Genomic DNA, 60,948 nt, shown 5'->3' on the forward strand with positions numbered 1-60,948 from the left:
CTCTAAATGTCCAGTCACTGGTTACTGTAACCTAATACTTAATTAACTTTCAATGGCATAGCAAAGATGTACCCTGGTATGTTTGGTGGTTCTGTCATGCTGCCCGCTGTCATCCACTGAAGACTAAAAGACTAATTTCACCTGCAGCAAAGAACAAATTCAGTAGCATTCGGAGTGGAAAAGCTTGTGCTATCTAAACCCCGGGAAATGTGAAGTTCTTAAGTTATTAGACAGAAGGGACTTGAACTTTGAGTCATGCAGAGAGCTGCTTTTGGAAGAGTACCATCTCATGGATTATAGACTAAAATGCTGGCATGGCAGGGCTGAGTTATAGGTTAATAATAACAGCACATACAGTTATTTCATGCTGGTTTAAGAATGACATGTTAAGGATTAGCAAGTGAGAGGCTCATCTTAGCTGAGCTGAGATGTTCCCGTCACTTGCCTTACACCACAGGCACAGCACACAACAGTCACTAAATGACTTAATTATTTTAAATCGCTACATTTTTGGTTGTCATCGATGTTCCAAAAACAAAAACCTCCAGACCTCCAGGACTGTTCACACCACTTAAGAGCTTTGCTTGCAGTGTCACAACCATTGAGGAAGAAATGAGCCGGGCCTGGTAATTGTGGATGCTGCCACTTAGCCCCTGTCAATTGGCTTAATGAAAAAGTCTTTCAATTCCGCACTGGTCGAACTTCACTTTGTTCCCTGATTTCTCAAGGGATTTCTGCCTGCTCTCTCGTGTTGCAGTAACTATCCGTCAATAAGAAGAAAAAAAAACATATTCACAGTGCGCTCACGAACACTGTGCATTCGGTGACGTTGTCACTGCATCAAATCCTTTAAAGATTAAAAAGACCATGCCCAGTTTATTTTAACCCTTGAAGACCGACTTATTTTTGTCCTTCTTGTTCATACTGCATTGACTTACCTAGCCCAGTGGTCATTAAAAACAGGCTCCTTGTTGTGCAAGACTAACGCTGAAATAACAACACATAGGAATAGCCATGCTCCATTCTCCAGTGGTTATGTTTTACAGGTTACACTGAAGTGAAGATGGCTCTTTCTGGCTGATGTTCAACTTTATTAATAACACATCTGTCTCACCCTTCATATTCTGTGAATCAACCTTCATATTCCCCTGGGAATGTTGAAGTACTGGAGCGCCACTAACTTGCTCAAATTTCAAATGTTAGGAGGTAAAAGGGTAATATACTCAGCGATAGTGAATTATTGCTTTCAGTCCATCAATCAGTCGTCTTTGTTCTTGTTAAAACTCTGGCAGCAGCATTTTGCACAAGCTTCAATTGCGATAAAACGCAACTTGAAATATCAGAGAAAAGAGCATTGCAATAATCAATCCTAGATGCATGCATCTGTCTTTCTAGCATCCTGCAGCGAAAGAGAATGTCTTAGTTTAGCAAGATTTCCTAAATTAAAAAAGACACGTTAGCTGCATTCCTGATGTGTGGCTCGAATGAAAGATCTGTATCAAAAATGACACCCAAATTTCTCATTTCACCTTTCAGCTCAGAGGAGAAACTACCAAATGTGAAATCAGATGGATTCATATTATTTAGTTGATTCTGTGTTTTATCAGAGTTTTTTGGCATTCATTGCTTAATGTCAGCAAGACAGGTAGTCGGAATATTTTCAGCTGAGATAAATATAATCCGCATAACAATGAAATGCTGTATCACATTATTTATTTTTTTTATAGCTTTTGTCCAACTTTGGCTGGGTTATCTGATTGGTTATGTCAAGACGTCACTCAAAATGAGCTAATTTCCCCCGACAAGGCAGCTAAGGGGTGTCAGGAGCTGGGCTGTGTTCATGACTTGAATCGATTGCCAACAAGAAGCGGCAATCCTCTGACAGTACTGTCTGATTGCATACAAGCTGAGAAGCTAACACCTTTCACATTGTACAGAACTAGGGCAGTTGTAATGGCCTATTAAACATATCAGCCTTTCTGTTCATTGAAATATACAGCACAGCTGACATGTAAGTGTTCAGCTTTTCTGGGAGACAACTATATAGTTGTCTGTTCTGGACGACGTTGCAGTGGATTACAGCAGAACCTCAGTCACAAACACCATGGGAATGAGGGCTATTCCTAACTCTGAAATGGCCATTTATCACGGTTTTAATAAATGTGTACACCTGTTATCAACACCTTTCATCTGGTGAATAATACAAGGACACAACTCAGTAATGCAATATTTATATTATTATAGTTTGAAAGGCTTTCAAATTGTACAGTACTACATGTGAGAAAAGGCTCAAATTTTACTTGACATTGAAACTGTAACTATCAAAAATGAATCGTCAACGAAAAACGAAAAATGGGTTAAGGTAGTGTTTATCTTAATTTTATTTTAAACAAAATGAATACTTTTCTCACTCGTTCCACCTCCTTTGTCTTGGGGGGAACAAAACCTTAGCTTTGTTTAAAACTACAGTAAAATGTTCCAAGTAAAATTGACCCAACTTGCTTTGAAATCTGCCTCACCTTTGTCTGGATGCATTTGTTTGTACAGTAATGATTCCTTCTTCATAGGAGTGCCTGTCTGGTTGCATTGTGCAAACGGTGGAGCGATTGCAAACATTTGGCTAAGGTGGGGTGTTGGGTTGACTGGTCAGTTTGTTAGTTTGGTGTTTGTATAACTAAGATTCTACAGTACTTTAATTATATTCTGTGGTGCTACTCAATCAGACTTTCAGACATAATGTTAGGAAAGTGACGCATATCCTTTTTAACCTTATTAGGATAATTACTGTGTTTAAAATACAGGTTGTTCATCATTAAAAAGATGTGATGTATGTTCTATATTGTACACATTCGTGCTTTTGTTTTATATACTATACAGTAGTATACAAGCCACCTGTGTGAACAAACATGCCAAAAGGAAGCATGCTGTTAAATGGTACCAAAATGTCAAGAAGCGGGTCTTTTATGAACAAATCCACACAGACTGAAAGGTAAAGTTACAAAGGCTTATTAATGAACACAGGCATAAAGATAATACCATGGGAGTACAGCTGTAGAGTCTGTGTACAGTACTCTGGTATCTGCGCGTTCCAGTGGGACTGTTATTAATGTGATAATGTGAAACCTGTCAGCACACCTCAGTGTTAGCTGGGTAGGGATGTGCACCTACGCTTACAAAGTGTTTTCACACTTACAAATCTGCGACCCATCAAACCCATTGCTGAGGTTAGTGTATCTACATGAACCAGTGTACTTAACATTCCTCATCTGTCAGCTCTTGTCAATCAAAAACTGGTTAATTTCATCTCCATGGCAACTGATACAGAACGGCTCAATTTGTCTAAGGAAACGAAGCATATCATACTGTAAGGCTAGTGCTTTGAGATCAAATCAAATTGATATTTTTTTTATTTTTTAATATTTTTTCTTATTAAAATGCTCACCGGTAACACATATTTCTACCAGTCAGGGCTAATGCTGAGGGAACACGAACCCACTTTTTGGTTTAGAACTTGGTTTCATTATATCTCAGGAGTTATACATAAATCGGTTCCCTTCTGCAGCAGTCTCAAGCCTACACATGTATAGGCTGGACATACTATCTCTACACCAATACCATAAGGAGTAACAGCAAAACCAACATCCTCCATTTACACCACATTCTCTCTCTCCCCCTCTCATTAGAATCTCACGTGACCTTCAGTCAAAACACAAAACACAATAACATCATCGTCTCAATTGGAAAGTTGGTGCCGGTGGGATTCAAACCATGCTCAAACTGCAGGGATTTTACTGGGGGACAAAATCAAATCAACCTGTTCTGAAGACATAAAATCATTTAATGTATCCTTCTGGCTTTCAGCCAAGGAGGACTAATTCAATTAGGCAAGCACCCACACTTCTCTGGTTTTAGACTCAAGCCATTACCTCACAAGCGCTTTGAGGATCGCAGTCTCACTTAACAACTACTGAGCTGGATGACTTGAAGGGATTGTCTGCCGAGTTCATTATATACCGTCAGGCATGCTCCCTACCCAGTCCTGGTGCACACACTGTCCTAGATCCTGACACCCCTGCAGGAGGCTGCTATTCATTCTTTCCTAAAAGCATTACATTTCCATGGCCACTTAGCAGTGCCCTTAACTGTCCAGAGTGTTTCATTTTGATCCATGTGACAGGGTTGTGGTGTTCCCAGTCTTTGTTTATACTGTCATCTCGTCGTTATCTCATGTTTCCTTTGTAGACAGAAAAAATGATTATTGGTTGACTGCTCAATTAAAACCTTTTTTTTTATTTTCTCTGTTCTACATTGCTGTAATTGCAGTAAAGATAGGAGGATTGTTAGTTGCACAAAAAGGTAAGATCTTTTTCAGAGGTACCTGCACAGGAGCCATAGCCATTCGCTGTTAACTATCTGAAAAGGCCATCATACATCAATCTTTTTTTGTTGTCTCTCCTTTTGTTGAGCTTTCAAAGGAACTAATGACTGACAGATTACAGAGCTGATAGAAATGGAGCTTGAGAGAACAAAGCACATGTTATCATTATGGAACGGTGGCATCACTAAGGCATTTTAGTGGGTACAGTCAGCTACGACTTTACCATAGTGCACAGCATATACAGCTATGGACAAAAGTTTTACATCACCCTATAGAATTAACAGATTTTGCTTCAGGAAGCAAATAATAACATATTGAATTACATACCACTTTGTAGTTTTACATATACTTAACAAAAAATTGACCCAAATTGAAAAATGTGACATTTCAAAATCTAAATACTGTACTACTATTATGGCTTCTGGTAGACTTTTCCAATATCATTTTGTAATTTCTTTGATTACATGCTGTTCAATAAAAGATCTAAATTATGTTATATAGTTTTTTTTTTTTGTTTTTTTTTTGTTTGTTTTTTAAATCTCAATCCTAATAAAATTCTAGGTGATGCAAAACTTTTGGCCATAGCTGTACATTGTACAGAGTCTTGGAAAAGATAACAATGAGATGCACAGTAAAAATGTAATGTCCGTATTGTTGTTTATGCAGTAGAGAGCAGAGCTGTCCAGACTTTTCTGCTAAAAGAGCCATAGTAGTTATCAGACAGTCCTTAAAGAGACACCCAAAGAGGGTGTTCTACAGGCTGACTGTATAGCAGCAGCTACACTAAGACATCACATCTTCAGTAATGTTCTGCTGAAGCTGTGGTGTTAGTGCACATCAACATGCTGCCTTTGTTATTGTACCTGCTTCTGCCTAAGACTGCAGGCTGTCTCTCCAGTCTTTCTGAACCCATTAACACCCTTAAAGCGGATAATTCAAAAGATCTGTATTGTGGTGCTTCATATAGGACTCAAGAGCCTGTATATCAGTGGAAGTTAGGGTAAGTGTCTGAGGATTCTAACTAAACCCTATAACCCCTGATCAGAAGATCAGACAAAGGCAAGACAGATTAATGCATTGCCCTTTCATCTCTGGGAGCTTGGAGTTCCTATCACAAATACTGTACAGTGTACAGCACATGAGTGTGTGGTCGGTTTAACTCTTTCACTTGCACTCAGTCCTCAGAGGGCAGCAGTTGTTCTACATCAGTGGAGTTGCATTAAAAATGTGTAATGACTGGGGCAGTTCATCAAATGACTAAAAAAAAAAAAAAAAGTATTTCTTTAAGTCAGGAACTACTGTAGGTATACATTTTCTGCTGGCTAATTACATGGGCTAAACTAAGTGTAGAACTAAGAAAGAAAGAAAGAAAGAAAGAAAGAAAGAAAGAAAGAAAGAAAGAAAGAAAGAAAGAAAAAGTTGTTTTCTTTTACCTGCTTTCCTGAGTTTCTTGTTCCTGAAGACCGAGACTATGACCAACAGGTTGCCTAATATGTCTACCACGATGGTTGTGATAAGAACCGTAGCCAGCAAAGTTATCACCCAGGGAATCCGGAGTCCATCCTCGTCCTGATATCCAGATGAAATGTTTTTCAGCAGGGCTGTACTGCTTCCTTCAGCCATGTCAGTTCATCTTGCACGAGCCGGCGGTTAGGAGCAGCGCCTCAAACCAGCAAAATTCAAAAAATGAGCATTCCACCTTTCGATTAGTGCACGAGCTTTATTTTCGTAGTCATAAAATGCGCTGCATGAACTTCGCATTCAAAATGTGCGGACCAAGTAAAAAGCAAAAGAAAGACACCCTGGTTTTTGGACTAATACTACTAGCGTTTCTATGTATGCTTCTGCCTGTTTGTTTTAATATTCAATATATCGTTTCTGTTGTTGTTTCAGATCTCAGCAACATGATCAAATACGAAATATAATAATAATAATAATAATAATAATAATAATAATAATAATAATAATAATAATAATAATAATAATAATAATAATAATAAACGAATTTAAATAAGTCGATAGACAAGTCAGGACCTGAAACAACAGCTAGAAAACATTGTATTGCATTTCTAGTCTAGAGACAGGCTTTCCTGGTCGAGTTCTGAAAACGCGGTGTGTAAGCTAGTATCTGGTTAACTCCATTCACAAATCTTGCTCTGGTCCATGTTTTATTTATTTATTTATTTATTTGTTCCATTCACCTCTTCCTCTTGAATCCGTGCATTCATTGATTTGAACCATTGTGCGCAATCGTCTCCAGTCAGAGCGCTGCCCAAACAAGTAGATAAGTTTTCTTTAAAAGGTCATTAAAACTATGTTTCCCCTCACAACATAACTAATTTTCTTTCTCATTACTCATTTGCTACGATGTAAAATGCTCCAACTTTTGTCGTGTTTTTTTTTTCCTCCTTACATGAGGCAATTAGTGCAGCACTTGCGTTCTTGTTAATTTTCATTCAATCACGCTTCTTTTTCTGTGCTTCACGGGGGGTAGAGCACTTTTTCACCTCGTTCTGCGCTGGTTTCGCTTGGGTCTGATTCTCTCCATTCTGCAAACCCTCTTCATCCAACAGAATACTTCTGCCTCCCACCGCACTGTCAGTCCAACCCCTCAATGCTCACTCTGAACTCATCACCTGAAACCCAACAGAATGAGTCCCGTGCGTTTTGACTACGGCGTCCATTTGGCCAGCTTAGATATATAAGCACATTTGAATTCACTCGTGCTGCCTTTGTTCACGAAATCACAAATTAACACATTCATGCCATACGGCAAAAATACATACCGTATATCTTTATTCCTTTGCTGGTTTGCACTGGGGTTATAAACAGTCCGGGATCCGTTGAGCTACACCACCCGTCTCCTCTTTTCTTTTTAATCAAACAAATGTACTTCATTGCCAGAAATTGTTATATTCTAACAGAATTACAGTTCAATATTTGTAACCAGTATTATTAAATAATATACCCAATAATTATAAATAATATATTAAAATACATCTAACCAACTTAAACCACTTGTTTCAGTAAATGTAATATTTCATAATTTATTATTATTTATTTCTTAGCTGACGCCCTTATCCAGGGCGACTTACAGTTGTTACAAGATATCACATTATTTTTACATTCAGTTGGGTTTTTACTGGAGCAATCTAGGTAAAGTACCTTGCTCAAGGGTACAGTAGCAGTGTCCCCACCGGGATTTGAACCCACGACCCTCCGGTCAAGAGTCCAGAGCCCTAACCACTACTCCACACTGCTGCCCAAACAACTATTTTAAGTACTTGGATTGATGTGAATAGTCTGATAGTTTAAGAAAAAGTTGTTTTTTGGGGGGTTTTTTTAACATGTCTAAGTCCAGTATTACTAATGATAATAATGATAACATTAACACGGGTTAGTTTTCCCTTTTAGAATGGACTGGATGCAGTCTACATATTACCGTTCTCAAAGCAGTCATGATATGGATGTTTGTTGTGTTTTATTTCCCCTATCAGTCAGTAAGGAACCTATTCTGACACGGAAAGGCTCATCAAGTTTAATATCGCTTTACCGCCGTGGTTTGGATCCATGCCCACATGTATTATTATTATTATTATTATTTGTTTATTTAGCAGACGCCTTTATCCAAGGCGACTTACAGAGACTAGGGTGTGTGAACTATGCATCAGCTGCAGAGTCACTTACAATTACGTCTCAACCGAAAGACAGAGCACAAGGAGGTTAAGTGACTTGCTCAGGGTCACGCAATGTGGGGACCTCCTGGTTACAAGACCTTTTCTTTAACCACTGGACCACACAGCCTCCTATATGTATGTGACCAGATACCGTTTGAATCGGATTTGACTTTTTAATTAATTCCCTATTTGTAAACACAAGACAGCAAATGTGTATTTATGTATTTATTTTGATTCAGGCGTCAACAGTTATCTGTTGAAAGATCGCTTAGTGTATTTGTGATATGTACAGATCCAGTATTTGTCCGGGACAGAAGGACAGCATCATTAAGATGCAGCATCTCTAATTAGGGATGGTCTCATTCACAGCAGCTGTGGCCAAAAGTTTGGCATCATCTAGAATTTTAGGATTGAAAAAAAAAAGATATGAATATAACATAATTTAAATATTTTATTTAACATCATGTAATCAAATAAACTACAAAATGATATCGCAAATGTCTATCGGAGACCATAATAGTGGTACAGTATTTCATGTTAGATTTTGAAATGCCACTTTTTTTCATTTTATGGGGAAAAAAAGCGCCAGCGATATGTAATTTAGTATGTTAAGGTAACATTATTCAGCAGGTTTCATTCGACTTTAGCAAAATGAGTTAATTATACAGGGTGAAGAAAAACTTTTGGCATCAGGTGCACATTATCCAGAAAGGATTCTGCAACCTCCAGAAATATCTGTGTTACATTTGAGAATAACTGCAAATAAACGTGGAGGTTTAAACGGGACAACTGCAATGTTTGAATCTGTTTGATTTCTGATTATAGCGCTTCAAACCTATTGCTATGGATCCACTGGCACTTACCAATAACTGTTCCTGACATTGTTTAAATTTACAAATGCTTTTCTTTGCTGGAGTATCTCATTGAAAATCAAATTGCAACTATGCAATTCTAGCTGATGCAAAACCTTTGGCTATAGCTGTGCAATGATTCTCCCTGTGGTTGGAGATGTTTCAAGGGCATGGAGATTACACCTAACACGGTTCCAAGCAACTGCCCTTATTGGCTGTGGTGGCTGCCAAGGAAAGTCATTTCCAGCCACCTGTCTTGCTTTGAGCCAATGCATTATTAATCAAAGCATCTAAGAGGGTGGTCTCCCTGTTCTCTCTGCCTGCTGCTCCGCTGCTCCACTGCTCCAGGTGTTCTGCCGAACTCTACAGTTCTAGAATGGATACACTGGATCAAAAAGGAATACTGATTGTTCTGCAGTAGCTTATGGAGCCCCATCTGAACTCCCCTCTGGCCTTCACATGCAATCCTGTAAACACAACAGGCCCTAGGCACACCTCAATTGAGTACTGACATCGCGGCTTGTTAGGAACGCTCTCACTGAACAATTCATGTCCACCCCACTAATCTTTAATAAGGGGTTAGGGTTTAGGACAAAAAAAGAAAAGCCCATGTCAGATATAAGTACTGTCTATCACAGGACTGGTTTAGTGGCTTCACCAATGCACTCCCTGTCACATACTGTGTGATGTGGAAAAACTCCAGTTTCCTGGTCATTACTGTTAGAATTTTAGTAGTAATGGTGGTTTTGTTCAGTGTTCTGTCATCATACAGTCTTAAAGACCAGAGAGTATATACAGTATCTGTATATATTCTGTCTTCTAGAGACTTGCACATAAGCCTGTCTTTACCATATTAAATACAAAAAAAATACTTGTACAGCATGTGTCAAAACGCCTGCTCTGTGATTGACTTGAAAATAGCATGATATGGACCTTTCGACACACTTGGGATACAAGCAAGGCAATAGTAGGTAAACTGAAACTGAATAAAAGCAATTGCATATGTGGGAAAACCAATTAACAGGCGAAACATTAGCAATCATTTGAGCTTCTTTTTTTAAGCAGGTAAAACAAACATCCGAATGCATTCCCTTCATCTTGAAAACATTGTGATGCAAACTGAATTTTCATTGCAGGTGTATATTTGCTAAGAATTCATTTCAATGCAAATGACTAAATGATTATAAGATTTGTACAGTTTGCACAAATTGCTTGTAATGCAAATGCATTGAAAAAATACACTCGATTATCTGAGGAGAATAGTTTAGTGCGGTGTATTGTACTGAAGCATGGCCCCAAGCATGGAGCAGGCACGATACAGTGTAGAGGTTCTGTATAAGGGTCTTTCACAAATGCATTATTTCCAAGATTTTTTGGGAGCACTGTTTATATTAACTAGCCAGGAACACAACAAGCTGGCTCTTAAATTTAAAAAGAATTGCAGAATAAAGCGTGAATGAAAACATCTTAGTCCAGCAGACCGCGTCCAGGGCACCGAGTCCAGGAGACCGCGTCGAGCGTCCAGGAGACCGCGTCGAGCGTGCAGGAAACCGCGTCGAGAGTCCAGGAGACCGCGTTGCCTCTTTGTGCTTTCATCGGTGTGTTGGAATACTCCGTTTCTTTCACAGAAGCTGTCCTGTTAATACAGTGAGCAGCCAAAGTTCAAATCCAGAACTCTTAGAAAGCAATGGATTCAAAACAACAAGGAAATCGTCTTCAGCGGGGTGTGTGCGCTCAAGCCTTTGGGTGTAATACAATATACTGGCATGTTTACAATAGATTAATCATACACACAGTACAGTATGTGGGAGGGAGGGGACTGGGTGCCAATGGTGCCACAGGCATGAAACCCATTGAATTAAATGTTACTGATATACTCTCATGTGGGTGGCTATGGCAGTGACTAAAGCAATCCTATTGGTTTACTTGATTCATTCCTTGGGCTAGTGCATTGGAGAGTAACACTTCACACGCAGTTGTGTCAAGACACGCTCTGTCACATGTTGAATATTGTTCCTCGTGAACAGTTCATCATCAGCTATAAAACATTAAACATGTTGTGTCAGGAAGGATGTTCCCAATGCATGTGTTTTATGTAATGATGGATATGTTGTTAATCCAATGCGATCAAGTAAAAGTGTGTATAAAGAGCGGGGGCTGTCCTCTGCTGCTACAACAGGACGTGGTTGTATGTCTTTCTGTTACAATGTGTTTACAGGGTTCTGCAATGCTCTTTGACCCAGAGCCAAGTTACTTATTAATATACAGGTGTTCACCAGCTCCAGGAGCGAGAGATCCACCAGTCATGAGCTGAGCTTGCAGAACTAGGGATTCCCATTATAAAAACAAAAACCGGGACTTTGCAGCCATGGGGAGCGGGGCGGCACGTCATGCATGCTTGGGATTGGTGGGTGATGTGCTGAGAAGTTTGGATTGGGCGATGGCACAAAGGAGTGAGCCCGGATAGACGCGAGGTAGATCGGGGATTAGCGAGCTAGTGGATACAGTTTGACTACAGTTTATTCTGGCGCATTCACGGCTGACAGTGTGCTTTACTTGTGTTTCACAGTTTGTTTAACACTACGTTACACAGCTGGTGCTTTGTTTTAAAGTCTAACACTACGTTACTGTTGCTGTTACTACTCCCTAGCACGTCATTCTGTGTGATGCGCCTGTCTGCGTTAACCGAGATCGCTACTATATATATAGTAGTCATTGTTAAGTGGAAATGTGCATGAAAATTGGAACTGAAACGGTCAGCAAAGTAATTTGTGAGATGTAAAAAACTTTCTTCATGCTTACTATTCCTTTAATGCAAAAGTGCATGCCCGTGCACATACCCTTATGGATCAGGTCTGACGTGAACTTCTCAGTGGATGGAGTTTGTGTGTGCAAGCAATTCATTTACTTTCCCTAAAGAAGTCTCCTGCTGGATGTAGCTCTGAGCTCAGTGAATTGGGACGTGAAACAGCCCCGAACGTCTAATACATTGCGGGTGCAGATTCCCTGGGGAAGACGACGAGGACGCGCACGTTGACTGCGGCCCTGTGATGGCAGGAGTGCGTGAGAGAATGAACGGACATTTCGCATCTAACGCTGAGCAAGCTAATCTCTTGAAAGGTTATTCACAGAACTACAGAACTGAGAAAAGAACAAGAAAAATAGCAATTCCAGCCTGCAATAAATCAATCCTGTTACTGTAGCCTGGAGACACGTGTCGTGCTTGCATATTTAATACTTTGATTCTGGCAGCAATATTGTTTCAATCTTCACCATCTGTAAGTCTGAATGCAGTTCATTTCATAAATATTCACATTGTAATAAATCAACCAAGGTGCGCGCCAAGCAAAATTGATTCAACGCGTGTAAGTACTGAAATCAGATCCTCCACTGAAAATGTTTTGACGGTTTTCTGAATTTAAAGTTGCTTTGTCGCCCTCTGGTGGAACTCGTCTGCATCGACAGGGTCCCCGCCAGGAAAACATAACAATGCAGTGGCTTGTTAATAAAACAAAACTAGACTTTATTATATATATATTTTTTAATCATACAATTCTCTTACAGAGAAACAAAAATATAAACATGGCAAACCCATATTAAGATACAAACACAATAAAACATTTGCATTCAGAAAAACTCAGCGGACAATCTTTATTTATTTTTTTCATTAACAGTTGCTCCATCTCATACTACCAAGTAAAAAAAAAATCTGGCTTGCCACAAAAGCGTCCAATTGAAATCTGCAATGATTTTCTCTGTATACTGTAGCCGTGGTACTTATTGGCAAGTAGCCATGCATGAGACTAAATACCATGGTTAGAAATACAAGAGATACAAGGTAGAAGGAAACATGCAAAGGCTTATTTTACCCCACTGAGATACATTCAGTGCTTTAATTGATTCACATTGACATCATGACATCACGTCTTCCAAGCATCAAGCAGCAGGCATTGCAAGTTATATTTAGCTATAGTGAACCATTGGATAAAAATACAGAAAATATGTCATGTTGGGAGCTCAAAAGTCATATTCTTAAATCTTAACGTGGGTTAAGTTTTTCAATGGGCTCCATTTTTTTAAAATCTATTTTGCTGTTTGAGCATAAATCTTTTTGGGAGTCCACTGGTGCTAAAAACCGTCAGGCTTTTAGAAACGCACACTAACTTCTAAGAATATGCGCCCAGGAGCCTTACAAATAACATAACTGTCATGTCAGTTCTGGGGCTGAGGTTTGATGTTAATAAATCATTCATTCAAAATTACTTTAAATAGCTTTTGTATTCAAACTGGATAATATCAAATATTTCAAATGGATTGCATGAAAGAAAAGCAGAAAATTGACCTATGTTTTATGAAAAACAAAAATTTGACGAGAATAGAATTTGTTTAGTATGACATAACCAAAATAAAATGTTATGGAATCATGAAATAACGAGGGAGCACCCCCAGCACCCCTAGTTCCAGCGTCCCTGACTGCACACGTTATTTGTCAGCTTTCTTTTGCAACATAGTGCTTGAAAAAGCCACTGCTATCTTAAAATGAGTTTCTGATCAAGTATATCTTGATGTTCCGAACAAATATTCACATGTTTTGGGTAAATGTTTACGCACTAAAAGAGCTGTGTTTATAAAAGTTGACATGTGTTTTAGTTTGTTAACTTTTACATCAAATTATTTCTTAACTACAAAAACAAGCACATAAGATCAGTGGATACACAGACCCTTAATCCAGACCAAAAGGACAAAAAAACAACAGCACATAAAGACAATGCAAAGTGGTACACATTACAAACATGTCATTTTACTATGCCATGGCCTGCCATGTTCAAAACCTGGTACCATCTAGGAAACACAATGCAGCCAGTCGTTTCTTTAAGCATACCACAAATCTATCATTCACAGGTGAATGACAAAGTTTCAGCTCCAACCCGTACACCACTTGGACTCAGATAGATTGATAGGAGGCAATGGATGATAGTGTGCAGAGCTTTGGAACACTGATAGAGTGCAGATAAAGGATGGGACAGAACGTCTCAGGGCTGCTGATACTAATCAGAGACTGTTACCTAGGCTATCGTACTCATTTAGAACATTGATAAAACAACGAGACTGAAATACAAGACAGGCAGCATACATATAGCCAACACACACACACATATATATATGTGTGTCATCATGATCAGGAGTCCTTGTAAACAGGACAATGAGTCTGTAGGATAAATCTCTGTCAGGGGGGCTCCTTGCTTGCTTGTGAATGAAAAGTGTGTCCCTTAGAACCACAAAGAGCTACCAGCTGTGTGGCTGAGCCTTCAGAAGATGAGGAAGAACTTGTCTTGTGGACTTCAGTGCCATGTGCCTTCAGTGCTTCTGTTTATTTAATACAATCTTTAACCAGGAGTCAAGATTCTGGTTTACCCAAGGAAGGTGCGGGTTAAAACATGACCTCCTCACAGCTGCCGTAGTCGCTCTCCACCATATCTGAGCCCTCGTAGCTGCGGGGTGTGCGCATAGGGGCCACGTTCTGCGGGGAGGTGCCACAGTCTGCATAGGAGGGCTGCGCCACGCTGAGTCGCATGCTGAGTCTACGGTAACCTGTCTCGGCTAGGTTGTCAAGCCCCTCCGAGCGCTCGGTGGGGTAGTAGCTGATGGCAGTGTACTCGTTGGGGCAGTGGGGGGCCGCCAGGGAGAGCCCATTGGGCCCCAGGAAGTCGTCCAGGTTCTGGTTGCTGTAGCGGGGTGGCAGAGGCGCCCGTCTATCGTAGTGCTCCAGGGGGAAGGGGAAGCCAGCAAACTGAACGACCTGGTGAGGATCGACAAGGGGCGGCGGAGGGTAGGGCTCCTCCACAATCTCATACTCCCTGATGACAGGAGGGCAATAGTAGTCTGGGTCCCCAGGATATACTGCAGGGGAAAGAGAGACACAGTCAAGATCTGACAGACACACAAGGAAAATGATCTTGGATAGGATAGGCTATTATATTTATAACATTAAAGGAATGCACAGTAATTGGAGCTGCACAGTACATTTAACAATTCCTAATGAAGAGAAGGCACCGAGCTCACCATCGTACTCCAGCTCCCAGTTGTTTTTCAGGATGGATTCGTTATCAGAGCTGGAGGGCGGCCGGGGAGGGAGGTTCGGAGCCACGCTGCACACCACTGTGCCTCGTTGTTTCTGGGTCTGTCCCCCTCCTAGGGTGAAGTCAGGCTGCCCACGGCCTTTCAGAGTCAAGGCGGTTTCTTGGTCAAGGTCATTCCGGGGCTCAGGCATCGCATTCATTTCAATGGGGGGCAGATCCTGATCATTCCAGTCCATGCTCTTGGCTACATTGGGCTGGAATAAGCTGTCAGGGTCGTGCATGTCGATAGGCTTGTGCTTTTTCTGCCGGAGGTAACGTTTGCGTGAGAAAACAAACACACCAACGAGGATGAGTACTCCCAGGACGACCGCGAAGATCTCGATAATCTCCCTCGCACCAAACTGACTGTCGCTCGATATTTCTATCTTCAGTGTTTCAGTGCAGTGGTAGGTGGTGTTAGACGTCTTGCAATCAAAACCGCTGGGACAGGGGCTTGAGTGACACACGTCAACATAATCCTCACACCTGTCAAAAACAATTTATATATATAATATTATTTTATAGCTCATGCATTTTAAACTAAAGCCAAGAGTAATTTACACTACGTCACACTTCAAATCCAATACATTTTCCCTAGAAATACAGTATAAATATTTTCCAAAAACAATAATTTCCAATGGTGCAATGGGTTAACAATGGGTGCAAACAGTAGCTGGAACTGTACCTGTTTCTAGTGTCTGGCTGTGGACAGTTGCAGAGGTATCCTTTGCTGCTTGGCACACACTGCCTTCCATGCAAGCAGGGATTAGACAGGCACGGGTTGTCGGCTATCTCACAGCGAGAGCCAAAGTATTGTGGAGCGCAGCTACACAGGAACTCTGAAAACAAACCCGCACACCTCATTGTTCCTGTCCTTTCTGGCAATTAGTCAACAAATCAGCATTCAGTGCGATGGACAGCTTTGATTTTGAAAAAGAGACTTCACTGTTTTGTAAAGATGCCTGTGGTAGAAGAACAGCTGGTTTGCAACCTCGAATAAAAACTATGCTTGAACAAGCTGAACATGGAGTAAAACAGCTAATTACCACCTCCAGGTCGATGTATACAGTAGGCAGTAAAACCTGTCTTTACAGGTGCCTGTGATAACCAGCCAGTAAACACTGGAACACTTTCTGTTTTTCACACCTTTCACAATATGCAATACAAATACAACCCAAATACATTTCTATATAGCACCCTTCATGGCATGGCAACCCAGAAAGCTGAGAAAACAAGAGAGCTCATAGGTGCAACACACTCCAGCCACAACCAATTATATAAAAGCACATTAAAAAAGCTAAAGTTTTCAATTCAGACTAAAAAGAATCCAATGCTTCAATCTGCCTAATGTCAACCGGAATAGATTCCCCCTTCCCTTTAAATTGCTCTACATGAGCCCGCTATAGGCAGATCTTCCTATGATCTTACCTCCAGTAGAAGTATCCTGGCATGTCCCTCCATTCCGGCACGGGTCACTGGTACAGCTTTCTGACTGGGAGCAACACTGATAAATCCCAGAGACCTTTCTCTCTCCAGGCATTTGCACCCCTGCTTTCGCTGTGCTGTTTATGGCTTCTCCATTGAGCTCGAGTGCATCGAGGCAGCCCCTGAACCCCCGCTGGACCTGAACCTGCCAGCTCCTGTCAGCAGGGGGCGCCTGAATGAGCCCCCCAAACACCAGCGAGCCCTGGGACTGGAGCAGTCGACAGGGTGCTGCCAGCGTGATCGAGGTGGAATGGATCTTGTTAAGGCTCAGTCTCAGGACAGTCCCGTTCACCTCCAGGAGAACCCGATGCCAGCGCCCGTCGGACACACTCACATTCCGCACCCCCAGGGTTTTAGGGGGGGTTCTCCCACAGCTGTATTCAAACTTGAGCTCACCGTTGATAACCTGCAAACAATGGTGAAAAGGCTTTTAAAACACTCTCAAAGTGATCACACTTTTAAGATATCATCTCTATCAAAGCATGCAAAATGACCTTCACAGTGACATTAAGAAACCCGACATCATTAGCAGCGACAGCAAACAGAGCTGCTAGATTGTCAATAATAGCAGTTTTTAGTTTGTGACTCCCTGCCCATTGACTAGGTAGAATTACAGCCTGGCGGTTTTCACATTAGTGCCAAACTGTAACAGTCTATCAATGTGGAATAATTGGTGTAGTTGCACTAAGCTATTTCAACGACTAACGCACAATGATTACGAGTCTGGACAGGAGAGGAGAAACTCTATCAGCAGCAGATCACAAACATTTCCAAAGAAGCAGCAACTTGTTCAGTGCAGCACCTGCGTGTTTGTGCATGCGTGGAAGGCAGAGAGTTGCTATCGTGTGGATTTAGGCAATCTCAGGGTTCAACAGAGAAGAAGACTGTATGTGTGCAGGAGAACTTGCAGACTGCATATTTCTGTTAACCTGGCCCTGCTGCTTTCATTACATGGAGATTGGTTTGCATCATGTCACAAGAAATAAGTGCATATTAACGTGTGCTATTGATCGAGTCGATCACCCTCAGCACTCATTTTCCGTTCTGCCTATTCTTTTTGTAAATGTACTTGTGTGTGGTCCAGGGTCTAGAATAGAAAGTGTGTTCATATTTTTGGGGTGGATGCATTTAGAAAGGCAATAGGACAGGGCTGGTTCAGTTTCCTGAGAATCCAAGGAATTACTGGAATGTGGACAGCTGTAAAAGGAAAATCTAATTCAATGTGATATTTCAACATGCGCTTGTGCTGCAGGGGAAAGAAAAAAAAACAAATCCAGTTGAACGAAATACAAGATTTCTAAAGAAATGTTTTGTTTAGAACTTCAGTGAAAGGTATGACACAAAGACAAGAGCATGAGCAGGACTGCTGTCTCGTAACACAATGAACACTAGTTTCTTTGTTCCTTTAGTGCAGGAAAGTCTTTTAGATATTTTATAGATCTGGCATTTTCTGTAGGTATTATTTATTTATTTATTTATTTATTTATTTATTTATTCATTGATACCCCCGTGGTTTTCAGTAACAGACCATCAGAAATGTATCATCAATCACGTTGAGGTATATTTATGTTTTACTAAAGCTCCCAAAACATCATCTGCAAGAACGGCGGTCAGATGATGTCACTACCCAAATTCCCGTCTCAAATCAAAGAAACGTGTCACAACAAATCAGAGAAATGTGCAAAAAAAACAAAATACTTTTTAGGAGCATACTGTATTTGAAAACAGCCGAAAAAGCAAAGCAAACAGGATATCTTTTACAACACAAAAAATAAACGCTAAAACTTTACACTAAGTTTCTCTAATTACTGTGTATTTACTGTGTTTTTATTATGCATAGCTACAAGATACTTAATGTGCATATCGTTTTGCATGATCTATGTAAGTACACAAGTATATCAGAAAAGGGTTCGAGTTAGGGTTATGTCACGCAAAAAGATTAACGTATTAAGTGTGTTGTAACTATGCATAATAACATTGTAATTACGTGTAAGTACATGTGTATTTACTAAGTAACTACTATGTGAATACACAGTAATTAGAGGAACTTAATGTAAAATGTTACCAAAGAAACAAACAAACCTAAGCTAATAACTGTAGTTACAATGATCTCTTTATTGACTTCACCACTGAATATAACGCCATCACCCTGGTACGCAGATAATGTCAGTGCCTTGAAATTTAAGATGATTGTGATCTCAAATAATAAACACAAAAAAAAAGTTTCTGAGAAAAAAAAAAAAAAGTGTTGTTTTTGGCAACCGGTGTGGAGCATGAGGATTGTTGCAGACATGTAACGGTAAAGAAGCCAGATGAGTATCAGGAATCCAAGCCTTTCAGACTGATCTATGCTGCTTTGTTTTGTAATTCAAGATTTTTCTTCAGGGCATCCTCATATTATGTGTTGAACATTTCATCCAGCACGCATTGAGATCTTATTTGGCAGGGACATTAAATGCCTCCATAATAAAATACTCTTCCCCCTGTTGCCAGTGCACTCAGAAAGTCATGTTCTTGGACCGTATTATCCCTGTCTCCAAAAGCATGTGATAATAGTTCATTAAAAGCACAACCAGCCTATCTCCTAACCAGATTACTCAATCCACATCAACCCATTAGCAATACAGATGCCCCTTGCTGTCAATCTTGGATATGGGTTTCTCGTATTTATTGTCCAGATACAGTTCAAATTGTCCCCAAATTTATATGATCTATCAGCAGACAGCGATGTTTCGGACACATGGAACGATTCTGCAGCTCTGGTGATTGGTAAGTTGGAGTTTGATTCATCTTTCTATCACCCTGCACAGCACCACAGTGGGGCTTGGTGAAATTAAAGCATTATGAACAAGTGTCTTGAAAAGACCAGGTATGTGTAACAGGGCAGTGTTGTGTGATACACTGCCGTTATGGATTCTGTCCTGTCCCCTGCCGGTGAGATGAGATGAGGTTAAAAGCTCTTAAACCACAAATGCAGACGAGAGCGGCTCTTTTTCATTGTGATCAAGATGCTCGTTTGCAGTGCGAGGGGTCTCCAGTTCGTGCCCAGCCTCTGCCCTGTTACATACACATCTAAACTAAGAAAATCTAAATCAGTAGAACACGCGATCTGTTCATATGGCAATCTTGATGTTTTCTGATATAAATAACTCTGGGATTCACTCTTTATCAGGCTGTGCTTGGATCAGCATTTCCACGCTTTCCTGGCTGTTCAAATGCCGTGCAATGCTGGCGGGCACTGTTGCAAAGTTGGCAACATCAGCTGCTGTTCTAGCCTTGCTAAATCCTGATCATGTTGCTGTATCGTGATGTGCGGCTTCTTTCAAGTCTGCAAGACTACACTACTTTAGCAAACAAACAGAAAAGCAAGTTAGGACAGGGACCATCACTGTTTACATATTTATTCACAGTTCTCAACAAAAATAAACTCAAAAAGATATACTTTGATGCTAAAAGTGATCGCAAAAAGGTACTTTTGCTCTTGAACTCCTGATTAACTTTCTATTTGCAGCCCATGTTCATGCATGCTGTGTGTCACGTGGGAGTCTTTGAGAGATAATTAATCACACAGACAGATATATTGAATGCAGAACTTTTGGCTCTTGAACAAAAGACTCTAGATGTGGTACAGCACATCAATCAATAATGTCATGCATTTTAAATTTCAAATTATAATTAGATTAGTGGATATTAAACTCTGGTTGAATGGGGCTCAATATACAGTAAGATACCCATTGCTTCCTTCATCATTATTATGTTTTTTCAATATATATTGTTTTCTGTTTCAACATGCCCTTGCCAATTAAGCTCCTGAACTTGCTTGGAGGCTACGTGTCTGGTTGGCTGGGATTCAGGCCTGGGTGTTTGCATACAGCATGCTGGCTGTAGAGAAAGCAGGCAACTACTCTAACTTCTGCAATCAAAGTCAGCATTTTGTTATCTCTCTGGTGGCTACAAGGGATGCCGTCATGCAAACAAGTTAAATAGGTGAGTAATGTAGCATATAATGATATAATAGGAGACTGCAAAGATTTAGGCCATAGACGACAAAGGCTTTATAATAAGGGTGCGCACATGGTGAAAAAACGGCTTTGCATAAAAGCCGCCATGGTCATTAAGGGAGGCCATAAATAAAAAAGGTAAAATCAGATCCACAAGGACCCCTAGGTGTGTCGAGAAAAATGGAATCGTGGTATAGAGAGAGGAAGGTAAGATCAGACCAAAGACAGGTTTAGTGCTGGTAGCTGGCTATAAATATGCTGGGAAGAGGACCACGGTAGACCCGTTTACATGTGTGCTCTTCTATTCCAATAACCCAGCAGATCCTCACCTCCAGCGCCCCCGTATCAGTCCCGTTGGTGGCCATGACCATGCCTTGCAGTTGGTGTGTTTTTAGACGCAGGGACAGCCTGAGGTGGTTGTTTTTCAATGTGTTCAGGTACTGGTACTGGAGATAACTGTTACCGGAGAATCTGATAGCTGACTCTGAAATGAAAAAAAAGACATTTACAAACCTTCAATCAGAGGTTGTGCCAGACCGCTTGTAGGCATTGTTTGTTTGTTTGTTTGTTTGTTTGAAAAACTGGATTTAAGAAGTCATTTCTTTTCCACAATTCACCTTATACAGTATCTAAGAGTCCTATGTTAGACACGTAATGAATAGTATCATATAACCTGTATTTAATGCATTTGTATTATTAATCGTTCCTGTTTTATGAACAAGTATAAAAAAAAACGTAAGCACGTACCATTACAAGAACAGACCACTTCCCAGACATGCTGAGGGGTGATGAAGCTTATCCTCGCCGTGGCGTAGGTAGAGACGCTCTCTGCATCCATCCGAACCGTGGACTTACAGCCTGCCGGTGGGCAGCTTGGCCCCTTGCAAAAACCATGCTTCATATTTGTGATCTGCATGCCGAGCAATTCCTCGATCTCCTGGACTGAGCTTGGGAGCATCGAGGTCAGAAGGTGGGCTTTGGCTGCAGGACTGTCCAGCTGCTTCAGCACCAGAAGCACATCCAGGACCTTTGAGTTTGGCTCCTGCTGCAGGCTGGCGATGTGCACGCCTTGCCTCTGGACCCCCAGGGTGTTTCCCAGGTACCTCTGCAGGTTCCGCCAGTGATCCGCGATAAACTCCTCCGGCGTCATCCCAGCAAGCTTCAGCGTGACTCCCTGTTCCAGCGCGTGCTGCGTGGCTCCCCACACGGAGATGTGAACCGCGGCTGGGGTTGTGAACTTCCCGTCCGTCACGCTCACGTTAAGGGTGTACTGGCCTGGTTCCAGGAGGTCCCTGGCGATGATCTTGCCGTCCGCAGCGCTGACCGTGAAACTGTGGTTGGGCGGCGATTCCGAAAGCAGTTTGTACGAGAGCACGTCATGGAGGTCTTGGTCGGTAGCGTGGATTTTCCCAAGGACTCTGCCTGAAAAGACTTCGTTGGCAGTGGTGATGAAGATTTCCAGAGGCACCGCAGAAGGCGGGTACTGGCTCTGCTCAATGATGCTAATCTTTATGAAAGTGGAGGAGGAGAGAGGGGGGTAGCCACTGTCTGTCACCTGAAGGGAATACAGGGAGAAGAAGATCAGGAAACTGCATTCATAGAAGCTTTTGTTTGGAACTGTTTTGGAATTTTAAAAGTTATTCTGGAATAAAGAAAAATGTGAATTCTTGACAACATTCCAGCATTGGTAAAGTTTGCATCATCTAAATAATGAATTGCCATTTGCAGCTCTGTTTGTTTTCTTTTGAAAAATCATCTGAATAATAATTTGAACTTTATTCCAAAGAGGAATCACAATATCCTCAAAGCCAGCAGTAGAGCTACTGATGACTGCTGATATTGATTGCACTGGAGCAGTTTCCAAGCAGTAATGTGGGTGTTGACTGAGGATTACTGATGTTCTACAGTTACATAACAGGGAGGACAGGGAGGCAGTGTGACTGTGACTGTGGCTTTCCCCAGGAACTGCTTACAATGAAGCAGCTGAGAGGTGCTGTATGTCCCCCTGAATTCCATTGGATAGGTGTTTGTGGGAATCACTTGTCTTGACCATTTGGCATCCCACTGCATGCTATTTTGGAAGCAGTGTGTTGCCAGTAACGCTCACCTGCACCTGCAGCAGGTACTCCTCCTTCGTTCTCCTCCTCAGGATCGCCACGCTCGTCAGGAGCCCCTCGCTGTCAATCTGGAACTCCTTCCCACTGTCCCCAGCAGTGATGCGAAAGGAGAAGGGGGGGCCGTTTTGGGGAGTGTCTCTATCGGTCACCATGAGCCTCAGCACACTGCTGCCCACGGGGGATCCCTCCTGTACCGGAACAGCAAGGCACAGGTTAGCTGCTAGTGTCCTCTTACCAATCCCCTGCGAGATGCTTTATGCTTGATCGCTTCACACGCATTACCCTAGAGTTGCAGCTGGTGCTATGTATTAAATACATCTCTGCTGCATTCCAGACGTAACCCCAACATCACCAATGTGTGAGCTTAGATTACAAGGACAAGTTGTGTCTCAGAAAATAACGTCTACTACACTTCTACAATGTGAATGCAATGAAACAGTATAAATCATGTCAGAGAAAGGTCAATGCATTGTATGGGGAAATATTGTAACTTAGAGTAATTCTAATAACTGGCACTAAAGGTATCAAGTAGCGGATTCTAGCAAAAAAAAAAACCTGTTATAAATGCAATGTGCTGCTATAGCTCCATTCAGCTTAAATGTTTTATATAGATACACAGCCTAATTAAATGCAGCATGAGGTTGGCATAATCATCAGTACATTTACCTGCCAGCAGCGGTCTGAAATGTCTACAAGAATCCTAATCATGTTTATCTGTTTAAATAGCCGATGTGTAATGTTTTTTTTTTTTTTTTATCTCCAGTCAAACAACTTAAATGTAGACACATTTCAATAGCAAATCTTGATCAACAGTAATTCCTAGTTCATTGAGATGAATGTACAAGGATAGACACAGGCTTCAAGAAGAGGCAAGGTATGGAAGCAGCTGAACTGGTGTCTTTATAAGGATGTTATCTTTTTTTTTTTTCTTTTGCTCTTTTCGTACATGTTTTTGATCAGGAATAATATCAAATAAAGTCCCTGAGTTGAATGTAAAGATGTCATACCTGCCATCACCACCAAGTTACATTATTTAGGTGCAATACTCGCTCAAACTTAGCCTGCCAATTTCTAGATCTCAGTCCCCTTGGATCAAATTGCAAGGATCAAGGGTCAAGAGAGTCCATGCTGTGCTGCTGTCCTTTTCCAGTTGACCCATGTTCTTCGTGACTAGAGCACTGCTGAATTTATTCCTTACCTGGATGAGCAGGCTGTAGTTGAGCTGGAAAAAGACTGGTGGATTGTCATTAACATCCGAAACCTTCACAGTCACCGTGGCGATGCTGAACTGAGGGGGGGCTCCGTTATCTTCAGCTCGCACCTTCAGAGTGAAGCTGGAGAGCTGCAGAGAGAAGACATGTTCGCTGCCACTCACCACAAGGTAATGCAGTTTGGACAGAAATGGTACAGTGGCACTTTATAGTGTAGGTGACATTACCACGTACAGTAATTACACACTTATTCCACATGTAGTTACCATGTAAGAGTAGGAAAGTTACCCAGATGGCAGTTACCCAGTTATTACAATGTTATTACATTGGTACACCATGTTATCTAAAGTGCTACCAATGGCATTTCCTTGCAGTGGCTATTCAGATTGCTCTATTTGTAACATGCATGGCACCACCAAGTTACAATGACGCAGCTATTTTTAGTATCCTGTACACCACCACATGTATTCCAGTGTAATATGAAATACAGTCACTCTGTGACCCTTTACCATTTACTCTTGCTGTGAAACAATACCATTTAGTAAGAAAAGGCTCAAGTCTCTTGCTGACTGCAGTAGTTTTCCATTCGTGTTCTCACCTCCTCCCTGTCGAGGTGTCGCGAGAGCCGGATCTCTCCACTCTCTGGGTCGATGCTGAAGTGCTGCTGTGGGTCCCCACTCTCAATGGAATAGCGGATCTGATTGTTGAGCGGCCCATCGAGGTCGTCAGCTGAAACCTGAAATAATCAGGGCACGCAGGTCACAGCTACATTCAGAAGGGAATGCAATGGACTTCTTTTTGGAAGTGCCCCAAATAGGAGAGCAATGTGCAGGGAATGATTACTACCCTTGAACTCAATCTGAATTATGATGTAATTATAGCGGCTTTTAGAAAGTACTAAATACTGTGTGCAATTATTTACTGTCCAACTCATCCATTATTTATTTATTTATTTATTTATTTATTTTACATATAAACAAACAAATCGACAAAAGCCGAGAAAGACACTTACAAAACATATACCCCCCCCTCCCAATCCCACCCTTCATCCCAACCCCCCCAACCGCAGATTCTAACAAGTCAACAATCTATAAGAAAGATGATTGTAACAGTCAGAAATATCATCCCTGACTCATCAATTACATTTCAGATAGAGCTCTGAGTAACGAACCCCCATAACCTACCACGATGACAGCGCTTCCCAGAGAAATGTCCTCGGCCACCTCAGTGCTGTAGACTGCGTGGCTGAATCGAGGCAGGTTGTCATTGATGTCAGTGATGTTAATGATCACCATTGTGATGTCACTGAGAGAGGACGACCCCCCTCTCACACCCTCCACTGACAGGTAGTACTCGTTACACTGTTCAAAGTCCAGAGTCCCGTTCACAGACAAGAGACCTGCGAGGAAACAGTCAAAGATCATCATGGCCTTATATACAAAACACATGGCAATACAGTATTATTATTATTATTATTATTATTATTATTATTATTATTATTATTATTATTATTATTATTATTATTATTATTATTTTATATTTCTATACTTCTGCAGACTGATACAACATTTACCAGCTCTTATATAGTGTCTAAAACATAATATTGCAATTGTGATTGCCTTGCTACTCGCGGACTTGAGCCAGTGTGATTCCGGTTCTTTAAATTGCTAGCTTATTTGAAATCTTTTAAAAATAGGAACTCTGCCAGCTAGTCATAAATCAACCAAACACCATATAATCTTTAGTTAAGCAGAGAGGATGAAGTGTGTTCAAAATAGGTAGGTCCCAGAGCCAAAATGCATATGCATCGCCTGCTGTGTGTACAAAGGAAACATTGTCAAGGATTGTGGAAGACAGGGATGACGAAGAATAATCCAGCACGGTGTGCTACAATGGCAGCATTGTTTCTGTTGTATGTGCCGCTCTAACAGCTGCAGGTGCTTTACACTGGGAAGCTTCCATTTCGTTCACATTGCAGTCCAGCGAAGATGCAGCAACTCACTCCCGTCCAGGGTGTCAGGAGGGTTCTGGGTGCTAAGAGTGCTCAGTAGTACTGGAGGTTATGGTACTGGATCTGGCAGATTTGGATATCTGAACCTATTGATAGTTTAGTCAAAACATTGCTGTAACTTATTGCTCTGATTTAAAAGACACAGGTAAAGTGATGAATTGCAGCAGAGCCTGTTAGACCTCAAGCACCAAATCTTCTGCCTTCCACAGTCATGTTCTTTAGAAACCATAGCTCTACTCCGTGAGCTATCACCACGCACTCTAAATGCTTGAGAACAAACTAAAAACAAAACCCAAAACAGAGGTGTTAAAAATGCATTTAAGGTAAGCAAGTCTTTTTATCTGTGTTCTTTGGGCTGCCAGCCAGTCTGTCTTGTACATGTCGCTATAAATAAAACAAGGCTAAACTTAAAAACAGCAACCTTCTTCAGTACAACCCCTCAGACCACAACTGGTACCGATAACACTCTGCAGTACAGCAGTGCTGTACAGCTCAGGAGGAATATAAGAATATCCAAGTCACGGGTAAACAGGTCAACAGGTCAAACTTAATAGGCCAATCAATCATATAAATTGACAGAAATGAATACAATACCTAAGCTAAAGTAAAGTACATTACTAACGTATTTAAGTTAAACAAGACAAAAACTTTCACTTTCCTGTTCCAATCACTTTCTGCCCAATCCTGGCTAAATCTAACACAAGTATAATGATTTGCAATGCTGTTATATCATAAAATGACATGCAAAACTGTAATATCGAGGAATAATAAGGTTGTTAAGGCTTTACCTTGCCCCACTGAGTTAACTATAAAACAGTAAAGTTATAATTTTTTTTCTGGAAATCAGTTTTAGATAAGTTTGAAGAGAGGAGTACTAAGTACCATCATTAAAATAAGTCCCGGTACTGAGTACCAGTGAGTACCACCAGAATTTCACCCTTGATCCAAGTATATTTTCAAATCTTCCTTTTCCACTGCCTACATAATCCACACCAATCTCCCTTTAAATGTTAGCTGACTGAATACTCCTTCCATTCTCCCTAACAGCGCAAGCAACAGCATGTCTAGTGTTCAAATAGCTGAGCTGAGAAAAAACAAAAGTAATTGTTCTTTTCTTTTCTCTTATTTTTTTTACTGTATAACTGTCAAGTCACATGGGAAGATTACTGGAGAGACTCAGATCAAAGTCATTAACGTTTCCCTTTTCTGTTCACGAAGCACTTAAAAAAAATCAAAGAGCAAATGTCTTCAAATGCATTTTTTGTGTTTCTCTTTGAACCTCCCCTTTTGCTTTTGGAGAATTTTTGTAAGCGTTCCTTTTTTTCTAGGGCTTGTTTTTATATATATGTGTGTGTGTTTTTATAGGATTTATTTTTATTACAAAGAACATGGCTCAAAATCTGCTAGACTGACACCAGCACACCAGTAAGCTTGTCATTTCATTGAGGGTTATTCCTGCTTTTCAACTTGTGTCACTAAAAGCAATACAAGATCTTTAAAATGTGATTTGCTGTCACCCTGAAAGCAGGTTTGTTTGTGATTTTCTGTTTGTGATTTCAAAGGGATAATGCTTAAACTGCACTAGAAACCGTAGAACCGCCATCCACCAATCAAAAAGCTCTATTGCAGGGCACTATCACATGGTACACACAGCTGACAGCAGAACATTCAGAGAGACCATGTAATCAGCCCGTTGTTGCATTTCAGTTGTAGTCAGTATTATAGGAAGAAGGAAAACGAAGAGAAACACAACTATACCCTCTGGATTCGCCATTCTCAACTCAAATACAGCTCCTCTTAATACAGCATCATCTACACGTGTGCATGCTGCAGGGCTCGGGCTCTGCAGAGGAAACACAACCAGGCTGCTGTGCTGTGCTGGCTCAGTTGGACAGTGCAAAAGAGGTAGTATACACTTACCTGTTTTGGAATCGATGGAGAATTTGCCGTGCTCATTCCCAGAGATGATGTCATAAAGGATCACCGCGTTCTGCGCTCCGTCCCGGGTCAGCGCAGAGACGCTCAGCACCTCCGCACCCAGGGCAGACCCTTCTGGGATGGCTGTGGTGTATTCACTGTGCAGGAACACCGGGAGGTAGTCACTCAAGTCCACTACATTTACAGTCACCGTGGCAACGGAGGTCAGGTAACGAGGCAGGCCCAGGTCATTGGCTTTCACCTTCAGCTCAAAGGTGGACTGGGGTTCATCAGACAGGGTCTTCTCCAGCCGAAGGATCCCTGAGAATTCATCGACCGAGAAGTAGTCTCCAGCAGAGTCTATGAGGGAATACATCACCTCTGAGTTTATACCTGGAAGAACAAGAATTAGAAACTCTACTTTACTGCTGTTGCTTACATGATACAATTAGATGTGTACAACATGAACAACGCACAGTGTAATCAGAGAATGGAACAAGACAGGTACATCAATCACAGCAGATGATCTTTTTTAATGTTTCATAGCATGCCAAAGTGTAATAAAGTACAGTAAAGAGGAGCAATTCAAGTTGAAATACCGCTAATCATCAAAACTTGGGTGTGCTTGGTTAACACTGGGGTTTATGCTTCCACTATGTTCTATCAGGTGCTTGTAACTTCACATTCATGAAGCAGATGACTTTGGTGTCCTCTCATGTATACAGCAGGGTTCTCCCCAGGAATTCTGTACACTTCCTTTTTAGCTTAATTATTGAGCTTATTGCGTCATTGAATTTGTTTTATTTATGTTAAGTCTATTTTTGTTTTTCTACATTTTTTGAATGCAACTGTTCAGTTTAACCTTTTTTTTTTTTTTTTTACGCAACAGTACTCGCACACATTTGGTCACCATCAGAACTGTTCCATGAAACTGGAGTGTAATAATCCAGCACCTCTGCACTTAAACATTTGTATATCAACTGACAAGTTCAGCTGATATCCCAGCATGCCTTTCTTCTTAAAGGTGTGTCAGCCTTACAGGAACCCCCAATATCTGTCACAAGCACCTGGGTACATGTTTTTATGATGTCACGATAGGAATATATATATATATATATATATATATATATATATATATATATATATATATATATATATATATATATATATCGGCAGCTTATTTTGAAAACCCTGCATTCATTGTTATTGCTTTGAAAATAATCGGTTATTTTTTTAGCAGTCATTTTTAACGTTTTAGTCTCTCAAAGTGCTTAACACAGAAAACCCGCCCCTTCAACTCTCTGATTGGTTAAATGGTGTGTCAAGACGTAACACAGTGGTTCCAATTTTTTTTTTTTCACCCAGCAACACGCAAGTGATCTAGTCTGCTAGAAGCGCAATGAATCCTTATTGTTAAAGGCACAGTAGCATCTGCAAGACGGGTGGATCAGGTTTTTTCAGCCGGGCGGTGACAGCCTCTTCTCCGGGGGCCCCACCCGGCTGAAAAGCCCTGGGGAGAACCCTGGTACAGATCGCACTTGTAGTAATACCACGCCCCCATGCATGCTACATGGAGCTGCAGGCAGCTGGGATGATGTCCTAGTTATCCTTAGGGAAATATTTAAACCTGCAAAAGTTTAAAAAGAATCATAATAAAATGAACGCTTGTCAGCCACGGGCAGTCAGATTTGATGGATTGCTTTGCATTTTTACACCAGTGTTTCCTTCCGATTGCCAATTAAGATTTACTAATAACATTGCCCAGAGTGAGTTTTGTAGGACTCTCCTTAGCAAATTCACACACACACACACATACACACACACACACACACAAACCATCCATCCAGGTTGGGGCGTTTTCCTGGGATTCTTAAAAAAATATTGTGTTCCTGTTAGCCACATAGACACTCGCAAACACACATCCACAAGCAAACCACATTATCTCAGGCACGACTGCAAAGTGTTCTGAGGTCTTTAAGAGCACCAATTAGTGAAATGATATCAATCAATGTAGCCAGTGAAGTGAATGTTGTCTTAAGTAGTGAAAGAGGCCCCTTGCAGTCTGAGCATGACCTGGCTTAGGGAATGTTTAGTTTTGCTATGTCTTTTGGATTCACATATTTCAGCCGCTCCTTCTGAATATATACGTCAGTGCTCAGGACTTGCATAGACTTGCTGGAAGGTACCACTTACAAGAAACAAAAACAACAAAAAAAAAAACAGAAGCGTCTGTAAACCTACATGGCCTGTGAATGACTGGTCCGTTTCTAAGTGATTTCATTCTGACAGACTACAATCGTAATGAGAATATAATAGCTGTGAAATAGTTTTTACAGTTTACGTTGCAAGTAAATATTACACAACATTGACAAATTGCATGATTTTGTTGTAACAAGTTTAGCAAAAAAAAAAATGAGTGTAGAGAGCTTTGATGTGTTGATTTTGCTCAATAAAACAGATGACTAACTGTTAAATAAATTATTTAAAAATGTATTTATTTTTATTTTTTTATGACTAACTGATACCAACTACACCATGGCCAGCTCATTGTAAGTCATGCAAGCTAACTGTAGGATCACCCCAAGGTTACCAAATCATTACCCAGAATGCAACTTCATGTAAGTAGTTAGACCTTTGCCTGTGGTATCAATGTAAAGTATACTGTATATTCCTCTGTAGCAGGTCGATTTGTCAGACACCTAAATAAATAACATTGGGTATATATCTTGAGAACAAAATACAACTTCTCCAATTTAGTGTGAAAGTAAAATGATAAATGTTATTGTTACAGAACTCATAAAGGCTCAAAACTGCTTCATGTGTTGTTGGACCTTGATAAATCTGGTCCATTACATCGTAAGAAGAATCCATTTTCACTTACCAGAATCTGGGTCTTTAGCATGGATAACAGCAATGGGGGTTTTCACTGTTGTGTTGTCAAAAACAGTGACCACGTAGTGATTGCTAGAGAATTTTGGGGGGTTGTCATTCACATCTTTGATGGCCAAAAGAATGTCTGTCTGGCAGGACCGTCCGCCCCCATCTGTTGCCTTAACAACCAGGTCATATTCCATTTCCTGTTCACGATCCAAGGCGGCCAATGTATACAGCCCTCCTGTGGCATTAAAAAAAAGATTTTAAATGAAAGATTGGAACCTTTTGTGGTCTAAATATAACAGCTAAATGGACTTCCCCTTCAAGGTGTTTGCATGTCCTTTTAATATCATTTGTATATCGCGTATGGCTGGTGTCCAAACATTACACCGCCATTTTGAAACTTTTAAAAGTGTTTTTCGGATGTCTGAAAGATTATTTCTGTTTTTACTTTTAAACCCCAGGTGTTCGTTCTAAGTTGATATTTCACTTTCCATTAAATCTGTCTTAAGTCTGCCTAAACTGACACAGGTTTAAACAAGCCACTAACTGCTCCTGATTGGGGGTTTGGTCACTAATGTGTCTTAATACCCATTGTTGAGGAAATCTTCATAAAGATTAGTGCTGCAGCTTTTCACAACCAAACCCCCCTTTCTTTAGTGTGCTTGTGTGTTTCCAGACTCCCTACCACACCTTACATACCCTCTAAAACCAATCAGATATATTGCATATGCTGTTACTGCTCAAAAGTTACTACGCTTTCAATAATAATGCTATTGTAATGCAATTGTTAATGTTTCTTCTAATCCTGTAGATTTTGTATATGTATATACACAGTGTAATGCAGGATATATATATATATATATATATATCTTTATTTTATATAGCGTCTTTCATAGTGGACCACCATCACAAAGCGCTTTACAAGATGCAGTAACAACAAGAAAATCCATAATACATTAAATACAGTGGAAAGTGCATAATACATGATAGAAGCATGATATATATATATATATATATATATATATATATATATATATATATATATATATATACTGTATATATATTTCTTTTTTTTCTTTCTATACACACCGTTAATTAAAGACAACAAAACCCAGGGCTCTACATGTGTACTCTTGACTGTTTTAGTTCCAACAAAACAGAATGGAAATCAAAGTACTGTATGAATCAACCATAAAAAAAAAGATATGTTGTGGGAACAAATTTTGAAATGTGTGTGTTCAAACACGAATTAGCAGGAAGATAGATGTTATCTTCACCTCGATCTGACTGAACTGAGCATACAGAGGCTTGAACAGATAGGGAAGTCCTGACCTGTCTGGGTCTCGAGACGAAACTTGTCCGCTCTGGGCCCGTGAAGAGTGTAGGTGACCTGCCCGTTGGTGCCATGATCAGGGTCCTTGGCGGACACTTTTAGGATGAAGAAACCTGCTGGTGCATCTTCAGAGACAGTCTCTGTGTACAGCACCTGCAGCGAGATATGCAGAGAAAAGCGCTGATTAGGAAATTACAGGTATCTTGGTTCAGATAAACATTCTCCACTCTTTCAATAAATATTTTCTTGGACTTTTACTTTTAAAAGTATAAAACCGTTTCTCTCACTCTCAAGGAGTGAACAAGCCATTTAATCTAAATAAAAGTGAATAGCTCTGAAGAAATAAATGGTTATAATTAGCGTTAACATCTGTGTAAACTACAGGAGCTGTTATGAAATAAATACGACACATGTCTCTTGTAGGAATAAAAACACAAATGTCTTCATCAGCTTGCCACAGAACAGCTGAAAAAACTATGAAACTAAAATAAAAATAAAAATCTATCAGAATAATGCCCAAAAGTCTAATTTAAACACATGAATTATATTCAACAACAAGGAATGATGCAACAAGGGAAGAAAAAAAACTTTGATCAATACAAGAATGAACAACAAACCTATCCTTGACAAAATAGAGAAACCAGAGACATTCATCATACCACTTACAACTAATTATAATAAATAAGGTACTCTTGTGTTTTATAATGGCACCTGCAGCCCTTATACAATAACAGTCTTATCATGTACAGTTTGGCCAACTTTATTCCTTATTTTATCGTCCACAGCGAATTAAATACAAATTGTGGAGTGAACTGTAAACTGTTATTATAAATAAAAAAAAACACGTAATTCTTCTTCATTAGTAACTGAATGAATAGAAAAATGAACAAATGAATGAAATCTAAGTTTTGAAAAAAGCAGCCCAGCTGACCTGCTGGCAGACAGGACTGTTGTCGTTGATGTCCAGGACATGAATCTCCACCGCGGTCGTCACCTGAAACCTGCCGTCGGTGGCCGTGACCCTCAGAAGATACTTCTCTTTCTCTTCTCTGTCAATCTCCCCTTGCAGAGTCACCCTCCACTCTCCGTCCACCTGCTCAACTGAGAACTGCCCCAGAGGGTCTCCATCTAAATACAGAAACGAAATAGACTGTGTAGAACAACCTGGAAGACATGTGCAGTACACTGTGTAGGCTGCAATTCGTATGCACGATATGCAATACCGGACATGTTTGTGATCATATTTTAGTAGAAGCTTCTTTTTTTAAAGTTATTTATAAGCAGCACTTTGATCAAAATAAACCTTTTTCTACTATTGACACATCACTTTTACCATACAGCTTCTTATGCAGTTATTGCCACCATACAGTATATGAACATATACTTATATAAAATATTTCTCAAAGTAAATGCACTTCAAATCTTGTAGTTATTTTGGTACCGTATGCGATAGGAATCATATTTGATATACTCTCACGCATATGTTTTTTTTTATTGTGATTTTTATAGCATAATGCTTCAAAAGCCTTGGGTATTCATATGCATTTTACAAATGTAATTGTAACACCTTTTAACGAAATCTGGTGAAGCATAGCAAAGCATATGTGACTGATAACATCAGTATTCCTTTAAGGTTGTATTTTTCATGTGAAGATAAAATCTTATTCTTAAAGACAGAGTTTCTATGCAGTATGCAAATTACCAGAACTAAATACCAGGTTGCTAAAGCTGTTTAGAAGTGAAAACATATAATAGCCCTTAATGACATGGCATGTGGTCAATTAATACAGTTACCATATGTCTATTATGCCAGACTGGCCATGTAGGATATATGGACCATATAATTCAGCTCACCTGTAATGTAGCATGTGGTCTGCCTGTTGTCCTCTGACACGTCTGCATCCCTCGTGCTCAGCGCGGTAATGACTTGACCAGGCTGGCTGTTTTCAACCACAGCTCCCTTGTAGACGTCTTCAGTAAACTGCGGAGGGTTATCATTCTCGTCAGTGATGGTAACTTCCACCAGAGCTGAGGAGGACAGCTTCACCTTCCCACCATGGTCTGTGGCAACCACATAGAAGCTGTAGCGTCCCCTCGACTCGCAGTCAGTTTCTTTCAAGGAGGTGATCCACCCGCTCTCGCTGTCGATGGTGAACACCTCGCTGAAGTCATCAGTTTCGGGTTCCAGCCTGTACGTCACCTCTCCGTTGGTTTCAGTGTCGGGGTCGATGGCAGTGACCTGAATGACGGTGGTTCCAGCCGGCATGTTCTCCACCAGGAAGGCCTTGTAGGGGTTAGCTTCAAACACCGGTTGGTTGTCATTGACATCTTGAACTTGGATACTCACCGACACCAGGGAAGCTACGTCAGTGCCATTATGGTTGCAGTGGGCCATCACATCAACTTGGTACCACTTGGTCTTCTCGTGGTCAATGTTCTTCTGCACCACTAGAGCACCACTTTCTTTGTCCAAGGCAAAGACCCTCTCTTTATTGCTTTCCACAGTGTTCCCTTCCACCAAGCTGTAAATCACTGGCTCGTTAGCATCAGCCCTTACTGACCCTATCTCTGAGCCAGTGGGGAGATCTTCAGCTGCTGAGAAGGTGTACAAAGGCTCAGAGAACCGTGGCAGAGGAACCTCTGAAGGGACAACCTGGACTTGAACTGGCACGCTGGTGTTATAATGGGGAGATCCCCCGTCTCGAGCTTTCACCTTGAAATTAAAGATCTTGTTTTCTAGACCGACAAGGCTTTCCTTGATAGTAACCAACCCGGTGAAAGGATTGATTTCAATAATCTCTTCTGTAACTTCCTCCGCTTCATCAACAAAGTAAGTGACGTCTGCATTCGTGCCTTCATCTGCATCGTAAGCCATTATCTGAATGACTGGGGAGCCCTTGCTTACGTTCGAGTGAATGGAGACGTGATACTCTGAAGCTTTAAACTGGGGTGTGTTGTCATTCTCATCAGTCAGTATAATTTTAACAGTGCAAAAAGCTACTTTCCCACCTCCATCCTTTGCCATAACCTTAATTGCAATGACCCTCTCTGTAGGATTTTCCCTGTCCAGTGTGCAGGATGTCACTATCTGACCTTTGTTGTCTATTGAAAACTTTTCTTCAGCAAACATGTTGATAATTGTGTAATCAACACTGCCATAAGGCCCAGCATCAGGGTCTATGGCAGCAAGCCTAATAACTTGGGTCCCCACCTCAGCATTCTCAGCCAACTCAGCCTCATATATACTTTGGTCAAAGTATGGACTGTGCTTGTTAGCAGTCATCATGTCTATGTTTACCGGAGCAGATTTCTTAAACACCCCATCTGAAACAGAGACCGTGAGGTTGTAGAAAGGATCCAGGCTTCTCTTGCACACATTGGAAAAGGAGATTATTCCAGAGGTCTTATTTATGGCAAAATGCCTGTCGTCATTGCCGGAAAATATAACATACTCCAGGTTGTTGGCATCTACAGCATCTGGATCTGAGGCCTGGACCTTGATGACAATTTGGCCACATGTAGCCATTTCACTGAGTGTAGCTTCGTACTGAGGCTGGGTGAATTCGGGAGGGTTATCATTCACATCAGAAACATTCACAATAACCAAAGCTTCACTGGTCATTGGAGGCACACCGTTATCCAAGGCTTTGACTTTCAAGTGGAACTGGTGGATGGTCTCATAATCCAGCTCCTGTGTTGTCACAATCTGGCCGCTAAGAGCATCTATATCAAAGAATTCCTTGCTGTTTATTTCATAAGTAATGTCTTTATTTCTTCCGGAGTCTTTATCTGAAGCGTGTACCTGAAAGACCGAAGTGCCAATAGGTGATCCTTCAAATACTTCAGCAGTGTAAACCGTTTTCTGAAACAGTGGAGGGTTATCGTTGATATCTTCTACTTCTATCTCTACTGTGGCCTCTGAGAAGGTTCCCATCACGGCATCTGTAGCTCTTACTGTCAAGACATGCTGGGTCTGAGTCTCATAGTCCAAGTAGTCTGTGACGCTGAGGATGCCACTCTTAAAGTCTATGTTAAAGGTTCTAGATGCATTTTCTTCGACCAGATTGTAGATCACTCGGAAACCTTCTGGATTCCTTGCCTGGATGTGCAAAAGTGCTGTGTAAGGTGAGATATTTTCGGGTACTTTCAAACCATAATGAAGACTCTGGAATATTGGATTGGACTTGTTCCGCACAGTTATAACCAGCTCTGCCTCGGAGATCATTGGGGGGTCGCCTCTATCCGCGGCTATCACTGCAAGTTCATACGCATTCAAGGTCTCAAAGTCAAATGGCCTCCTAAGGGATACATCCCCAAGGTAAGGGTCAATCCTGAATAATGCAAAGTCATCAGCTAGTGAATAAACAACTGCCTTATTGTCCCCTAGGTCTTTGTCGACTGCTGTGACTTGGAAGAGTACGTCACCTGGTTCTGCATCATCCTGGACAGCCATGGAGTAAGGTAAATTCACAAATTCTGGTGCGTTGTCATTGATGTCCTCTATGTATACTTTCACATGGGTGTGTGCTACTCTTGGGGGTCTTCTGGTGTCCCTCACTTGAACAACCACATCATACAAATCTTTCTGCTCCCTGTCAAATGGAACTCCTGTTGTCTGTAGAACCCCAGAAGTCTGGACAATCCGGAACCTCCCAGCGGGGTTTAATACTGAGTAGAACAAGGGTTCATTCAGATAATTCCCTGATGCTCTGACTACAGCTAAAGTTTGAATCGCTGTGCTGTTCTCCAAAACAGAGGCTGTGTAGGCTTTTTGTTCAAACCCAAGACCGCTTGTTGTGATATCTGTGACATTAATCTTAACAAGGGCTGTGTCTTTGTACAAGCCATCAGAAGCCTTGACCGTCAGCTGATAGTTTGGGTTCAGGTTGGAAGCGTTGTTTACTGAGACGAGGCCAGTGGTTGGATTTATAGTGAAGGCGCTGTGCAGATTGCCTTCATTGATACTGTAAGTCACATCTGAATCTGCATCTACTGCTGTTACTTTTATAACTTCCATTCCGAAGAAAGCGGGTAGATGGAGAGATGATTCATAAAGGTGTTCTGCAAATTTGGGAGGACAGTCGTTAACATTAAGAACATGGACGGTGACCCGCGCCGGTTTGTCTGCATACAGTGAGGGTGTCCCAGAATCATGAACTTGCACAGTGAAATGAAACACTGGAATCACTTCAAAGTCAATACTGGCTGCAGTAGCAAGGGTCCCTGTGCTGGGTTCTATTCTAAAATACTTCTGTGCCTCTGGTTCAAGGATCTTATAGACCAGAAGAGCATTGGATTCCTTGTCTGCATCAGTAGCTTTAATGACCAGCGGCGTGTTTTTCTTACCCATCACCATGCTGTTCAAGTGAACAGACTCACTGATTTGACCGGTAAACTCAGACTGGAGAAAAACAGGTGCGTTATCATTCTCATCAATAACGTACACAAACACAACAGCCTCTGCAAAGGATCCTGCAAGGCTGGCCGCTCTTACACGGAGCCGGTAAGAAAAGACGTTCTCAAAATCCAGAGGCTTTTGGACAGTGAGGACACCAGAATAGTAGTTGACCTGAAAAGTCCCATTGGGGTTTCCGTCTTTAATTTCGTAACTGACTGTTGTGGGGCTGGTGGCTGAGAGCGTGATAATGGGTGATCCAACATGGGTGGCTTCGCTGATTTCTGCAAAATATTCCATCATTGAGAACTTGGGAGGCGTGTAGTCAGAGAGTTTAACCTGAATGTTAACAGTGGTGAGGTCACTAAGTTGAGGAAATCCCTGGTCAGTTGCCTTCACTGTAAGGTGGTAACGTTCTTGTGAGAGTTGATCTAGTGGTTTAGCTACAGTTATTTTTCCAGACTCTGGGTCAATGCTGAAAGCACTCTCTGTATTTCCTGCAATAGAAATAAAAAAGTAATTTTGTATTAGTAATTGTGACCCAATATGTTAATATCAAGCAAAACACAGTATCAGTTGTCTTAATCATTACATGTCATAATCACTAAACCTAATCCCGTCTTTGTATATCTCCCTCTGAATACTCTGCAGGCTACCCCCTGAACACAACAGGTATGCACATATTCTGTCTACTCAGTGGAACAGGAATTGTCACACCATCTGTTAAATATCCTTCAAATGGCAAGGTTGCATTCTACAAATAGAACATCAATCAAAAGGAAAAAAAGTAAGCAGGTAAGGATGTACAATTTAAATTGAGCAAACAAAAGGTGCTTATCCCAAATGCTCATTCCCTGAATGGAATAGATGGAAGTCGGATTGGATTTATTTTGATGCAAGAGACAGCAATCCAGACCTCTGCTGTACAGAAGAAAGTCACTCAGTGATTGCATGCAATCTTTTCAAAAAAGGGCTAAAAAGGGAATTATGAAGTTATTTAAATCTTACCGTTTAAATAACTTCATAATTCCCCAAAGGCATGGCCTGCCAATTGATTTTTCTTCTCTGTTAATGTTTGTATTTCTGGGGTTTAATTTAAAGTCTAATTCACTGATGTAATGGTTTGAGCATAGGTGAATGTGTTGTGTTTGGGAGTGACGTTTTTAAGTATTTGCAAAGGGCTGTCCCTTTACTGTAAGTGGCCCGGATTATATGGTCTGCTTGACCTCTTTGCTAAATGATCTGTCTTACCTGAGTGAAAAGTGTAGATCATTTCTGCATTGTTTCCTTTGTCCTTATCCATAGCCTTAACTTGTACAACTTCTATGCCAACGGCAGCTAAATTGAGCACACTCCCTTCATACCGAGAGCTCATGAAGCTGGGAGGGTGGTCGTTGCAGTCTTCAACATAAACAATAACCTTCACAAAGTTCCTTTTAACAGGGACCTCCTGGTCTCTCACCTGGAAAAAAAAAGAAAAGCAGTCATGCTAAGAGCCATTTCCACCTCTTCCCTAAACAAAAAGAAACACAACGAGAAACAAGCTTAGAAAAATGATACAGGGACAGTAAAACGTGTTCGGCAAACAATTGCTTAACAGAAACATGCCAATAGAGGCCATTTAAATGATGACTTTCTGCCTTAAAGGAAGTGGGAAGAGCATCAGTTTTAAATGTGAGATACGGGTTCAATTCAGTTTTGTTTTTTTTCTGTTTGCATTCACTGGTCATCCCTTGTAGAAGTTTAATATACATTTATTTGTATTACTCATTACTGGTACAGCACTGTAATCTTTCTCCCTCTCATCTGAAAAGCTTGTTGGAATGAATGGGATCTGAAGTTCCATTATAACCCCCCTGAATTTAATTTAACCTCAATAAAACATCTTCATTGTAAATGCTCATGAATACCAACGCTGTCTCCTCGCTAGGCCTCCCATTAAAATGAATTTGCGCCAAAAAAGGAACCTACCATCACGGTAAGAGTGTGAACAGACAGGGTCTCATAGTCCAGTGTTGCTGTGGTAACCAGGGTTCCACTGCTGGGCTTCAGCTGAAAGAGCTTCAGGCTGGCTGGGTCCACACTGCTGTGTATGGTGTAGACCAGCCTGTTGCTCCCGTCTGCGTCTGTCGCACTCATCTGTAGGATCTCCTTCCAAGGGGGCGTGTCTTCCGGAACCCTCACCTCGTATTTGCTCTTAAGGAACTGGGGACGGTGCTCATTGATGTCCACTACACGAATATACGCCTGCCAACACAAAGATAATAAACTCCTGATCAATTGGTAAAACAACCTAAGGAGTTTTATGTGACACAAACATTGCATACACAATAGCACAGAATTACTAGAGGGATTTGCAAACGCTCAGTCATTTTTGTATTCTGAAAGATACTTTTCTATAAGAACTATGGCAGCATGCTGTATATTCCATTTTACAGTAGGCAGTGGATCTATGTTTTCCTGTGGTAGGTTACCTGGGTTTTAATAGCTTTGGTTCCATCTGTGGCTCTCACAGTTAGATTGTAGTTTGACCTCCTTCCTGCATTCAGGGGTCTGGCAATAACAATGCTCCCGCTGTTTTTCTCAATGTCAAACTCCTGCTCGCTGTCACCACCTACAAAAAGAGGAGGCTGGTTAAAGCTGTATCCCTTATTGCCTTTCTCACACCTCACTGTGTCTCCGTGGAGACCAGCCACACGTGGGTATCTCACAGGCCCCTTCTGTCTCTGTCAGCGTCGCTGAGACCCGATGTCGATCTGCCATCACGCTTTGTGAAGGTTGATTAAATTGCATGACATATTGTGACTTTTCCGTGAAGGAAATCTCCCACAGATAAAACATCAAAACATATTTATAGAGTTCTTCCTGAGTTCTTTCTGTTTCAAAGCTTTCTTTAAGCTTAAAAAATGTAATACATTTTTTTTTACCAGCTATATTTAAATAACCATAAAAATGAATGAAAATATATTGTTTTGCTCCCATGGAAACAAAACATAAATGAAATGCTTCTTTAATGATCTACATAGCATTGGATTTATTAAACACATTGCAATGGTGAACGTCTTTCCAACAGCAGTGGGGTTAATCTAAAGTTTGTGGGTGCTAGCATTTAGCTTGGCCACTATTTAGATCATTAAAATATATATATATATTTTACTTTGAAACCTGGTTTAAAATGAAATGTTTCTTATTAATATTGGTGAAAATAAGTGTGATAAATTCAAGTTTTATGTCATATGAACTATGTTCAGATCCTATGAAATTCCAATAAAGCAACCATTCACAGTTCAGGATAAAATCCACGAGGATTAAAACAAAGCTGGTAACACTGAACAAGCTCATATTTTACACATGCAGAACCAGCGTCAGGGTGATGAAAACATGGATACAGACGCTGATAATTTGGAAGCAGAGCTAAACCAGGGATAAGATCATTTATTGTGTCTCAGTCAAGAGCACAATGCCTTCAACTCTCAGTGAGACATAAAGACCAGTCTCCTAGTCTGCTAGTGAGAACCAGCGTACCCGAGGGTACGGAATGTAAACGGCTGGGTTCACGGACTCGGGGTCTGTGAAACCAGCCTAAAGGGTTATGCTTTAGTGTTGGGCTCAGAATGTTTTGAAAAAACATTTGTACGGTATACTACTCTCTACATACCTGAAAATGGCGCCATTATTTTATGTATTTTTTTTTAAACTACAGAAGTGTTTTTCATTGCAGCTTGCCCTACATATGTTAATGAGATTCGCAAGGTCTCAGATAAAAGACTCCCTGCTTGTTACTGAGCCACAGGAAAGCACAATCGTTTCAGGGGAGACATTTGGCGGCGCAGTAATCCGAACAGACGTTGCTCACTGTGGGGGATGATGTCACGCTTCCTCCACCAGATGGTGTTCATTAAGAGATCAGCTCCTGATGCCTTTTGCTTTTTGTTTTAAAGAAGAACCCCCCCACCCCCCTTTTCAGACTGGATATAGAAAATTAAACTGTGATTTTAAGTGACAAATCTGGGGCACTTGACCCATATAAGGAAAACAACTTCAAGTGGTAATAACAGCAGATAGATCATGAATAAGTGGTTACAATGATGAGTCTCAAGTGTTCTGTTTTCCTATAATTGACCACATGATTGTTTTACTGTGAAAAAAAAACCCTAAATCCTTAGGTTGAAGTTGAAGCTAAACTTTAAAGCAAGAAAGTAAGTTTACTCCAGAGTAAACTTTTGGAAAACCAAGCCCCAATGCAGTTATTTCTTCTTACTAGGTTTGTAACTTCACAGTTTGCTTTCCTTTAAAATCATGGTGAGAAGCGAGTATATTCATGAAGGAGCATGGTACTTACAGTACTTATTTATCATGTCACTCCTTAAACAGCAGATTAAGGAGTGAGAGAGATATTGAGATGCAAAATGAGCAATGCCTACACTAATCAGAATTTAGCTAAACTTGGTAAAGGCAGGTTCAGCCAGAACCCCTAAATAACCCTTCTGCTGTTGTTTGACAAGCACTATGGGATCGTTAAATGCTGAGAGAAAACAAGACCTTGCTCTCTTGTCTTTCATGACAGGACTCTTTTTTTGCACCATTGGGTTGTCACTGGCTGAAATATGTTATGTTCAGCCTTCGGCAGATTCCACACCTTCACCCTCAGCCCCCCTCCCCCGGCCTGTGTGTGAAGGTGTAGAAAGAGTAGCAGTTCCTCCAAAGAACTTTACATTGTGTGTTTTCACTGCCGTATCAGTTAAGCAGATTTTAGCTTCTAAAAGTTGGTTCTCTCAACTTTCAGATCAGGTTACCTGCACGGGAAAAGCATACTGAAGCATGGTCCTAAGTCTTGATAGCTGCTTATCTCTCATTGATCGTTTCCATGCCATTATGTACTGGCTTGACCTATCACCTTGAAAATGTGATACCCCATGTATCAAGAATGTAGGACAGATTCTCAAAGTTAATTACTCCAAATCTTCATTAGCACATGTTTGCCTGAAATGAAAAAGTCTAAAACAAGTACGAATCAGCTTACCAGTATCTAAATGTGCCTACATTGAATGTCCAAACTGTTTCTTCGTGGTTTGGTAACTTTATTAAATGCTTTATTTTTTCTTCTTTATGTGTGTGTTTTTTTTCTGTGTTTGATATTCATAATTCTTTTCTGGACTGTTTGTAAAGAACAGTTTAGAGAATATTAAACCAGATTTTCTTCATAAAAGCAGACTTTAAATAACTCACAAGTTTAAGCTTTGTGAATAGGACCCATTGTTGCACACTGAAAGCTTATGTTATTGACTGCTTGTAAGTCAACAGAAAGGCTTTATTATTATCTTTTCTCATCCACTGTTTTGACAGCCATGAACGAACAAGCCTGCAAGCTTAAGCATAAATACATTCATTTTTCTTACCTGTAATATCGAACCAGAGCAGGCTCTGTGAGATATCAGTGCTGATTATCCCCACCATGTGAGTCACAGGGTCTGTTTCCATCACAGCGAAGTTAAAATGGGGCTCATCAAAAGCCAATGGCTCTGAGGAAGGGGCTGGCTTAGGAACCCATTCGATGTGAAGCCGGGCAGTTGAGGACCTGGCTGGGCTTCCACCATCAGTGGCTTTTATCTGATTGGAGATTATTTATAAGAAATTATTTTTTATGGTAAAATGTAATGGCAACCAGTGTCATGTAATCAGTAGAAAGTCACGGTAAAGAATAGTATTTTTAATGGTAAGAAGATGGTAGTTATGGCTTACGGATTTAATTACTAAAAGCAACCTTACAATTAATATAACTACCATGCAGAATGATCCAAAACAACCTTTAATGTTGTTTTTAACACATACAGTACCCAGTGGTACATTCTGTAAGTGTCAATCCATACTGCATTGCATTGAATGGACACTAACAAACAAACCAAACGGGATAGCTCTGTACCGTTAGGATGCTGTATTCCCCGGGTGAGAAATCGCTCCTGGACCACACCGTGCCGGAGCCAGGGTGGATTGTGAATTTCGTTTTCTCGCTGTCTTCCTCCAGGCTGTAGGTGATCTCAGCATTCGGACCCTGGTCCTGGTCTTGGGCAATCATCCTGTACAGCGCTTCTGGCTCCGTGACTCCATGGCGCTCCGGCAGCCTCACGGTGGAGAGCTTGTGGGTGAAGCGGGGGGTCTGATCGTTCACATCCAGCACCTGGATGACGACAGTGGCGGTCGACTGCAATGGAGGGCTGCCATTGTCATCTACTACAACCTGGATAGGAACAGAAGGTATTCACTGGATAGCATGGCAGGCAATTCTGCAGCTCATTGACGTGTTTATTAAATGTTTGACCTAACAACCTATTAAAAAAAAGGTTTAGAAAAAGGACGGCAACAGTTGTTAAGACCACAGGAGAATAGCATCCTTAGAGGACAGACTAAGTTAAATACAGCATTGTGGGATTTTTACTTTTGATGATATACTATATAATAACATCAACTAAAATTCCTTTATGAGAATACTATATTAAATACTTTGGCACATTATGCAAAGTTTCATGTACAACAGATCTGCAATCATTTTGTAGCTCTTTATTTTATTTTACAAAGAATGTAAGATATTTTGCTGATGTGTCTGCACTTGCTCGCCTCATTTCTAAGGTTGGTCACAGAGAAAAGGCTATTCTTTCTTTCAGAGCTTTGTTTTTTTTTTGGTTAAACAAAAGAAGCTGCAGCTCACACCTCCAGGATGTGCTCTTCTCGCTCTTCCCGATCCAGCAGGAGTGCTGTGCTGCTGATCACACCTGCAGAGACACAAGAAAAACACAAGCCCATCCGTCACAGGAGCGCACAGGTCAACAGCCTGGGATTAATTAAACAATAAGACGTGACAAGCAGGAACTATGGCAATGGAAGTCCCCACCGCGTGGGAGGTGTTCTGAGACAGAGCCAGCAGACAAAGGGCCCCAGTTCATTAAACTTTTTCTGGGCAAAGGAACTGATAAGGTCATACAGGATAGAGGCCAAGACACATAGCATGCAAACCGAATAGATAACAAATAATAATGAGAATGATAATCTCACGGTCATGCAGCTACAGACACTATTGGTAATGATCTAATCAAAGCTTTTAATCAGAGCTCAGCTCTGTACACAAGTGGTTTACTGTCTACCTGCATCCATTACCGTGCACCGATTCTGCACAAGGTTATGTTCTTTACCAGGCTGATGGGAGGTCATGCTTTTGCAAAGCCTTGTTTTCTTTTATGATGGTATTTTACAGTGAACTTGTTTGCAAATCTTTTTCTACCTCAGTAGGGTTTGACAGAACAGAGACCAATGGTTCTAGAGAACTTGGCTAGACACATACAGTAGGTGAATATGTGTACAGTATTGTAGTGTTCTTTGGTTGTTAAAACATATGCCTACAATGAGATGTTTCAGAGATTTTCAATTTCAACATGTATCTGCATTAATTAGCTAATGTCACATTGTTTTTTGTATTTTCCCAGCTTCTTTCTAGAAACCATTTCTAGAGTTTGTCTCCATCTGGGGATGCAGCTTCATTCTAGAAACCATTTCTAGAATTTAACTTGGTTGACTCTACAAGAATGCAAGAGTTTGATAATACAGAATGCATCATTCTGCTAAGTATTAAACAATAAATAGTCTTCTTTGCAAATTAATTAAAGGAATCTGTTTGTGAACCTCAGGGTGGATTATGGTAACTTGTCTGAGTTAATTGCATTTTTTTATGGCTTGTTGCATAATTGTTTTTACTCTAACCATCAACAATAACTTTCATGCCTTTTATGCAAACCTATCTCAGGGCACTTTACTTGAGGACCAAATAACATCTGATATAAAATCCAGATGTCAGGTACATTTTAATCTAGATTTAAACTGAGGTTGTTCAAATACCCTGGGAAAGGTAGTGAAATCAGCCCTGCATTAGCAGATCTCAAAGAACACCCGGGGCAAGCTGAACACAGGGAGGCTGTCAGAGCATAGACCCTGTAAAGCTATGAACCAAAATAACATTGTCTTCCCTTGCAGCAAAATACGTTTAGGGAACGCCATTATAATAACACAGAATTGCTGTAAAGAAACCCTTGCAGAAAGCACACCATATGCAGCATGGACTGTGAGACCCTTTGTAAGAGCCACTGCCATGCCGTTTTACCACCACTGCATTGAAGATCTGTTAGAAAGAGTCTTCAGTATTTTGTCTTGCTCAAATGTGAATAAAAGCTGCAGTAGCCACACTACAACAGCCAGTCACCGATCATCTCTTTGAATAACCACAACAAAACCCACACAGAGCCATTGCTGTATAATTTGGTAGCAGTTCAAAACTGTTGTCAACACAACTTGGAATCTGAAAACTTGATGTTTCTTCCCTCACAACTACTTACAAGTCTTGTTCAACAACTTTATAAACTTCCTTTGAACCACGCACACACGCACACACACACAAAGGAGGATTTTGCATCACGTACCGTCTACTACTGAGCTGAGTTTCAAACCGGGATGTACTTGTCTAAGCAAATGTCTGACTGGTATCAGGGAAGCGTCATCGCAGCAATTATAATGAACAATGAAGAAGGTGATGATCCAGGGGAGAGAGGACCTGCAGTGCTTATTAGTATAACATGTATTCAAACTCCAAATGGTTTGCAAACTTGAGTTAGGCCACTGACGACATTGTTTTCAAAGAAGGCAACATAAAATAAAACAAGTTCTTCCTGGACTGCTCTAATTCCAATGTCTACACGACATCTATACTGACAGCTTGAATCCACGTTAAATACAGTGTAAAAGTCTCAAAATAACCCTTTGAGGACAGCAGTCTAAATGGTATAAACTCTGCGCTCTCAGCACATTTTATAATCATGTACTTGGTCCTTTTTTAACATCGCCTTATGTAACAGGAAGCTGTCACTATACATGCTGTACTGTAGATTCTGTTCATGGTGATGTGTGGCGCTATTATAATTTGTCTTTTCTGACACTATAGTGCTCTTAATTTCTCTGCTTAATCTTCCGGTGTTGGCCTGGGTGGAGCTGTTAAAATAACCAAAGTCTTAAAGAAACTGTGTAGGCTCAGAGATGAACAGGTTTAGACCTGCAGTATTGCTTAATGCAGCATTGATTTGGCAGGCTGAACCAGCAGCCACTGAAGTACATGAGTGCTGGTTAGCTCTCTCTAAGTTGCCACTAATAACGTTTTGATCTTCAGTTTCTTCAGTGATAATTGTTCTCTGACCATTTCCTTGTAGTTTCCAAATGATCACATATTAGTTCCGTTAACCCAAGAAAGATAAAAATGATGTTGCGATTATATTACGAATGCCTTCCCAAATTGTATACAGATTATTTTTTCCCAGATAATTCCCATATCTAATAGTTTACTCATAGTTTCACTCATGAGATATTCCCGTTCCTTTCTATAGACAAGGCTGAAGGAAGTGAGTCACTGTAAGAGCTTGGCTGTGTGATCCAAAAAAAGGAGAGCCTTACTAAATCTACCTGTCCCAACTCCACCTTTGTGTCATTAATCTAAATTACTCTTGTTCTGTTCACAGAGGGCAACACCATACATTTAGTGAACATAGCCAAGCCATTTAAAGTGCAAGAAGCGTGAAAGCAGCTTTGTCATGGCTGTTTAAAACAGTCCTCATCTGTTTGTATTCTTTACAAGTGGTCAGGTAGGTTTTTCATTATTTGTTTCTTTGTCTATTTTTTTCCCCCAGTGGTTTCTTTTGTATTCACAATTTCACGTCTGGTGTATTGATAAAGGCAACTATATTCCACCCTGAACTAAAGAGAAATTCAAGGGTGGAGGAGAGGACGGGATGTTTGAAAGATAGTTACTGGACCTGTAAGTACTAAAATACATTACATGTCAGATATGTTGAAAAAAATAGAGTAACACTTGACTAAAAACACTGTAACAGATATAAAAACACATTAAAATCCATTCAGAGTTTCTTTTTTTGTCTTACCTGTCTTGGGGTTTATTGTGAAAAACGCACGCTGGGTATCTGTGATGCGAAAAGAAAGTTTTCCCTCAGAGCTGAAATCGGGGTCGCTGGCCTCAACTCGCAGAATGGACATGTCCTTGGGGGAGTTCTCCAGGACGGAGGCATAGTAAACAGGCAACGATAGCACTGGAGGGTTATCGTTGACGTCCATTACTTCAATGAAAACCTCAGTCCAGGAGACCAGAGGCACAGAACCCAGGTCTGTCGCATAAACCGTAAGCCAATAGTGAGGGGTGGACTCCCGGTCCAAGGTGTCCGCAATCCGGATTATCCCTGCAAAGCAGGAGGAGTAAAAAAATCAATGATTTAGAGTGAATTAAAGCAGTATCATCCCTCAGGGTCTCCTTTCAGACTAAACGTTAGTATGACCGTTTCTGACCCGGCAGTTAGGGGCTCTTAAGTAGGCCAACTGCATGACCAACAGAAACAATTGGTCTCAGGACACTTAAAGCATGCCTCTGCTATTCAGGTAATGGTAATGCTAATTTACAACATTACACTGATTCTACCAAGATGCAGCAAATACCAAATTCTTTGAGAAGATGAAATGTAAGCCTTAAGGCCAAATGAATACCCTCAGTCAGTTTTGTCAAATTCAGATCTGCCGACACTTCAACAGCATATGTTTTTATAAGACATCCCAACCCCATGCTCAGGAGGGAAATATGCTTCTTGGTTCAGAAACAAAACCTTGGCCAGTACTAGCAAGCAGTTATTTTATTAGTGCCATGAGATGTTTAAATTCCACACAGCAGATGTGGATGTCTTCTGAGACAGCACATTGGACGGGTACGTTCCTGGACAGATTGTGTATCTTTAGGTAGGACTTAAACTCATGCATGACCGTATGGCCTGATAATTAGTGTGTGTCATATTGAGCAAGCATTTTTTTTTCAGGTTTGAAATCCAATGCACCCTCAGTACTACTTTGTGTGTGTGTGTGTATTTTTTCTTTGTCCCTGTACCTGTTTCCGCCTCTATGCTGAAGACTCCTAGTCCACTGCCATCTTTAATGAAGTACCGCACCTCCCCATCTCTCCCAGAATCCTCATCCAAGGCAGTCAGGGCAATCACAGAAGTTCCAACAGAAGCATCTTCACTTACTGCTCCTTTAAAGACGAATGAAGAGAAGCGTGGTGTGTGCAGGTTCTCATTCACATCCAAGACTTCCACCTCAACATAGCAGGACGAAGACAGAGCCCGTGGCCTTCCGTGGTCCACTGCGCGGACTGTAAGATTGTAAAAGGGCTTCTTTTCAAAGTCCAGCTCCTTCTCCACGCTGAGAGCTCCTGTGGAGGTCTCCAGCTGAAATGCTCTGTTCTCATTGTTCACCAAATTGTAAATAATCTCTCCTGCTGGACCAAGATCTGGGTCAATACCTTCCACCCATAAAACCAGAGTTCCTATTGGCAAATCCTCAGGAACCTGTATCTTGTAGATCTTTGGAACAAAGCTAGGAGGATTGTCATTGACGTCTTGTACAGCCACCAGGAGGTCTGCAGTTGAGAACAACTGAGGGTCTGCACTGGCCTGATCCCTGGCCTCAATCTTTAGCTTATATGTTGGGCAGGTCTCTCTATCAAGTTGTCTAGTTACCCTTACTACCCCTGTTAGCTCATTGATTGAAAATCTATCCGTGGATGTTAAGAAGGAATATTGTACTCTTCCATTATCTTCCAAGTCAATATCGGTAGCTTTGACCTGAAAGATGCTTGTTTCCACTGCTGCGTCTTCTGGAACTGTTAAAAAATAACTGGATTGATCGAACCTTGGTGGGTTGTCATTGGCGTCTATTATATTCACGGCTAAGAGCTTCCAAGATGACTTCTGAGGTGTCCCTAAATCATAGACAGTGATATTAAGAATGTAGAAACCTGTAGTTTCCCTATCTAAAGGAGCGTGGACCTTCAGGTCACCAGTATCCATGTCAACAATGAAAGTGCCATCTTCACTCCCGTCGAAGATGACATACACCAGCTTCCCATTAAATCCACTGTCTTGGTCTGAAGCTTTGAACTGCAGAATTGTTGAATTAACGGCAGTGTCTTCTTTAATGTCAAGAGATCTTGGGAGTGCTGCATCAAACTTTGGGGAATGATGGTTAATAATGTGGATGTCTGAAAAGGTATCCTCCTCTTGCGAAGGCAATTTGGGCTTGATGGACTGAATGAGCTTTTCAGCCAGCTTTTTGAAAACCCCAGTATCCTCACAGTTCATGCTGGCCGGCTCATTGTTGTCAATGACAGTGATGTTAATGTCTGTCGGCTGAGCATAGTTCTCTCCATCAGTAGCGGTTATTTTAAGGATATACAAGGGCATCACATCACCAGGGTAAGCCAATGGGATGCTTTTCTTCAGCAGGAGCATCCCAGAGACTGAATTGAGCTCAAACAGCCCAAGTTCATTGCCGGACACAATCTCATATCTCACTTGCTGCAGCTCATCCAAATCAACTGCAGACATAATGCCGAAGCGATCACCAGGAGATAGGCTTTGTGGGATGGTGACATTGCATCCCACCTTCTCAAACATCGGGATATTATCATTTACATTGTTCATGACAATGGAAACTGACGATTCAGTCACATGGCTAAAAGGTATGCCACTGTCTGACGCCCAGATACGAAGATGGTACCACCTTTGCATCATTTCGTAATCTAGTTTTTCGGAGGTGGAGATGACTCCTGTAAATGGGTGAATTGTGAACGGCAGGGGACCTCTATTGGCAATGGCATAGGTTATAAAGCCATTTTCCCCTCTGTCACTGTCTACAGCAGTGACTCTCAATATGCTAGTGCCAATGGGTTCATTCTCAGAGACTGTTCCCTTATAGGAGGATTGACTGAATTTTGGAGCGTTATCATTTTCGTCAATGATATCAACAACCACTCTGGCTTTGGCCTCCCCGTGGGCAGTCATCACATCTAATTCAAATCGAGACTTCTTTTCATAATCCATATTCTCTGTGGTCACAATCAGGCCACTTCGGGGGTTGATCTTAAATTTGGAATTGTCCTGGTTCGAAGCAAGATGATAGCTTGTGTTTGCATGGTTTGGCGTCACCTTAATTTGTACAACAGGGCTCTTAGGAGGAGAAAACTCACTTAACATTACGTGGTAGACTTCTTTCTCAAACTTCAAGACTGCAGACTTTGGAGAAGGTATGTGGATTTTCTTTATGAGAGAAGATAACGGTGGGTTGCTTTTGTCTTTAGCTTGAAGAGAAAGATTAAAACCAAAGGGGTAGCTCAGCCAGTTGACCTTTTTGGCTGTGACCACTTGGTAGACCTGACTTTGCAGAGGGGATGGCATGACTTTGAAGTAATTTAATGGATCTCCAGCTACAACGGCCACAGATTCAACTTGCAGTCCTTGCCTACCTGCCTCGGTTATGACAGTGGCATACAAAAGGTCCCTATCCTCTCCAGGTGTTGCGACTTCAACTGATTTAATGACTGGTGGCAGTGGGGTAACCTTTTCCACGTTGACTACAACCCTGGCAACATTCCCGTATCCACGGATCCCAGCTATTTTCTTCACTCGGTCCTCAGCTAGAACCACCAGCTCGTATTTTGAGGCTTGTGTGTGATTGAGTTTTTTTGCCAGTGCAATTTCTCCAGTGGAAGGATTCACAACAAACATCTGGGATCTTCTAGTAAAGGAGTAGTAGAACTGAGCATTGCTGCCCAAATCAGCGTCAGTGGCACGAACCTTCACCACGCTTGATTTCAAGGGAGTGTCTTCCCCAACAGTGACACTGTACGAAGCAGGGGAGAAAAGGGGTTTCAGGTCATTTGCATCCAATACACGAATCACAACCTTAGTCCTGGCTTCATACTCGTAGGTGCTCTCACTGCTTTGAATGGTCAGCGTGTAGCTGTCCCTCACCTCCCTGTTCAGTGAGGCTGTATTCCCACTCCGAGTCCTTATCCTCAGAAAGGAGAAATCCCCGACTGTGTAATCCTCAATCTTGAACAGGCTGTCGTCGTCCCCAGAGACCAGTTTGTATTTTATGCTCCAGAGAGGATCTGTAATGTAGATACCCATTTTGATGCTACTCTCAATGTAGGTCTTAGGGGCAGTATTCTCATATATTGTAGCATTGTAAAGGTGATGCGTGAAGCTCAAAGGTGAATAGCCTTTTTCTGGACTCCCATTGCAGATGGCTGCATGCATAAATACTGCTAGGACTGCCAGCAATCCTTCAGTCACTCTAGTGACACCCATGGTGCCTTCAATGGATCTTCATGGATATTCAACTCTGAGTAAAAGATGCAAAAATACATATTTATAGTTAGTATATCAGTAATATCTATATATTTATCCCCTTTGATCATAATTGTACATGCAGTATGCATATATATATATATGTATGTATGTATGTATGTATGTGTGTGTGCTTTCTGTTTGGGAGAGCTACTTCTTGTCTCACATACAGTTCTTTTAAACAGTTGTAAAAATTCTAAAAGTTTAATTAACAAATTTAAAGAGGTAAAAGCAAAAACCAAAAAATGCTGTTGGGGATTTTGAATTATTTGTGCAGGTATCATAGTTTTTATTATTTGCTAAAATCAATAAGGAGAAGGACATCATTAAAATCCAATCTCACAAAACTAGTGTATTTTACTGTTGTCGGCTTAAAAATTGCAAAAGAAACAACTGCTAAAGTTCGCAGACAAAACACAAAGTTTGAGTCCTCGGGTGAGCAATGACTGGAGGTTCGAGGAGTTTCAAATCTGTAACCATTATTATTATATGTTTTGTTTATTCTTCAGCAAGCCCCCATATCTGTGAAACAAAGACACATTCTATATTGTAAACTTCATTGTTTCTGTCAACGTAGCCTCTGAAACTGAAGAACGTAAAGCATTGAAATCACTTCTATTAGAGCTGTTTTAATATCCCATCATCTGTACCCACATGCTGAGACAAAGGCAATTAACACGGTCTGTATCTCAAAAGGGCTCTTTGCAGCCGTGGGAAAGTAAAACAAAACTTTCAAGGTGACACATACAACCCCTGGTTATTGTTTATTGTTTCTGAACAGGCTTTTCTGGTTCCATTATTACAATTACCAAATATTTTTTTCAACTTCTCAAGCTGTAGAATCTGTTGTGTTTATTTAGAAAGGGTTTCTCAAGGTAACTGTTCTTGTTATTTTCATTTTACTGATGTTTCGTTCCTGTTCCACGCTGGATATATTGTCATATAAGCAGTATACATTAAGGATTCTAAATATAATGAAATAACGTTCTTTTTTGTGTGCATGTTTCTGAACCTGGATGCAGTGTTGGGTATTGCAAAGCCTAAGAGGTTTACTGCATGATGATTACCTTTATATTTATTTCTATTATGCACTGTAAATTATACTTTGATTTGATTGCACTAGTAAGGTAAAGTTTTCTGGGCACTATTGAATCGCTTTATTTTAATATAGATTCATAGTCCTCTGGCATGGTTGAATAAGCTTTCACGTGAAATTATTTTTATTGCGTGTTCACAAGCAGAAACTGTCAGTACAGTGTTAAAGAGAGAAATACAAGCTATTCTGAGTTTCTAAATGCATCAAGCAGCACTTTGAAAGAAATACTTTGACAGCCTCAGTCTCAGCCATATCAGATGCTTGTGTCAAAATGTCTTTCGGAGGCTCCTAATTTTAATGTCATTTTCGACACTCCAAGTAAACCACCCTCTGTGTTTCCTGTGCTTCTTGAAGGCAATAATTATGGCAGTCTGGAAGTTTTGCTTCTGGTTTCCAAGTGTATTGATGCTACTGTTTAGGTCACAGCTGATGATCTGCAGGCCTACCTCGCTGAGGCCTGAGGGAAATCACATGTTTAATTTTTTTAAATCCTGCTTTCAATTGGTTATGAAGGAATGAATCAATCAATGAATTAATTCTACAAGTTGTTGAATATTTTAAATACGCTTTAAAATACTATATTTACTCTGATGTTTAATTACAACATGTTTATAATAGTGGTACTGTACCTCCAACAATGCACTAGCCCCCTCTTTACATACATTGCTTGAGCTCTGGCTGATAGGGGAGTCTCTTGTTTAGACACCAACACCAAAATCGCCAGTTCCACTGTTATTTAGATCATTAAAACAGACTGTGTTCAGTGTTTATTTCTTTCACCTGAGGTTCATGATCTCTCAGCATGTAATGATGGCCCAGAGTCTTAGTACCAACTCACAAACATCAGTAGAAAGAGGGCAGGCTCTTCCATTAGCAAAGGGTATTATGGCAACAGGTTGTCATTGTGACCTTCACAGTGGCGTAACTTTGGTTTCAAAAGTGTGTGCGTGTGTGGCAGTTCATGTTGCTGGGGCGATTAGTAATTCAATTAAAAATAAACTTTAATTTTATTCTAAAATGACAGTACCTAATAATGCTGCTTGTGTTTAAAGAAAGTATCATACAACACAAAGCGATGACCAAGTTCTCTCTTTGATGCCCGTTGGTTTGTATTGCATAAATGACTATTTAGCACTGTTTGGCATAAGCATACAAAACCTGTAACTTGAGTTGGAATAAAGACTAGTAAATAATACAATTTGTACTAAGCATGCACTGAATGAGATAAGGAAAGAATGTTTAAATGCAAAGGCTGGCTTTATCTCAGCCAGAGATTTACAGCTCTTCATGGCCCACACAGACCTAATTGTAGAAAGGTTTGTAAATGATGATGATGATCAGTGGGCAATGGATCGTAAAGAAAACGACGTGAAATAAGGGAAAATACTCCTACTTGTAAAATGCTCTCTACTTTCAGTGAGCTGAAAATATAGCAGACATTTAAACTGGTGCCTGGGTGGTGCAATGGAAATATGACCGTGTGGTGAACACTGCATGCATTCCCCTGAGCTGCGCTCGTCCCAGCCTCTGGACATTGGCCCACATTGAAGAATTATCACAATAACTGGGACATTAAATAATTAACAAACTTGTCAAAGCATTTAACATTTGTTTGTGGCCGGATTTATTATTTAATTATTATTAATTATTTCTTTATGCAATTCAATTGCAAATATCACCCCTTGTTTTTCAAATGTTGAATGAAACAATAGGTTATTGCCAAGGGGATAATTGGCTAATGCACTGCGGGGATGTATTTCTAAATTGCTAATTAGATTTCGGCCTTCTTTAACACAGATAAATGTACTTTGTTGGCATTTTTATTTAGTCATGTCCCCGAAACCCTGACAGGGAAACACAGAATATCTTTTGCAGCATTAAGAGTTAATTTGGCTCCGTGCGACACCCATTTGAAAGTGCTTCCAGCTCTTCTCAGTTTCCTCCTCTCTAAACTCGCAATCACCCAGACCTGTAGCCACACGTTCAGCTGAGCTTCAGAACGACAACGCAGCTCACATTACAAATTAATTTCTCTTATCTTTCTTTAAGGGTATTTAAGGGGGATTTTTAGGGGGATTTAAAGAATGTGCCCTGTTGTTTTTTTTTTTCTTTTTTTCCCCTAAATTCACTGAAATGTATAAAACATGATATGCAAAAACAACAACTGTGCATTGACAGAGAGCCTGAGGCACCCCACACAGCAGAGAGCAGCACAAATCAAAAGACACGGCGACTGAAAGAATTTGGAGAAGCAACGTGTTCTGTGATTATTTTTATTATTTTAGATGAGTCTAGTTCATACCCTTACACAGTCCGGATCTATTCTTCAAAAGATTGTAATACCTGCTGAGTATTTATGCTCATTTCCAAATAAAGCAAATGCTATCATTGTTCCATGGGTGGGGGGGGGGGGCGGTTTATGCAAATGTGACCACAGAATAGCTGGTAATACCGGAACCCCTTTTCTTTTTTTGTCACGGTGGGAATTTATAACTGCCAATATGATTGTATTTTCAGATATTACTCAGACTGAAAGTTTTTTAACACGACATTGTTGGCTTCTTTGGCAACAGTCTAAGACAATTCTGTGTTATTAGAAAATAGAAAAAGCTACCCGAACATCTACAGTATACTCAGATTATGTGTTAATTAACAATATTTATATATTCAAAATATGTCTTTTATATACATATACTGTATATACAGTGCTCACCTTTTATAACGCTATAGTGGGGATAGTGGGGAGCCATAGTTACAAGACCGCGCTATTTGTGTTCCACCTTATAACAAGTATAAAAGGGCTACTGTAATGGCATTATGGAGCAAATGGCAGCCATGACCCTACCGTGTTATAACCGATTCCGCACTATAACGGGGTGCGTTATAACAGGTGAGCACTGTATATATATAACCTGTTAAACTTTATAAGGTTTCCTTATAAAAGCTTACAGTATTTTTGCAGTTCCCCCCCATGCTTTTCCGATCGTTACACTAGACATTTACCATAGTTTACCCTGGTTTGCCATGTTTATAAATAAGGTTTTCCATACTTCGCTATTCTTGACAATGCTTAACTGTGTTTTACCATGCTTTCACAATGCTTTATTAAACTTTGCTATGCTTTTACTATGGGAAACTTTTGTAAGGGTTGTTACTGCTACAGTAAAGAAAAAAAAAGGAGCTTGAGGATTTTATTGTATACTGCTGTAAGTACAGTAGCCTCCATCAGATTGAATCACAAATGAGTGACATCGAGGCCAGCAGGGTTCAGTGGGGGGGGGGGGGGGGGAGCGATACCTTCAGGGCATCACAAACAACCAATCAGTAAACAAAAGGCTCAGCATGGTCGTGAGCACAATAGGCTAAGCTATTGCAGGATGTAGATAGAAAACATGTGAATTAATTACATTGTGATGTATAGTTTGCAGCTTTAAAACACAAAGCAACAAACATCTGTGCTTATGTCTAAGGAAGCTATTTGCATCTATAATATGCCGTTGTATATAACACTTCTTGTGATCCTAACTTGTTACATCCTAGTTCATATTGTATTTTTGTAGTATTATTTACACTTACTGTAAACGATTCTGTATTTAAATATTAATCTTGCATTGCAACCCTGCCAAATGCCAAATTAATTAAGAAGAAGAAGAAGAAGAAGAAGAAGAAGAAGAAGAAGAAGAAGAAGAAGAAGAAGAATCTATTATTGCATCACACACGCATACTCAAGCTGACATCTTAATTGCTCGCTCATGAAGGTTCCAGGCAGCATTTAGCTTGATGATTAACAGAGGAGTGGGATCAGCAATTCACTTATTTTCTTCCGCACCCTGCAGTTGGTTAATAACTGGGATGAGCTGCCCATCTGACTGGTATGGTCAAGATGGGGAATGTAGCTTTTCATCCACTGATTCTCAGATACCATCCTGACTACAACCCTTATAAAAGTTTACAGATGTATCCCATGGTAAAATACAATGTTAATGAGGAATATAAAGGAAGGGCTGGGACTTTAGTAATATAAACCACTTTCAGAGACTAAGATTGATGGTAAGATTATCATTACTGGGAGTTGATTTTTGTCTCCTACAATTTTTTTTTAAAGATTCAGGGGAAGAGTTTCTAAGAAATTCAGAAATGTATGAGAATTTTTTTGATGAAGTAATGTTATATATTGCTATCTTTAACTGAATTTGTCCCATTATACAATGTCATTCTATACTGGTACACAGGTGCAAAATGTCTATTGGTTAACCTGTCAGTAGAAGCACACACTTTTACATGTTAACAAGAATTTACTCCCCCAAGCAACTCCACAGCCTTCTAAGACGAGCCCTTGTCTTAAGACTGATACAGAAAACAATGTGCCGTACTATCTGACAATGGATGCAAAGCAAAGAGGATTCAATCAACAGTGCCCTGATCCTGGAGATTCTGTACTAAACCTCCTGCAAGCAAGCTTCATAAGCTTTTAGTAACTTAGTCTGTGTCTTCAATCAACTACCACACAGAAATGCGGTCTGAAAAATCAATGCATACGTTCTCGCTGTATTGATACAAACAATATTTACAATTAACTATTTACAATTAAAGCGTTAAGGAAAAACAGGTTTTAAACTTAAAAACGGCTTGTTAATTCTGCCCAGCTTTGAGTGAGTTTGAAATTAATTAACATATCAAATAACCTTATCAAACTAACAGCAGAAGTACAGTAAATGACTGAGCCATCGATGCAAACCTCAAGGATTGGAATATAAAATAAAGACTTCAAAGGAAAGTTAGCAGCTACCTAAGTCAGTCTTATGAATGAATCCAGAGATGTCATTAATCTTATTTGGGTTCTTACTTGTTAAGTTTCCAGTGCTGAAATTCAGCACAGGTGATTTTCTACTTTTAGTAAAGTTTCTTCTTCTAGTCCATAAAACATAATTACCAGTACTCTCAATTATCCTTCAAGAGTACTGACAATAATTTAGAGACTGGCTTCTTAAAAAGTCACTAAATACAGCAAACAATTTGTTATAAATACAGTCACTTCGCGTGAAAAACAAAGTCACTTTCAGCTTGTAAAAACAGAATACCACACGATGAAAAGTTTCATGAATGCACAGATTCATGTGGAAAATACAACAAATGAAACACCTCTACCCCCCTCACCAAAAAATAACCAACTTAAAAATAAAAAAATAAAGAATAAAAATAAATAAAGAACTACAAATTCATTAACACCCCAGCTTTCCAACTTCACAAAAACAAAATGACAGTAACCTACCTTGTGAGCCTACTCTCCTGAAAATGCTTCTTTCCAGTTTCCTTCTTCACGGTGCTCTCGATAGTACAATCCCTTCAGTGCATGCTGGCACCTCATGTGGCACCATACTTCATTAATTCCCAAGCGTGGGCGCCTCAGTGGAAGAGTGAGCAAGGCCGAGCTTTGCTGCTGGTGGAGGAGAGCAGAGTTTCTGCTGGGAGAGTTCTGCAGCCACCTCATCCCCTCAGGAAAGCCATCCCCTCCCTGATCCTCCTGACACTCTTCCCCTCCTCCTCCCCCCCCCTCTCCTGCACCCGGGAGGAGGTGTAGGAGGAGAGCCGGATCACACATTTGGGCTAGGGCCAGACACTGCTCATTCAGAGTGTGTTCCGCAAGAACTATCATTTACTTTCCCCTCAGATCGCTAGTACGAATGAGCTTAATGAATGTGGTGCATGATGCCCTCAATTAGGCATTGATAGAAGAGCAAGGTATGGACAAAATGCAAGGCTGTCCACACACACTTTATTTGAGTAGCCTTGTGAGCGGTTGTTTGTTTTTTGTTTGCTTCTTGCACTAAGCTTAGTGCTTTGTGAAAAGTGCTAGATTATCAGTATAGGTGTCTCCTTTGAAAAGTAAATACCAGTCCGACTACGAGCAGGAAAAGGTAAAGTTTTAGTTACAGCAAATGTTTGTAAAAAAAAAAAAAAATTATAATTTTGTAATTTTTTTTTTTTTTTTAATGTTCTTATGATATCAAGGCTTGCCAATAATTTTTTGCCATGCCATTTTCTAGGCCAGTGGCTCTCGAGGTCCATTCCAGTATAGACATTCTGACCAACCAGATATGAACAGGCTAGGGGTCATTTAGGACATGACTGGAACAAAGTCCTGGACTGGATCAAACTTCAAGGGCCAGAGCTGGGAACCCAGGGCTTGTACTACCTGTCCCTCTGCTTGCATCATGATATTCTGCATTCAAACTTTACAACTGCTGCTGGTGAGCTTGGAATGTCCAATAGCTGGGATGGAAATAATATGCCAATTGCCTGGCAGCTAGAACTCCTCCAGTTTATAGCTTGCCTGGGCTCTGGTCTTAACCACGATCAGATGCAACTAATTAGGCTAATTCAAACCTGGGGGGGTTATTGGAAACATTCCAGTTAGACTGGTTTATCTCTGAAGACACCAGGCCTACCATCAGTGTGCTCTTTATTGTACCTCACCTGGTAAAGGTTTAATTGGGGGGTCGATGTAGGAAGCCAAAATAATATCATGAATATTTTCAGTCTGTCAGAAATGTAAATGTTCCATTCAGAATAAATATCATGCATTCCTCTCCTCCAAATATATCAGAATTGAATCTTGTTCTACACAGTTACTGGTTTCATTTGAAGCTAAAGTTTTGTGAATTTGCTAAATAATATAAATGCATAACCTATAAACATCTTTAATGTCATTTAGTCTAAATTAAACTCAAAAGTGTGTTGGTTTAAAAAAATAATAATAAAAAAGAATTAATATAGACAAACATGATATTGTAACTGGGATTATACTAGACCTTCGGTTATAACCAAGACAGTGGTTTTAATCAACTCAACCCATAGGAACCCCTGAGAGTTCAACTGCTGTTTTAAAAGTGCATTGTGCTCCAGTGCGTGAGACAGTCTCTGGGAGTTTATACAGCCTTCGGTTGCAGTGATTGCTCTGCGTACCTTTGACTGCAAAGCAAATGGAAATTAAATTAAGAGCCTGGTTGAAATAAACAAAAAACACTTGTAATGTTGTCAGGGGTTCTTTGGTGCATGCCTAAATGAAGCTGTTGCAATTGACCCAGAATGGGTCTTCATTTCCATCCCTGCCTTGCTAATCCACATATTATTATTATTTATTTCTTAGCAGACGCCCTTATCCAGGGCGACTTACAATTGTTACAAGATATCACATTATACATTATTTCACATACAATTACCCATTTATACAGTTGGGTTTTTACTGGAGCAATCTAGGTAAAGTACCTTGCTCAAGAGTACAACAGCAGTGTCCCCCCACCAGGGATTGAACCCACAACCCTCCGGTCAAGAGTCCAGAGCCCTAACCACTACTCCACACTGCTGCTCTACTACTCCACACTGCTGCCCTAGTTATAAACTCACCAAACTTGAGTGACTTCACTTGCGTTGACAATAATACTGATAGGAGTAACTGCTCAATTAAATTGTGTTCTAAAAAGGCAGATACTCTCCCCAAAGGTATTCATTTTGCATGCATAGCAAACACCTATAAACATCATCGCGTTTAAAGGGTGGTTCACAGGGGGATTGTTTGATTTCAGTGGTTGGGTACCTGGTGGTTCACAGGGGGATTGTTTGATTTCAGTGGTTTGGTACCTGGAGGTTGATAGGGGGGTCGTTTGATTTCAGTGGTTGGGTACCTGGTGGTTCACAGGGGGATTGTTTGATTTCAGTGGTTGGGTACCTGGTGGTTCACAGGGGGATCGTTTGATTTCAGTGGTTGGGTACCTGGTGGTTCACAGGGGGATTGTTTGATTTCAGTGGTTGGGTACCTGGTGGTTCACAGGGGGATCGTTTGATTTGAGTGGTTGGGTACCTGGTGGTTGACAGGGGGATCGTTGACAGGTACCACCTGCTTCTGAGACAGACAGGAAAAGTGTACATCTGACCTGACAGTTATTAGGTAATAAATGAACTCTGTTTCTGATTTGGCTCACCCAAAACCTTCCCAATTGCCTATTCTTTGTCCTTTGCTCTGTCGTTTAAGTTGTTATGACTTGCTGCTTCCCTCGATGACTGATACACCTAACAGCCGTTCATTGTGAATTTGCTGGCATACAAAGGAATTACTGGTAAGTCTCCAAAACACCTTTCTAACTTGCTCTGCTGAGATAGCGATGCCTATGGCCTACATTGTTGTTATTATTAACGAATACAAC

General features: G+C 40.6%; 2 protein-coding genes across 2 annotated transcripts in view; both read right to left on the reverse strand.

Moving 5' to 3' along the window:
- The window catches only part of LOC117413450 (melatonin receptor type 1A-like), a 13,568-nt gene extending 7,305 nt beyond the window's left edge, over positions 1-6,263 (reverse strand). The window contains exon 1 of the mRNA XM_034022654.3: positions 5,812-6,263. Coding sequence (XP_033878545.1) covers positions 5,812-6,001 — 190 coding nt within the window. The 5' untranslated portion in view covers positions 6,002-6,263. The remainder of the gene's footprint in view (positions 1-5,811) is intronic.
- A 6,142-nt stretch (positions 6,264-12,405) lies between these two features.
- On the reverse strand, positions 12,406-58,232 carry LOC131699665 (protocadherin Fat 2-like). Its single transcript, XM_058997080.1, has 24 exons — positions 58,017-58,232; positions 48,348-51,643; positions 47,344-47,655; positions 44,081-44,142; positions 43,296-43,610; positions 42,772-42,982; positions 39,847-39,986; positions 39,344-39,619; positions 38,624-38,834; positions 33,832-37,869; positions 32,909-33,105; positions 31,977-32,130; positions 30,649-30,882; positions 27,771-28,160; positions 25,024-25,238; positions 24,438-24,575; positions 23,827-23,970; positions 22,619-22,816; positions 21,259-22,066; positions 20,841-20,995; positions 16,454-16,916; positions 15,711-15,864; positions 14,970-15,511; positions 12,406-14,807 (listed from the first exon to the last, which is right to left on the reverse strand). Exons 2-24 carry the CDS (start codon positions 51,607-51,609, stop codon positions 14,338-14,340), a joined length of 13,089 nt encoding a protein of 4,362 aa, XP_058853063.1. The 5' UTR covers positions 51,610-51,643; positions 58,017-58,232; the 3' UTR covers positions 12,406-14,337.
- Between the last annotated feature and the right edge of the window lie 2,716 nt (positions 58,233-60,948).

The sequence above is a fragment of the Acipenser ruthenus genome, chromosome 23 (genome assembly GCF_902713425.1).
Source record: "Acipenser ruthenus chromosome 23, fAciRut3.2 maternal haplotype, whole genome shotgun sequence".
NCBI lineage: Eukaryota > Metazoa > Chordata > Actinopteri > Acipenseriformes > Acipenseridae > Acipenser > Acipenser ruthenus.

What these genes read in the sequence shown, in the direction of transcription:
- LOC131699665 (XM_058997080.1), bottom strand. Translation starts at nt 51,609, where the DNA reads ATGGGTGTCACTAGAGTGACTGAAGGATTGCTGGCAGTCCTAGCAGTA. An exon ending in GATCTACACTTTTCACTCAG is followed by an intron (nt 37,870 to 38,623) that starts GTAAGACAGATC and finishes TTTCTATTGCAG; the next exon opens with GAAATACAGAGAGTGCTTTC. An exon ending in TGCTAAAGACCCAGATTCTG is followed by an intron (nt 28,161 to 30,648) that starts GTAAGTGAAAAT and finishes TTGTTCTTCCAG; the next exon opens with GTATAAACTCAGAGGTGATG.